The sequence below is a fragment of the Prosopis cineraria genome, unplaced genomic scaffold (genome assembly GCF_029017545.1).
Source record: "Prosopis cineraria cultivar Desert tree isolate PC_DT_omini unplaced genomic scaffold, ASM2901754v1 PC6, whole genome shotgun sequence".
NCBI lineage: Eukaryota > Viridiplantae > Streptophyta > Magnoliopsida > Fabales > Fabaceae > Prosopis > Prosopis cineraria.
Genome location: NW_026555337.1, coordinates 8,481,075 through 8,541,239, shown reverse-complemented (window position 1 = coordinate 8,541,239; position 60,165 = coordinate 8,481,075). Strand labels below are relative to the sequence as shown.

Here is a 60,165-nt window from a genome sequence, read left to right as displayed (position 1 = left end):
GAATCCATTTTAATTAAAGCACATATGATAACATGCCATATTTTTCAACTTTAATGAAAACTATAAAATGATTTTCTGATTTTAAAAAACATATATATCGTTCCACAGAATCATGCACACACGTTGCTCTTTAAAACATTTTCTTCCAAAGTCTCTATTATACACTGTAAATCAATCTTAAAGATACCAAAATCTTCATACAAATTTCTGTACAACAACATTTTGTTTTTTTGAAAAGATAAAAATATAAATTATAATAGCAAATTTCATAATTTATAACTGATAAAATAATGTACAACTTATTCCTCATACATTCCACCTGGGAAAATGTGTTTGATATATATATATATATATATATTATCCTAAATTATACGTGTGCTTTCATAAAAAGAAATATATTATTAGTTATTAGCTTAACTTAAACCACATTGATTAATCAACATCATCAACCTAATTCCTTACTAATCTCTGTTACTTTCTTTTGAACTGATCCAGTGCTAGGAATATAATAAGATATATCTCTACCCATCATTCTGGTGATTTCTGGAAATAATCCAATTAGAGTTCTGGTGAGGGGACCATGAATAGTGACATCAATCTGAACCTTCAATGCCATTAATTAATTAATACAGAGTTAGATAGTGATTTCTGATTGACAGATACTACCCCATATATATATATATATATATATATATTCACTACTATCATCTATTACTCTACCCATCATCCTGGAGTGTTCTCCCCTTTGCTTTTTAATTAATTAATAATTATTAATCATGGGTCTTATTATTTTTAATGAACCAGAAGAAGAACACTGAAATTCTTCAGAAGCAACAATTTCAGATCTTCTCTTAAGACAATGCAGACACACTCCACATGTCTTGATTCCTCAACAGCCTGTACGATTAATCAAAAGCAAATTTAATTAATTAACACTGAAAAACCAAATTCAACCCTTTTTTATTTTAAACAACCAGAGAAATTTGTAGAAGTAACAATGATGTAACATGCTTTGGACTAAATTAATTAATCAAGCTGGGAGATAGATTCATTGTATTAATATATTAATTATAAGTGAATTAGTGATCTCGCTCCATGTGCTGCATGATAAGCAGCGATATAACTCTATTTTCACCATCATAGGCTGCTTCTCGGAAGGTTCGTTTCACATGCAATCATGTCCTCCACAGCCGAGTACGTGGCAGCATTTGATTGGTTATTATGACTGCTTTAGATGCTCTACTTGATCATTGTGGCAGCTATATAAATCTGCCAATCTGATACAAGAATAGGAGGCTGTAATTAATTCATCACCCACGTACATATGAAGAGAACAGGCCACTAGATATATATTTACTACTTGTAGATATAGGCCATTACATATTCACGCAAGCATTGCATCATGTTTAGGGCTATGAATAAAATATTGAAGTGAAATTAAAATTATATTATGATTTAAGATAAATTACACACACACATATATTAGCACCCCAATTTTTCACATATAGAATTTATATATAGCTTTCACGCTAGAGGCATTGCGAATTAATCATAGACGTATTATCCATGAATTATTTTTTGCGGATAATTAAAGATTTTAATTGACTAACTTGCGTTAATCCTGGTGGAAGGGGTTGCAACCATTTAAGTATAAGGTCATGAGCTTAATTTTATGTCAATGTAAATTTTTTTTTTGGGAGAGCTACTCTTAGTTGAACTTGAGAATGTTTAAATCCGACCCAATAAAACAATTATATATATATATATATATATATAAACGGTTATATATATTTAAACGGGCATCCGCGGGAAGGTGGAATTCTAATGGACAAGTTGAGTGAAGGACATGCATAGGAATCTTTCTTCTGGAAAGAAAAGGGACCTAAAAGAACAAGTATCCCAACTAGGCACATAAACATAGTAGCAAGAAAGAAAGATGCCATTTTGATATACTGTGCATAGCTGAGAGAGCATGTGGCAGCTATCATCAACCTACATATTTGGCCAATCCAATCTCTCTTTTCTGTTCTTTATTTCTTTCTCTCTTCCTTCTGGTTTCAACCTTGCATGCATGTGCACTGTACTATCCCTCCCAATTGAAATAAAAAATAAAAATAAAAATAATTAAAGGATCAAAGAGGAGAAACACAAGACAGAAAAAATATGTGCAGGAGTTAGCCGCCTATATATATGATGATTCAGCAGTTCAGTTGAAATATAAAAGCATGCATGCATGAGGAAATAATTGTTGTTTAATAATTAGGCTAATTTGTTTGTCAATGAACTGCAAATTAACAGTAGAAAAATCTACGTTCTGGTGCACGTAGGTTAATTAATTTACCATATTGTGGGAGTTTTGTTTTAGAAAAACACAACTATTACTTCCTATCGCTTTAATGTATTTTTGTATTGGTCCCTATATTTTTTTTGGTTCTAAATCCTCCTACTTTTTATTGTCTGCAACCTTAGTCCTTCTTTTTAAAACATGTCCAGAGAAACAATTATGTAACATCAACGGTGTTAAATATGCTGACCTATCATTAATAGTATTAATGAGAATACTGAAGTGTTAAATGTCTCGAAGATAGTGAAGATTCTAATATCCGCTGACTCGGGGAACAAGACTCGGTTTTCATTTACCCCTGGCCCTTGATAACAGAAGTAGTAGATTCTAATATCCTCTTTTCCTGTTGACCAAAAAGCATTATATATTTTGTAAATAACAAAGAAACTGTAAAAATCCATTACAACTATACTTTGTGCATTTGTATAATAAATCTATAAAAAAAGTAATGAGTTGCGATCACGTACGTGACATGTTACATTATACTCCTTGATTTGTTTTGGTACTGTTTATAAGACAATTAATAATTATTTTATTTATTTTTATCCTTTTATCACTATTGAATGCTGTCAAGGTTATTAAATATTATATTATAATATTTTGTTTAAAGTATGTGCATTTAAGATGGGTCAAGTTCAAAAATTATGCCAACTAGAATTCGGGGGAAAAGACCAGAGTTTGGTAATCATACTAATGAAATCAACCACTTTAACATGCACTTTATTGAGATTTTAACACACTTCAACATCTTCATTAACACTATTAGTGACAAGCCAGCATATTTAACACCGTTAGTGTCAAATCATCCCTTTAAGCATATTTAAAAATAGAAAGACTAAAGTTACACAGGGAAAAAACTAGAGGGATTTGGAGTAACAAAAAAGTACAAAAATCTTTGTCACTAATAGAAAATGTACATACAATTTAATCTAAAACACATTAAAACTATAAGGGACCAATAGTTATGCTTTTCCTTCTATTTTTGTTAATCTTTATGTGGGAGTTGTGTTGGGAAAAATTACTCCAAACCCCACAAAAATATTTTAAATACAGAAAACTTTTACAACACTGTTAAGTAACACTGCTTGATTATCAACTGAGCAACTCCACTAACAGTTTTAACATAACAAATTGACAATTTTAATAAGAAAAAAAATATGACTTTGGAACAATTGTATAATTTCATGAGACTCTTCTGTACTTAAGTTTTTTGTATATGATTCGAGAGTGATTTTTCCTTCTAAACCCTCCTAAAGTTATAAGAATCTTCGTACCACCAGCCACTGCTGGCCTAACACATAATACATAGATTTATTGGACAATAATTGATGTCTTGTAGTAGTGTTTCGTTTTGACCATTTACAGGCGTTTGAAGCCAAGCATTCTTCTTCCTTCTTCTCTGCATATATCAGACGGTGCTCTGTTCTGCATCACACAAATGTGATACAGAATAATGATGTAATTTTTGTTCATAATTTTACACAAGATATTCATTTTGAGAAATCTGGTGTGGGCAGGGAAGAGCACGGGCGCAACATCTTACTGGAGACATGCAACAATGGAAGTGTGCGATCTTGGTGACGTGATGATGAAACAGAGCTACGAGGACCCTCTGAGAGCCTATTAATTATGGATTCGTGTCAAATCTGCAAGCAGCTTTATGTCAATTATGATATCATCGTCTTGCACATGCCACAAATGTTTCACAAACCTCCCATTCTCAATGCACATAGTTGCATTTCGATTGCTTTATTCGCCTCACAAGAAAAATCCTAAATTTTGCTTAAGTTAATAATTAATTTAAAATATGTTTAATTTTTAAAAAATTTAAATTATTCTCTACGCTTTTTTTTTTGATTAAATTGTTTGTACATTTTCTATTTAAGATCGGCATAATATTTTTTAAAATTATAAATAGTTTTATTTTTAAAATTTTATTTAAAAAAAATGAAGTACACGCGAGCTAATCTTAATTTTTTGAACTAAAATGATACTGTAAATTTGCACGAATTTTAATATGAGCTGCATTATATATGACTTACAAATTATACATTTTTCTTCATTTTGTATGAATATATTAATATTGATTAACAAAATAAAAAAGGCGGTAATTTTAACCAAACTTTACATGATGTTTGTTAATTTAAAAAACAAAAACAAAAGGGAAATGGGTGGAAATCCAAATCTTAAAGTTCCAAAAAATTAGGGGAGTGGAATGTAATTTGGGGTGAAGAGGGTGTGGCGGGCATTGGAAAGGGAGAGGAAAGTACGAGCGGGTACGGAATGCATGGATTTGGCAGCTGAAGACCTGAAAAACTCTTTCTGTAGAATCCCGAAAGAAAATATCAAATTCTTGTGTTTGGGAAGTGTTTCTTCCCTCTCTTTCTTTCTTAGTAATTAATGGTAACCTCCCAGGGACCACTTCAGATTCCCACCCTCTGTACAGTCCATTCCTAACTGCCCCTCCCACCACGTTGCCTTATGCGACTTCTCTAACCTCCCTCCCGGTTAGAATCAGGAACGCGGAAAATATTAATATAATATCATAGATTTAATTTTATAAAATAAATAATAAATACAATAATTAGAAAAAGAGCCAGCTTAAAAAAGTAAGGTTAAAATATAAATTTATTTTTTTAATTTTATATAACATTTTATTTTAATTCTTTAATTTTATAAAATATTTTTGTAGTCTTTTAAATTTAATATTATTAGTTTTATCTTGAAAAAATTTTACATTGAATTTTTAAATATTGATGAAGCATTTTTAAATATTAATATATTATTTTTAATTTTTTAAAAATTACACAAAAAATAATCATTTAATGATATTAGAATTGAAAGATTAAAAAATACTTTAAAAAATTAAAGAATTAAATTAAAACTTTATATAAAATTAAATAATTAAAAATATACTTTAACCAAAAAGTTAAAAAACTAATTGATTTTGAGTTAATAGCACTTTTAGGTCAAAGCCCATATAGGATGTGCTCACCTATTTCCCAGCTCTGCTCTTTATGCTCTGTCAATTACAATCAATGTTTTAAAAATTAAATTGGACAATGAACTGAAAGTATAAGTGAATTGTGATTCTCATAATTTAATCGGTTAGACCAACAATTAAAACTGATAGCATAATAATTAAATAAAAATGATAGCTAAATGAGAAAATAATCTAATTGTTTCAAGTTTTAGGTTTTTCTTTAGGTTTTCAAGAACTACCTTGATTAAAGTAGGCCAACTTGGATTACTTGTTAGAATAGGTCAAGTAATTGAATCAAACTGCTTTCTTCATCAAGCAACGGTTCGACTATTTAGACAAATGTCCGAGTCTAAAAACGCTTATTACAATTGTTTTTAGGTAAACAATGCATATAAGATTAACAAATAAATTACATAATTAATAAGTTATAAATTAAACATTAAACAATTCAGGTGAAAAGAAATCTTGCCTCTAAGTATTTGTTTCTCAAGGAGCTCTAATTATACTAGACAAATTGTTATTGGCGAACACCTATATAACTTGTGCCAATATATAAGCACACATGCATAATCTATAACAGTAATATTAGGTCATCATGACAGCAGACTGATAATTTTTTTTAAACTAACAAATGCCTGGTGGCAAGCTATATGACATCCTAAATATGAGTGTGTACGGTCAAGTTGGGTATTACCGCAGCACGATGCCAAACCTAAAATATAGATTGAATAAAAATTATATCCATGTGACAATTATTCATTAGCTTTGCATGATATTAAATTAACAAAGTGAATTTGAATTTGTAAATTAAACTAAAAATTAAAATCATAAATAATCTCCACTATAATTATAAAATCAATATATTTAATCAGAAATATTGAGAAAATTTATGTAATAAACAAAATAAAAGAATAACTTTTTTCAAAAATATATTAAATAGGGTGGGCCTGGCTCAACTGTAACCAGATGTCCTGCTTGAAGCCTGGCTAGCAAAAACCCATTTTTTTGTCCACCGTTTAAATTTTAAGGAGAGCCATATTGCTGCTCTATTATGAATAATGCAATTTATTATATTTATTGAAGTTATTTGTTGACCACATATATTGATATTGATGTATGTATTTGAATAATTCATAACATTTGCGTATATAATTAAATAAGCACGTTACCTCGAAGCATTAATGACGTTTGTTTTATAAAAACAAAATAAATAAAGGAAAATTTTTGACTACCCAGACTTCTCTAGTCATATTTTTGGGTTTTGACACAAGAGGTGGGCTAAGCCCTTCTCTAGTCATATGAATCACGTACAGAACTTTAAAAATTAAGCTGGATGTTCATGTAGTGTGACTTGTGCCACTTACAAGAGAATATTTATATAAATATAAATTAATATTTGACCAATTGATAATATAAATATAAATATTTTTACTCGGTGAACGTCTTTGTATAAAGAATAAAAACTTAATACTCCTTTTATTTCAAATTACAAGATAATTTGATATAAATTTACACGTTATTAAAATATAACAACAAAAGTTTATAAACTTATTTTTTTAAAGTAAAATTATAAATTTTTAAAAATACTTTTATGGCTTTTCGTATTTAATAATTACGTTACAGTATCATTATAATTCTTTTTTTACTTGAAAAGTAATATTGAAAAAAATATTATTAATGAAATTTTATTTTTTAAAAAATTATTTAATATTTTGAGACAATAAAATTTTTTTAAAATAGTTTTACAATTTAAGATGGAGGGTACATTTTAAATAAATTTTGGTGTCGCACGGCAAGTGTTCCTCAAACACCTCATAGTCGTCTTATAATGTTGTTAGGGTACAATGGATTATGGGCCTACGTAGGCCCAGGAAGTTGCAGAAGAAGACTATTCTTAACAATGAAATGACTATGCTTCTTTTACCCAAAAAAAAAAAAAGATTTGCTTCAATTTATGAATTTACCCCCAAAATATGGTTCATGGTCATAGCCTATATTTTATGCTTGTGTGGTTTTTATTCCAAACATTCTCTAGGGGCTCTAAGCCCTTGGGTCAAAATATTTTGGATGGAAAATTATCTGAACTTTTATATACCATTTTAACTGATGAGGTTTAGAGCCAGTAAAAAAGACTAACTCTTTACAATATCTTTGTTAGGATAGTTACTTACATTTAATACCTAAGAGTAATTTAAATAAAATTATATTTTTTTATCCAATTAAATAAGATTGTTTTAAATAGAAAGATATGTAATAAAACAATTTATTTTATTTTGTATATATTTTGTAAAATAAACACCATGTTGAATATCTTTTGGAAACCTCTTTTTGTCATGTGACGTGGAGTTCTAAGAATTTAGTAAATTAATTATATAAAAATTCTATCTTGATTCTTCTAAAATATATATTGGGCCTGGACATCCTAACACAAAAGATAAACTTGCTCTCAATTAATGATAATATATAAATTTTAATATCTCATGCAATATTAAATTAAAATATAGGTTAAAGAATATTTTTAATCCTCTAATTTTATATAAAATTTTAATTTAATTTTTTAATTTTTTATAAAATATATTTTTAGTCATTTAATTCTAATATTATTAGTTTTAAATGATTATTTTTTTTGTTTCAATCATTATTATTTTAAAAAAATTAAATTTAATATGTCAACATTTAAAAATATTTTATTTTATGAAAAATTTTATCAAGATAAAACTAACAATATTAGGGTTAAAAGATTAAAAAGATATTTTATAAAATTAAGGGACTAAAAAAAGATATTATGTAAAGTTAAAGAATTAAATGTATATTTTAACCTAAAATATATGAATGGCATTAATGATAAAACACATAGGACATTATCAATTTGTTGATAAAAAAAAATTTTGATTTGTGAGATGAGTTAATAGAAACGAGTTATTAGAAATTATAAGCATTGCAAACAAATAGGAGGGATATGATTTTTCTACATTTATATAGACTTAAATTCAAGACTTTGTGCTTGTACTGTCATATAACCTCTTCCATTAGGACCAATATCTATTAGTCACAATTGACAGGTTTTAATATCTTAATTATACCATATATTTGTACTGAATTTACTATTTAATTAATATACATATATAAAAATATTGCATAATATTTAATTTTTATTTAATATTAAATTGTACAGAAATCAAGAATATCCCTGCACCACGCGGGGACGCTGCTAGCTTACATTGAATACTTCCCCATTAATGTGGGCGATCAATAAAGGTAGTTTATAAAAAAAAGTAATAAATATAAGAGATAAAGGATATTGTGATCTTTATGTTTAAAATGAAAATAAGTGAGCAACTTACTCTTTAAATTTTAGGTTCAGTTACATCATAAATCCTAAATTTATTTATTATGTAAATTATTTTCTCAACTTTTAAAAATAATATAATTTGGTACTTGTTATTAACAAAAGTTAACTTTTAACTATTAATTAACCAAAAAATAGTAGAAAATGACCACAAAAATTATAAAAAAATTGGAAAAAAAGTTACAATAAATGACTCAAAAATTATAAACAATGACTCAAAAAGATATAAAAGAGGACAGAATTTTTTTTGATTCTTTTCTATAATTTTTAAGGTCTTATTTTGAATAAATAATAGTTAAAGTTAACTTTTATTATCAACAGAAACCTAATTGCATTATTTTTAAAAGTTGAGGCAATAATTAGCATAATAAATGTGTTAAAGATCTATGATGCTATTAGATCTAAAATTTAGAGGGTAATTTACTTACTTAATGAGCAATGCATTTGAGCAACTTATATTCTTTGAAATTTACGGGAAAATATGCCTGTTTTTTCAAAAAAAAAAAAAACATGGTTTACCATGTGTGTAAAATTTTCAACTAAACATAAACTGCATAAAAGTTATGCAAAAAAAAAATAGTTTAAAAGTATATTCAGATGAGCAAGTGACATTTTAATGAAGTGTTACATATATTTTTTTTTGTTTGAATAAGATGTTCCTATATATTCTTAAAAATAAATATGAAAATTCTACAATATTAACAAAATTAAATTTCAATCTAAATACATTATTCAGAAATAATATCTCTTTATCAATTTTTTTTTGATGAATTCTATTAGCTTATCAAATTTTAAATTCATAATTAATGACAGACTTTAAAACTTCAGCTAAGGTTTTTTTAAAAAAAAAACACAGGGAAATTATTAACCTAAAAAGGAACATTTTTTAAAACCATCCTTTCAACTGTGGATATAAACGAAGCATGTAGATGGTGCAGTGAATGCAAGAAACATACAGATTTTCTTATTGGTATGTATACGATAAAACAAAAGGAACAAAATTTTAGCAAAGGCAACAAAAAGCGTCTCTATATATAAAAGAACACAAACAAAAGAATCATGAAATGTAGGACAAGTTATACACATAACATTCTAGGATATCATGAAACTGACTGAATCCATGAAAATGCAACAATTACTTGATCTCATTGTTCGATCTTAAAACTAAAAAATAAGGTAATTAAGGAGGTCACTTGAAGGTTCCCAAACCCACACCGGTGTCAGGAGCACCACCATAAGGTTGGAAGCTGTCCCTGGCCCTTGAGTAGTTGATGTAGTAAAATTCTGAGACTATGGTTGTGAAGAAGACGAAAGCAGCTCCTGCACCGAACACTCCCTTCCTCACTGTCTGGCAGGATGGTGGGTTATCACCGAAGATGGTCCTGTACTTTGTGTGATATGCGTTTCTCACTGAACCTGCCAACAAGCATACTTCTGCTATGACGAAGAACACCCTGCACCACACAACATCACTCAGCACAATGTAGCAGAGACTGCAGCTATTCAATCAACAAAGGCTGTGTTTTTTAGCTCAAATGTGTGTCTAAAGAAGTTAAACAAGCAAGTTCATGGATGCTTTGACTGCAATGTGTGTTTGGATGTAGAATGTGGTTTGACTCAGACTCAGAATGTATAGACAATATTGTAGTTGTTTTGGGTCAAATGTGGGTTTAGGGGTTGATCTGCTTTGCCTCAAATGTAGGTCAAAGGAAGCTAAACAAGTAAGGTTATGGCTGCTTTGACCTTGACATAGGTTTGTGCGCTGCAATCAGGAAGCTAAACATAGTTTAGGCAGTTCAGTTTTTGCAGGATCAGCAATTCTGTGGAAATTTTTTATATTCAATGTTTTTGCTAAAGATATGTGCAAAAGATCAATAGAATTTTGCATATAAAAAATACTCAGTTCAATGCAGCAAGGACTAGAGTAATTAACCAATAAGAAACTCAACCTTTTCTAGAGGGTCAAGTGTTTTGACCATCACACCTACTTTGAGATTCTGACTTGAGTTTCCCCCCCAAGTTTATGAAGCGTGAATCTCAAGACAGATCTAATAATAAAAACACTTCACCTCTAGAGAAGTTATTATTTAATGACTACGTATGGGTAATAAAAGGTTAACCTCTTGAGAGTAACATCATGTTTATACCCTCAAAAAGAAGTCTAAATTTTCTAAATTTAATCAGAGAAGAGTGAGTGTATAATATTACATACCAGCAGATTATGAAAAGAACAACAGCAAGAGCCCTTGAACCTCCAGGGCTTAGAGGCTTCCCACAACAGAAGCATTTGCTGGCCACCATTATGAGGACTTGGCTAAGCATGAGGAACAGAAGCGCTCCAACACCGTACCCAGTTGATATGTCAGAGTCATACACACAGTAGTTATAATTCATTTCCTTGTCCTGAACAACTGTGGCCTGCCAAAATGCAAACACACAAAATATCATTCTTCTGTTACACAGGAACTACAAAGCTCCAAGTTAATTTCATCCCCAACTTTATCATGCAACTTAAAGAATCCATAACAGTTAACATCTTTAAGTTCAAATCTATACTCGGGCCTCCAAACGCAGAAGGCCTTGATATTGCAGAGGCTCAATTCTTGGGCTTAGATCTAAGCCCATCCACGCTGAAGTCATGTCCCGGACTGAGCCCAACAAATTGGGCTTTCGCATCCATATTAGACAACTTAGCCCATTAAAAGTGGTACTTTGATGTAAAGAATAAAGAGCGGGCACTTTACTGTACCAAAAAAAAAAAAAAAATAGCAGGCACTTTGATGATGGCGTATTAATCAAACTTTCTTCACGCATATGGATGAGTTTCACAAGGATAGATAGGTAAAGAGAGAGATCTGGAGTTTAGAATCACAGAGCGAATCTTCACGGGTAGAAGCAGGGGAACAATAAAGCACGTACAGATCTGCAAGTCTATTAGTAAATTTAGCCAATAAACCACTGTTCCAACATGAATTGAACGTCGCAAGAGTGCAGATTATTCAATATTGTTTCATTTGGAATACCAAGATGAGTTAACAAACGCAAACCATTTTGCAATACACCAATTTGGCCAACCTTAGACAGATCACAGCATAGAAACAGAGTAGAGATTTTTTGTGGCATAAGTTCGAACACAAAATGAACCCGACGTCAAAAATCTAACTTTCAACAAATGCTTGATCCCGTCAGCATTTCTCAGAAAAAAAAAAAACATCATTGAATTCAAACCCAGATTCTCATTTTCCAGAATTAAAAAAAAAAACTCAGCAATCCAGGAAAACGAATTCATCTTCTTTCCCTTAACAAGATATTTCGCAAAACATTCACAAACCCAGAAGCGAAAACATCAGTAAATTCAAAACAGCTTCTCATTTTCAAAGAATTTCTCATGGCAATGAAGAAAAAACCAATTCATGCTCTTCTCCACAACAATCTATTTACGACTCTTTACAAACCCAAAAACAGAGCAGGTAGTGAGAAAAAGGATGAAAACAGGAAGCAGATTGACTGCTTACAGTGCTCCTTCTTTGCTCAGCTGCTATAGCCAATCCAAAAGCGATCAAGTCGATCACGAAGACAGAAATGAGCAAGAGCTTGGAAGCCATGGAGGAGGAAGGAGAGTGCCAGAAGCAACAGAAAGCAGCCTGATCTCTGTCAATGTGCTCTGTTCCTCACGGCACTCGCAATATAAGAACAAGCTCAATATAGCTGAGGATTCAAGCTATCTATTATGCAGTAAATGACATAAAACCATGAAACTTATTTAAAATAAAGAAAAGCACAAAAGGAAAGAGACGTCGCACCGATGGACTAATGCTGAAAATGCGCATTTCACCTGCTAGCCGTGAAATTACCTAACAAGACATGTCTTTTACTCGTGCTTTGCTGCAAAAAATTGAAGCTTCAGCAACAATGTGTACCCTTCCCCCCTTGTACACGTAAAAAGCTATTGAGATTGTTGCATTTAAGGCTAAAAAATATGTCCGCATTAATATTTGACTGGACATTTGGGTTGTTTGGGTATTATTTGCATCCAGCTTCTAATAAATGTTTTTGTCAATCGTATCGCATTCTTAATTTTAAAAGTAAATTTCACGCTCGGAGATTTAGACTGGTTAGCTCTTGATAAAAAGATATTGTTACAATGTATTTGTTTGGCTTTATCTTGCAGACAAGGATCATATTATTTTTAAATATTTAGGGTTTGAGTATCGTTTGCTTGTAAGAAGAATTTCATAATACAATATTTTTTACAAGGGGCTTGTGCAAGCTTTGAAGCATGGAGGCAATTGAAAATAAGAAGGAAAAATCTATAATTATCGATTCAATTTTTTAAATTCAATATTTAAACCCATAAAATTATTAGTAATCTTAAAAAAATTTGATAATAAGTTATTTAAAGTTTGACATAATTTTAATCATTGGAAAAATCTTTAGTTTTAATTTTTTAAACAGAAATCAATTATCAACATCAATATTTTGTATAATACAAAATTAATAAAAAATACTATTCATGAACATGAATATTATGACTCATTATATACCTGCAATCTACCTATGTATCTAAAAGAGATTTAATGAGCTGCATCATTCATAGCTCATAATTTTTTTCAAACTTTATACAAAACCTATACCTGTGATTTTTTTGGTTAGGTATATTACACACGTTAGTTTAATAAAAATTTACCAAACAAGAAGGGAATGTTGGGGAAGGAAGAGTAGATCAAGATGGGGCATTATAGGAAATTGAGGGGTCCATAAGTCGGTGGCCGGTGATACCAGACCGAAATTTTTGTACGTAATGGAAGAGTTGGGGGAGAAGCAAATTGACTCCCCACATATCCATGTATTTTTTTGGAACACACACACACACACACACACACGCAATTGATGCAAATAATCTGGCCAACTCATTTTGTTTTATATTTTCAAGAATAACTAGGAAAATGCATAAATTAAAAACAACAATAAAAAATTACAAAATTACAAAATTTGAATTGTATGAATAAGTTTTTGATTCCTTAATTGTGAGATGATGAAGAAATAAGAGAAGATAATTGGATGGATATGATTAATAGAGATTGTGTCCAACAAGTAACTGATTTTTTACCATATCACAAACTAATGTTCAAATTATTTATAAAAAAAAATGCTTACATTTAGTGTATCTAACTGTGTGTTGAATATGATTGTCTTTGATCAAAAGAAAAAGAAGAAAGAATCACATTTAAAGACATGAGAAGAAAATTATTTACAAACAAAAATCAATAACAAATATTTTTTAAAAAAATTATTATTTTTATTTTAATGATAATCTATTTTTTATTTTTGCTCATGTTTCTGCATATCATTCTTTCAAAAAAAAAAAATCTATGAGAGCAGTTTTAAAAAATTGGTTGGATGTATGATGATACAAGGGGTGGGTGGGAGAGGGTGATGGCATAAATGGATTGGGAAGGAAGGAAGGAAGGAAAATAAGTGAAATGTCGCAATACACAAACGACGCTTCCAGTTTCCACAATCATTAAAAGTCTTCATTTACTCCCTTTCCCTTATTCTTCTCATTAAAGCAGACTCATCCCACGCCTCTCCCTTATGTGTCCGTCACAGGATTATATTCTATTTTCATATTATTATTTTTATATGATCCTCTCTCTGTTTTTTTTTTTAAGTGTGATTTGAAAAAGTTTATTATATATATATATATATATATAAGATTCTATGATCGTCTTTATATACTATTTTCCCCAAACTATATTATATGTATTTTTTGTCATCTAAAATCAATACAGTATGAGAATTAACATTATTTTCAAAAAAAGATAAACAATTTTTTTAAAAAAGAGAGAATTAGATGCACTCAAATTTAACCTGTAACGATTTTACAGTATGGTGTTTTAAAAAAAAAAACAAAAACAAAAGATTGTGATGTAATGTGAAAGAGTTTGAAATATGGGGATCGACAAAAGAAGTCACAAAAATAGTGTTTAATTATGTTGTATTTACTGATAATGTTAATTGTCAAGTTAGTGACCAATAAAACTCATATTGTATTGCTTTTGTGGATACCTATTATTAGAACATCCACGTGATATTAATTTATCTATGTGTATAGCTGTCTCTCTAATGTATCTCTAGCATTGATCCTTTCTCCTTTTGCTCTAGCTTCTTGTTGACGCCTTATAACATTTGTTTTCTGATTTTCTCCTCTTTTTTTCTCTTGAACATTCTAGAAGCATTCTTTTAATTTATCTTCCCTCTAAGCTATATATAAGTCATTTTTTAAAAATTTTACTTGATTTAAAATATAAAACACTAATTTTTTTTAGTTATATATTTACTTTATTGAGTAATTAACGAGAGTGTTTTGAATATGTTAAATATTATATTTATTATTCTCAAGGATATGATAATAAAGCATGAAATTAAAACTAATCAAGATTTTAAATTTTCTACCACTTTTTTAAAAAATATAAATTAATTAACAATAACTTATATTATAGTTTGAATAGAGTATTTACATGTGCATGTGAGGTATGCTATTTTAGTATTTTTAGTTTGCATAGCAATTCATGACACAGTTTTTTGAATCTTCTCTACATTATTGAAATCTTCACTTTTTTTTGGGCCAACTAAAATATTCAAATTTTAATATTAGATTGGAATGAAAGGTAAACATTCATGAGACAACTACACGCACACACACACATATATTTTATATCCAGGTAATAATGACATGAGGTTCATACCAAAAGTGCGTTAATTATAAAAAAGTTGAAATCAAAAGGAATTTAGATAAGGGAGAATTTCAATACAAAATTAGGAATGTGACATAATCACAAATGAAACTCATTAAAATCTGAATTTTCACTTTAATCTAGGAAGACTAAAATCAATCTCAATGATCAAAAGAGCCACATTCCTTCACCCAAAAAAAAAAAAAAAAAAAAAAGACCCACATTCCTTCCCTTTACAAAGACTGATAATGTAGGGACTCAAGTTACTAAGCGAGAAACATGGGCTTGGATCTCGGACCAGTGATTCTCGACAGAAAGCTCTGTTCAGGTGCCGACGGTCCGAGGACGGGTCAAAATAGCAAAGATGGAGCAGAGATCTGATAGAAAACGATTATCTTTTTTCTTGAAAATGTAGCTGGCAAAACTGGATTTTGTTCTTCCAAAGGTATGATTCTTCATTTCCTCCTTATGTTAGGCTCCATAGAGCGTTCGTCAGACTTAAGCTGAATACGGTGGGTTGCAACTGGTCCCACAAGTATCTGTGTTTTCACATTAAATGTGGATAAACTCACTAATTTGAAATGATATATTCAGAATCAAAATCACATTGACTGCACTGCAATCAATAGATTCCACATATTAAAATTGCCTTCATTTGATTATAGTCCTTTTTTTTTTTTATAAATTTTCACGGACACATACATTAATGTTAACTGGCTTTGAAGATTTGCTTAAACGCTCTCCTCTGTCTACAATTCTACCCTCCTTCTCACTCAAGTGTTGAAATAGCTAGACCAAACGACATAGCTATATCCCAGAAAGAATTACTTATTATTGCTGAGACTTCTTTTTCCGGCTCAAATTTTCTCTCATTCTTGTTTTGTATTGAAAATTTCAATGCGAGTAAAACTCATTCATGTACAATAGGGGAGGCTTCGATAAAAATGAACATGCAGAGCTAGATTATGGGTAAATTGGTTACAGTGATGTTTATTAACCGACACCGGCTTCTCTGTTATGATTTTGATAAGTCATCGAGTTGTTGAGAAGACACCTAGTTTAACAACATATATGTCAGCTGGTTTTTGATTTGTAAGTTGTATGAAGCTTAATAACAAGTAAACTTAGCAAATAAACAACACTGATATAAGAGATTAACAAGCAATGTTGAATAAAATGTGGGTTTGTTGGTTTGTAAATTATATGAAGTATAATAACAAATAAACCTTGGAAATTAACAACACTGGTATAAGAGATTAATGAGTTGGGTTTGCTGGTTTGTAAATATGAAGCATAGTGATAAACAAACCTAGAAAATTAACAAGTCTGATATAGGAAGTTAACAAGTGATATTAAATAAATAACTTAAATGTAAATCTTTGCAAGATCTAGTTCAAGAATCTATTTCAATATCATACAATTAATGTTATTGTAATAAGTATCATATATATCAATCTTGTGAATGATTATCCTGTAGGATGAACTATCTGCCTTAAGATTTGACTTGTTTTATGTGGCTAGTGGACCATTCATCTAATTCAAAATTTGCAGTAGCCCTTTCATTAATTTCAAATATCAAGTCAGCCTGGAAGAAAAGGCAATTGCGTTGTCGAAGTATGTGCCCTTTTTATATTCTCTCTTTTGTAATTAGATATGGCATTTAAGTTGACAGCAAAACTTCCTTGTACTGAAATGCAATTAGAGATGAAATGTATTTGATGATTGCTCATTTGTAATTAGAGATGAAATGTAAATTGGAAAGTGATGACACACATTATCAAGTAATGCTATTAGGTTAACAAGTAATATTATATAGTTCACAATTTAAGACAATAATTTCACAAGTAATGAATTTGTTACAAGTTTGATGTTTTGAACAAGTAAGATATCAAGTGTTATTTAAGAAGTGACAGTAGGCAATTAATTAGTGCTATTGAGAAATTAATAAGTAAAGTTACACAATTAACAAATAATTTAATTACTTTTCATATCAATGGATTGAAGTATTGTCATAATATTAACAAGTCAAGTTGTGAAATTGATAAATATTATTGTATAATTAACAAATAAAGTTAAAAAATTAATAATAAAGTAGTTGAGTTTCGGGAGTCATAGATTAACAACTAGAATTAAGTAGTTAACAAGTTTTGTTGTGAAATTAATAAATAAAATTACTTAATTAGTAAGTCATTCAATCAACTGCCTTTCTTTCTTTCTTTTGCAAAAGGATATTTCAATCATTTTAGGTAATAATTTATTTCATTTCAGATCAACATTCTTACAAAGTATTTTTGAACTTTTTTGAGCCTCGTTGATAAAGAACTCTCATCCATGATATTCTATTGAAATTCTCCCTTTAGATAATGTTTGTTATACAAAAATATATTTTTAAAAGGAAAATATAATATGTGCGCTTCTTTTTTTTCATTTTTTTTATTTAACAAATATTACATTATTTTTATATTGTCAAAGTAAAAGCGGATTTTCCCCAGACTAATATATTAAATACTGACTGTGAATCGTGATCATGGTTACCATGAAGAATATTATAATGTTTAAAACATATATAGGTTTGGAGTTAAAACTTTGAAAAATGAATTTGGCGAATTAACTAGGTTGACTTTGTCTGTTGTTTGACATCTCTCAACATTCAGGTTATTAGTTTGGCAACTTCTGATCTACATCATCAGGGTGCTTTTCCTGAGTGGAGTTGCAGGAAACGCCAATAGCATCTCACTTGGCTTTCTCCAACAATTTAGTGCCCATTTAAATTTCAATTAAATATAATAAATTATAAAAATAATTAATTAAATAATAAATTTTAATCATAATTAATGATGTTATAATATAATTTACTTGAATATTATTTTTTAAAATTAATTTTAATATAATTAAAGATATTTAAATAATTTATTCATAATTAATTTTAGTTGTATAAATTATCGTAAAGGAAATTACATTTTATTTAAGAAGTAAAATATATTATTATTTTTATTTTTATTAAACTTTGGGCCTCTTTTATAATTTTTTCTTGGTCTTTCTTTGTAATTTCTCCAATGCTTTTTGATCAATTTTACGCAGAAGCTCGGATTGCCTGAGAAAAATCAATTTTAACCAAAAAAATCAATTCAATGGTTTTTCATGTGTTTGGATACCAACTCTAAAAATCAATTTTTTGACTAAAAAAATCAACTCTGAGCGTATCCAAACACACACTTAAGTATTTCAATTTTTTTTTTTATGAGCAGAAGACTCTTTTTTTGTCACTTTTTACTTTATTTTGATTTGTAAGACTTTTTATTATTAATATTATCATTTGACCTTTATGAGAGAGAGAGAGTAGATAGTGACAGATACTTCTCTAATTTCATTTATAAATTATTTTTCACATATTTTATTAAAATTAAGAAAAAAATTAAAGCTCATTAACTTTGTCTGAATATTTAATAAATTCTTAACTTTGCCCTCATTAAACATACATATTTTAACAACTTATTTTTTCTTTTCAATATTTAATGAAAGGTAAAAAAATTATAATAAAAATTTATAATATGACTTATAAATAAGATAAAAAATTCTTCTCTCTTCCTTCTATAAATAAAACCAAAGGGAGTAGTTTATAGGAGAGGGAGGTTGAAATAAAAATTTGATAAGTCTCACATGTTAAGTAAGACTTATTAAAGCTTAGTGAGTGATAGCGTCTCATCTGACCAAACTTTTATTTCTATCTCTCTTCACCTGAAGGTTTTCTTGACTTTTGATATCTAAAGAAAAGAAAAGTAAAAAAAATAAATAAAACTCCTAAATAATTTTAACCTATTTCTTCTTCTTTTTGCCCACTTTTTAAATGATAAAGTGAGGAACATGTTTAGAGCTTTCTGAAGCTAATTTTGATATTAAGCTAGCAATTTCAACTTCTAAACATTGGCTCAATTACATATGATAAGAATGATCTCTTAAGATTATATTACTATAATGTCATTTATAAATGAAACATATATATATATATATATATATATCCTTGACAAATAAAACTTATCCATTTAATTACATGCGTCTCTATTCAATACCAATACCACAAATGTCAGAAACTGATTAGGTAACAATTAAAATTAAGTTTTGAATAGCACCCTATCAGAAAAACAAATTTTGATCAGCCCTTCAAATTTAGGTTGAGCAACTTTACAAGCACGAGTGTCAAGTGGCTGCATGTGATCATATTGAGAACTTCTATGAATGCATCACCGCCAATCTTGCTGATATTTGCGAACATAGTTATCCGCACAAGAAACTGTCTACTAATTTCAAGTTATATAGTTCTCATCACTTCATTCATGAATCATCATTTTCTCACAAGCTCAAAATTCTAACAGTATTATTACTGCAACTGTGGACAAAACTTGCCTGTGAAGGTGACGGAAGCCATAGCAAGTGTGATATACTTACAGTCTCAAGATGTGGTGAATTGCAGCAGCTACAACTGATACGAAGACTGTTCAGAAACAAATATGGCTGCCAAATTGATGCTGAGAACGTGGAATTACGTGCCTGCAATTTTGTGAATTCTCAGTTCAAGCAGAATGTGTGCATCGAAGTTGTAGCTTCACAAATGTCTTGGTAAACCAGATTTTCTGGAAAGCAAGCGCGTGTCAGTATGACATGGCGAAATGAGCACAAGTGTGAAGTAAAATAAATTGCTTTCATTGAGAGTCGAACTCAAGACCTCCCGCTTACTAAACGGGTGCTCTAACCAACTGAGCTATGAAAGCTTGATGGCTCTTAATTCCAAAAAATTAGAATTGTTTTTAATGGCCAATACTCAATGCCTCCGCATTTTGATTAAAAAGACTAGTTTATCACGTGAGGGATTAAATTTATTAATTTTACTAATTAACACTCATACTATTTTCATGATTCTCTCTCTTTCTTATATTATTTTTTTGAACGCCAATTGATACATTGGAGGCGCATAGAGCACTATCTGTCTTCCAAATTACTTATTTTTCTATCTCCGTCTCCTCTCTCTTATTATATTATATTTTTGTTAAATATACCAAACTTTATGTTTTTCATTCTTGTTATTTAAAATATCAAATTTTTTTATTTCAAATTTTTATCACATTTATTTTCAAACATTTCTAAAATAAAGCATTTGCATAATAGATATTATAAGTTATAAAAATAATATCTTCTTTAATAATAATACATTCAAAAGCACCTTTCATTATATATAATTTAAATAACTTTTAATATATTAAATGAACTTTTAAAAAAATATATCTAAATATAAGTTTTGTACAACAATTGATTATTATTAAACTGATTTTTGTTAAATAAATTCTTGACTGACTTTTGGCCAATGAAAATACTTTTTCAATATTAATGACAAATGAAGCTTCATTAATAATATTTTTCTAATTTTATCCTTCTCATTATATTTTCTCTCTTTAATATTCTTTTACAAATTGAGTATTGAATGAAAAATATTTTTAAAAATTTATATTTTTGTTGGGTAATGTGACATTAGGTATAAAGTCAATAATTGGAATGGACCAATCCGAATAAGCTCAACAAATTTTAGGATTGAACTTAAGAGTTTAGAAAATTTTTTTTACCTCAACCTTGTTCGAGCTACCTAAATAGACCAAAAGAAATTTGAACTAAACTCAAACCTAAAAAGGTTTAGCCTGAATACTCAATTTTTTTTATATTATTAATGGATCTAGGTGGCTATTTTTAAATATAAACATATTTAGTGAGGGATTGATTCCCTTGCAAAATTTGTGAGAGAATATATTTCATCAGTAAAATTAACAAGCCTTTTTTTATGAAATTATGAGGGACAAAATCCCTTGCTAATTTTTATTTAGTGAGAAATATATATTATTCATGGAGAAATTTGCTCCTCACTTTTTTTTGTAGTGCTCGAATGATTAGTACACAAAAGCTTGACTTATGATTGTGCTATAATTGAGAATTTAGATTTGCTTTATTCATTTTGATTTTTAGAATATTTTAATTAATTTATAATGTTATAATGGTAAGATTTATTTTTTTAAAAAAAAATGGCTCACAAGCCTAGTTCTAAACCCTTTAAATAAGGACAGGACTTTAAAAAATATAATATTTAATTATGATATTTATTTATTCTCCTTTTATTTTTATTTTTGATTTAAATAAAAAAGGATTAACATATAGTGTTCACAATATTTATAGAAGCTTAATGATTATTAATTATTAAAAAAATTAAATTAGAACACATTATCATAGCCAATCTTAACAACTCTCTTGAATACAGAAGAAATTTAAAACAAAAGATAAAAAGTTAATGTAATTTTTTTCAAATTCACAAGTAGCCAAAATGTAGTTAATTGTTTTAAAAAAATTTAATCGTAAGTATTTGTACGTGAATTAAATATAAAATAATAGATAAAAGATAGAGAGAATGACAATTAAGTCTCAAAATATAAAATTAATGATAAGTAGATCCTCAACAATATTTTCTACAAAATAAATTGTGAATATCAATTCAAAAAGTTACAAACAAAAATTTCAATTATGATCTAAAAGTTATATTTGATATTTAAATACTTATTTACAATTGAAACTTTAAAATTTGTAATTACTTGGATTGATTTTTCAACTAATTTTTCAAAAAAATTTGTTGATGACTTAATCATAATTAATTTAGTGTTATAGGACCTAACTATTAGTCTCCCTAAAAGATATGCAAATGATATATGGATAGACTTTTTTGGGTAAACATTTTGTTAGCAAAAAAAGAAAAAAGGATAAAATTGAATTAAATTTAAGAGTAAAATACTCTAACTTCCCTTCTACTTTACCATGATTATTTTGGAAACCCATATGAACCTTTCATAGCATGAATAGCTACAAAACACAAACACTTCCTCTATTTTTAAAATTTTATTCACATCCATTTAATCATTAATTAACCATTAAGTTACATTTATTAGACCAAAATAGTCTCTCTTTAAAGGAAAAATATAATTTTAAATCTTCACACTTTATTCGAGTTTTGTTATAACTTTTTGTGCTTTTTTTTTATGTTTTAGATTCTTCTAAAAGTGGCATTATAAAAATATAGAATATTAAAAAATAAAAGTGTAAGGATTTATAATATAAAAAAAGTGTAGCAATCTATAACAAAATTTGAAAAAGTACAATGATCCAAAGTTATTTTTTTTAAATATACATATGATCTAAAAATTATTCAAATTGCCCAAAAAAATTAATGCATATGTTTTTTTACTTTTTAACTTATATTTTTTCATTTTTTTAAAGGTATTTATTTAGTCTTTTAAAAAAACACTAAATAGATAAACCGGTTAAAATAATATTTCAAACATGCAATTAAATTTTTTTAATGAAATAAGGATTTTTGGGTCAAAAATAAAATAAGAATTTAATATAATAAATTATTTAATATAATTTATGTTTATTTTTTTAAAATCTCATTAATTTTAACATAAAATTTAAATTATCTATTTAAATATCCATATGCTTAATTATTTAAATTTTTTAAAAATTGGAAGGGAAAATAGAAAATTATATTATAAGGAAAAATTAGTAATTTTAAAATTTTTAACATAATTAAAAATTAAAAAATTAAGTATTTTATAATCTTTAATGAAATATTCCTAACGGTATTAAAAATTGGACTAAAGTGTAAGTTTTTAAAACAAATAAGAGGTCTCTATAATTAAGGTAAAAAAGAGGGGAAATCATTATATTTTATTCTAAACTTAAATATAAATTTAAATATTTTATACTTAATTAAAATTTTTGGAGAGTTATTTTTAAATAATTGACATTTGAAGACTATTTAAGTCCATATATTTCAAATATGATATTCAAATTCTCACTAATCAAAAGAAAAAAAAAATGTATGAGTTCCGGAGCTTATTGCAGCCCCATCTTCCTTTCAATCAATCAATGTATACTATAATATGTTGTGATGCATTTTCAAAATTTGAAATTTTATTTTCTGAACATATGTGAGGTGTCCAGTCACTATTAATCATGGTTTACCCATTACTTTTGCTATGTCGGAAAAGATATTTTTTACTATTGGTCCAGCCTGCTCCTTATATTTATAAAATAAAATCTACGGTTCAATTAATTTGGATATCCCAACAAATAATGAATCCTTAATATTAATTTTTTAGATACTAAAATAGAATTAGTTTGAAAAGAACCGAAATAATTTTGAAGGTGCATTGCAGTTCTACCTGATTAATTTTAGATTTCTTAAGCTCAATCGCAGATTCCAAAAATCTGCAATGCATATTTAAAGTTGGGTCCTTTTGGCCAAATGTTTGATCTTTTTGGTCTTTATGCCCGATTTTTCCTAAATAATATATTTGAATCTGCAGGTTTTAATTCAAAAATCCTTGAATTTGAGAAAAACCAAAGGACGTTTTCTTTATTTTATTTGAATTATTTAAAAAAATTAATTTCGTATGCTAACTCGTAACACAACTCCAAACCAAAGAATGCTACTGATGCAACAACACAACCATGTCAGCTCCCTTTCATGAGATTCATTTAAGAGAAAATTAATCATTTGTATAATGTCCTACTTTTTATTTTAAGATTTTAGTAATATTGAATGAAATTCCTTAGTAATTAGAATGTATCAGGTAATTAGTTGAGCAAAGACAATTTACTCAAGAGGAATTTAAACTTGTAGAGATACAAATTTTAGAAAAAGAAAAAAAATAATAAGATTGGATGAGATGAAATAAAAGCATTAAATATAGTGTTTCAATGTTGCATATTATTTAAATATTAGAAGGAAATTATATTTTAAGCGGAAGGTATAAATTTAGCCTATTTTAGATTTTTAGAATCTTTAAAAAATTTATATGCGTGTGCAACGAATAAATTTCGTAACACACACACACACACGAAAAAAAAATTAAAGTAAAATATGATAGAATCAAATAGTGTACACACACACGAAAGAAAAATTTAAAGTAAAATATGATAGAATCAAATAGTGTGGCCCACGCTGTTTGATTCAATAGGATATACTTTACCACTTCCCGCGGAGAGATCGTGACTTTTCCAGAGCGCCGCAACAGTGTCTACGAGGAGAGATAGGTTGAGTGAGGAAGAGGGAGTTAGTGTGGGAGCTTTCCTGGATGCTATTGTGTTCTAAGAATCTTAACTACTTATTCTGAGGCTTTTAAAAATTAGTTAAGTGATCAAGTTCCCTCTATTATTTTCTTTTTGGTACTTTTGGATTCTAAAATGGGAAAAAAATTTAGAGTTTGATGGATTTTAAACTTTTCAGGCGTTCCCAATAGATTATTTAGTCCTTGAAAGAGCTAAGGATATTAGATTAATAATTTATATGGATTACTTTTGATATATTTATAAATAAGCTGAAAATAATGATTATAGTTACACACACATATATATAAATTGAGAATTTAGAAGACAAATTTTAGAGGTAGAGTTAGAGACTTTTGGGACAATTTGAATATAAAGAGTTCATTTTCAAAATTTATAAAAGAGAAAATGGGGGATAAAAATTTATAGAAATTAATTTAGGTTAGGGATATAGTAGTTTAGAGATTAATTAGGGAGTGTTGAGAATCATTAAGTTAATTTTATAAATAAAATAAATCATTGAAACGTATTCATAAAACATATTTATTATTATTAATTTGTAGAGTAACATTTGAGTTTTTCAAATGTTGTTTTTGCTTTAGAAAAGGTAACGATGATGTATTCTTTCATACTGATGGGTAGCTATTGATTTTTTTTTTTTTTTGAGTACACAGGGGGCAAAGCTATTGATTTATTATTATTATTATTATTATTATTATTATTATTATTATATATATATATATATATATATGAATGATTGTACTGGGAATGACTATGTTCATGAAGGCTTGTTTGGTGGCTTGCATTTGAACTTGAGTATCTATTTAAACATTTTTAGCATACTTGTGTATTTTCTTGAAATGTATATACTTATTATTTTGATTTTTTTTTCCAAGCATGCTAGTGTCTTGGGTTCGAATTTGATTAAAAATGGTTATATGTGTTACTCGAGTCCTTTCAAGCATGCTTGTAAATATTTAAAATTGCATAAGAGATATGTGTTTCTCTTTTCAAGCATACTTGTATATTTGGAGATCTTATAAATGTGATGTACTTGTAAGGAGTGTAAGCAAAGATATTGTGATCTACAATGGATGTAATGGAAAATTATGACTTGATTAATACAATGTGGTACACCTTTACTCAATGCACGGTGGATGGTTCTCTGTTAGAGCCCCTTTTCTTGATTTGAGAATTGTGGAATTTTGGACACCTCCTTTTAAGGAGGTAGAGTCTAGTTTTAAAGGTAATGTACTTTTATTCAAATGTATCCTCACTCTAGGCTCTAGCTAACAGTATAAGGTAAATAGTGTGTGCTATAAGGATGTGTTAGGGTTTGCATCACTAGTTATTTTGATTGTTTTAAATAAATAAACTTTATTATTAGTTGTGAAAATTGCATTCTCATGATTTTGAAATTAGTTTGCAAAATGAAATTGCATGTGAAAATACTTATCTATGTGGGTTGTGAAATGAGTTGCACTGGTTTTTTGTGTAGGTTAGAATATCTATTTGTTATTAAAATGTTAGATTTCATATGTTAGCTCTATACTCTTTAGGTAAGAGTTTTGATAGAGCACAGGAGAAGGCACTAAAGAGTCAAAAGATAGTTCATTTGTCTTGTATTGCACATATTCATTTTACTTCATTTATTCCTATGACTTAGGATTGCATATTTAATTTATTATTTTGTTGGTTTTGGAACATTTTAAAAATTTGGTATATTGGACCTTCTAAAATTATTTTAAAAGAGTTTTACTGAATTGTAGGGTGAGCCAAATTATATTTATTAAAGTATTTTTCCATATAGTTGATTTTGGAATTAGTTGTGGAAATGGTATGTAGGCTTGAAAGTTTGGATTGTTTATTGAGATGTCATTGTTTGTAAACTTGATGGGTTTATTTTTAAAAAGGTATTTATTTTTTATAAAATTGAGAGTGTTACAATTTGATCTTTGTAATTTTAACTCAGTTGTAAGTCAATTCTTGAATTTTAACTTGCTATAACTCAATCCTTTTCGACTCAATTGTAACTCAGTTTTTAAACTTTAATTCGATGTAACTCAGTCCCTATAGTTTTAACTATTTAAAATATTAGTCCATATATTTAAAAAATAAAATTATAAAGTTTAAAATTATTTTAAATTTTAATCTCTATAAAAAATTAAAACTTTTAGTAATTTAAAATATTAGTCTCTAAATGTCAATATAATTTTATTTTTAAAAATTTTATTTTTAAAATATAAGGACCAATATTTTAAATGATTAAAACTGTAAAGACTGCGTTGCATGGTGTCAAAGTTCAAGTATTGACTCAATAATACCAGATTTAGCCTCACTTTCTTAAGGTAGTAGAGGTTGAGGGTTCGAGTCTAGAGAGGTTCTAAAAGACCTCTGCGAGGGTGCTGTTACAACAGTTTGTCAACATTTAGGGATTGAATTACAACTGAAGCAAAATTACAAGGGCTAAATAATTAATTTTTTTCTTTCTTTATCCATCAATCAATTATTATTTACTTAATTATTACATATCTATAAATAAATAAAATAATATATTATAATATGAAAAAGCTAACAAGATCATTCAAAGATCATAATCTCAAATCAGATACATAAAAACATAAGATAGACTTGTGAGATAGATTGAGGTGTTCATACTATTTGCAAATCAAAGGTACTTTTCTCTTTTATTTTTTGATTCTTTTCATCAGATTATTATGGAGATTCAGATAAACAACGTCAAAAAGCAAGAAACAAAGTGAAAATTGGGAGCATCTCATGCAAGACATTGCAGAATCAATTTTGGGAAGATTGGGCCTCAAGGACTTCTTAAAATTCGGTCTAGTTTGTTCATATTGGCAAGCAATGCTCGGCAACGCCATCATAAACCAACAACGTCATCCTATTCTTCAGATTCCATTACTCGTGCTATGCCCTAACACTGTCAAAAAAGGAAAATCAGATTCCTTGCTTCTTTGAGGTAAATGCTGAAAGAGTCCTTCGCCCTAGCCGCCTATATCCCAAATGGCAAACCGTTCTTGGTACAATCAATGGTTGGTTGATGATGACTGAAGCTATAACTAATAAGGATTCACTAGACTGACTCTTCTTCTTCTTCAACCAAGTGTCAAGTGCTAGGGTTATCTTATCATTAAAAACAAGTGATCATAGTCACATTCCACGTATTACAAAAATAGTGGCTTCCTCTGCACCCTATAATAATTGCCATAACAACTCAATCTTTATTGTAGGTCTGGCTCGTTCTAGCATTATTTTTTGTAAGATGACAAATAAGTCATGGAGTTTGATAAGAGACGGAAGTGGTAGAAACTTCTTAGATGTAGTCATCATTGGCAACTTATTATACGTTTCAGCTGATAAATCAGTATCAGTAAATTAAATGGTATAGAAATTTATAATCTTCTTGACCTACTGGACAAGTCTGATATGAATAATGCTCCTAGAGCTCAAAAATTTGTTGCGCTTGACCCCAAACGAAAAATCAATAACTACTTTATTCCTAGATTTAGGAACAACCAGTATTATGTTGATGGTGGAGAAGTTATTCGTTTCGCCCATGATGTAGTTTTTGGAGAAGTAATGCTGCTTGTGAAGCGATTTGATATTACTGGTTCTGTATTGGACCCTCCTACTCTATCTAATGTAAAAGGATTGAGAGTGTCGAAGTTGGATAGAACTAGAAATGATGGAGTCCAATGGGTGGAGGTCGAAGACTTGGGTGATCATTTGGTGTTTTTTGATAGATTCAATTGTAGGTTAATCCCAATTAATGGTTTCCGGGGAAATTTTAGAAGAGATGGGAATGTTTTGCTCGTCAGACAAGAGTTTACATTCTTTTAATGTATCTGAATATTCAATCTTACTCAACTGGGCCACATGCTGTTGCTTCGTGCCAAATCTTAGTTAACTTATAATTCTATTCTTTATTTAGAAAGATTTGTGATTTGATAGACATTAATGAAAGATTTTATACATTTGATCTCATAATATGTATTTTGATTACTTTTATATATTTACATGTATTTCCATGTCCACAAAAGACACAAGTATAGTAATTACAGGGCGGTCACATATGATTGAGGAGAAGCAAATGCAATCTTACATTGGAGAAAATTGCATGGAATTAGTGCGCATTTTTTTATATTTTGGTCACCCCTAGCTAGTTCTACCCAAATTCATTCGACTTTTTTAATCCATAATATTAACTGAAAGCATATGCATGTAGTACCAACTAAACCAGATTCTAATAATTTTTATAAAAGAATTTATTTATTTACCTTTTATGATTTTATAGTTTCTTTTGGACTAGGAAAAATTCAGTAAGGACCTCTTAGCCCAATTTAATTTCAGTCAAAGTCACCCCTAAAATTCTGAAATTTCATTGTACACGTGAGGGATTAAAATGAAATTAAAGAATTGATTGAAATGACTTTATTGTCCCCAATGATATGAACAATTAATATATGAAAAATGAATAAGTGACATATGAAAAATAAACAAGTGATACATGGAAAATGAACAACTGACGTAGGTAGAATTTACAACTTTCATAATAGCATAATACCACTATGAATATAAACAAATAAAATTGGGCATATAAACAACTAGTATATGAAAAATGAATATTTAATGTATGAAAAATGAACAAGTAGAATGAGGGTTGTAAATTCATAATGGTATTAAGCTATTAACAAGAGTTGTGAATTTCACTTACGTCATTTATTCATGTTCCTTACAAGAATTATTCATGTGTCTAATTTCACCGAAAATAATAAAGTTATTTTAGTTGGTTCTTTAATTTCATTTTAGTTTCCCATATGTGCGGTGAAATTTTAAAATTTTAAGGGTTTTGATTGAAATTAAATTGGGTGAAGGGTCCTCACTAAAATTTTTCTTTTGGACTATTATGTAAATTTATTGACCTTTTCCATGTATAAATAATGACATAGTTTTTTTAGGTAATGTTCATGAAATTGTTTTAATTAAATAATTACTGATTCTCTATATTTTGTATAAAATATAAATATTTTTATGAGGAAATTACCTTGAGAAATACTGTGATTTTTATCAAAGCATGTCATCAATCAACTCTTTAATAACAAAGATTAATTTAGATTTGCTATCAAATCCAAAAAAGTAATACTTATCATCCTAATGATTCTCTATATTTTGCATAAAATATAAATATTTTTATGAGGAAATTACCTTGAGAAATACTGGAAATTTTATCAAAGCATCAATCAACTCTTCAATGACAAAAGATTAATTTAGATTTGCTATCAAATCCAAAAAAGCAATACTCATCATTCTAATGATTGAGGTTTGTTTAGCTTGTCTAAATCTATAGTTAATTTGTTTTCTTCTTTTGATATGAAAAGATTGATGACCGACGTTTTCAAGTTTTAGACACATGATTTTTCTTCCCTTGACTTGGTAAGAATGATTGATGATAAGCTTGATGATAAGTTTTGTACAAAGAATGATTAACGACCGACATGTGTGTGTATCATTGACATGCATGCCAATGTTGAATTTGAATTTTTGAAAGAAATGGTAACGTTTTAGGGAGAAAAAACTACTTGAAATTAGAAGACATGTTTATCCCTTAGTTTAATTTTGAAAAACCATAATTATTGATTCTTATAGTATTAACATGTTTTGATACATGTCTTTATAGTCTGTTTTTTTGTTGTTGCTCAAATCCCTTTAATTTATCCTGTCTATAACGTTAGTTCGTTTATTTTTTTTAATATGCTTAGAAAGATGATAAAATGATAGCAACACTGTTAAATATGCTGACATGTGATTAATGCCATTAATTTGTGTTGAGGTGAAATTATAATTCAACAAATTAACAACATTGTCCACCACATTCAATTTCATGCTTCATATGAAATCTGAATTAACTAGAGGATCCAAATCCCATTTTATGTTGATAATAATTAATAAATAATGATACTGAGTTTGGTTTATATGTGTCTCTGATCATGTCTACATGTGAGACATGATTTTTGAGCGCAGAGCTATGTTCAGGCAGATGCGTTACCAACGCATTGGTTTGTTTATACTGCAGAACATAATAACAAATGAATAACTGACAAAAGAATTTATAATTTTTATGTTTGTCCCCTATACAGTATAAAATATAAGGCTTGCAATAACATAAATTTAAGGTATAAAATTTTATTTCATATTGTGATGGATAATCAAGCACATGTTCCTTGAATGCACAGAATGAAGCTTCATTACAAAAAACCCCCAACATCAAAAATTGAAAAAAAAAAAAATCTTCCCAATTTAAATTGAAAAAAAAAAAAACAAAAGAACCTTAATATGAAATCTGAATGCAGAACGAACGTTACAGCTTCTGGCATTCACAAAAGAGAATCAGCCCCGTACAAAGTAACGATTGCCTGCGTGACCTTTTCTTCAGAGGATATGCCATATAAGTTACATTACAAACAAATCCCTGCACATGACAGCTTATTGTTATGTCTGGCAAGCAGTAAAATAGCTACAATCTTCAATATGATATTGATGACCATTTCTTATGAAGAAACTGTCTTCACACCGGTAGTTGAGTAGCCCAAAGAACGGGTAACAAGGGCTTCTAAGTAATCAGAACTCTTCAGTTGCTTGTCATAAACAAATTTTCACAACATCAGTCTACAGAGGTATCTCAACTTTTTGTCCCAAAGAAAAGAAGCTTACGAAACCCTTTTGCAGCTTTAGAAGAATCCTCACCACTGTTCCATTTCTTCCGGGAATGGACCGGTTCTGACATCAAGCCACCAGTAGGTGGAGGGGTGGAAATTTCTATCCCAGATATTTTAGTTGAGGCAGGAGAATTTTCATGTGATTCATGATAGACCTTGGAATCCACAGAAGACACAGTTATAGCATTGTCCAGTGATGCTGCTTTAGGATTTATGATCACATCAGCAGCATTTTCTGGTTTATCTTCTCTAGGAGCTGAAGATATCTTGTCCAGTACTTCAACTTTTGACAGATTTGTTCCAAATGTGCGACCTTGATTTGGCATAGAGTTTTCAAGCATGGAATCTCTTTCTGAAATCAAATGTCCTGCATTGTTCTCTGTAGAAGTCCTGGGTATCTCTGTAATGTCTTTTAATCCAACATTGAAATCATTTGGTTCAACAGATTGGGTAGCACTATGTTTTGATGGCAACACTAATTCACCTTCAATGTCATGTGGAGTCTGAGCATTAGTGCCAGAAGGAAGGACTCCATTTTGGTGCTTCTTGTCATCTTTTTTATTCAAAGATTTGACTTCTTTGGGACCCAGTTTTTTCTTTTCTGCACTAGCAGTCTTTTTTGGAGGAAGCCCATTTGCCTTCGAGGGAGGTTTCTTTGTTGTACCAGATTTTGCTCGAGGCAGTGAAGCCTTCTGACTTACTCGAGCAGCAGCAAGGCGCTCAATAGTTGAATTCCTGAGGACTGGTTTGTGCAATTTCTTCATTTCCTCCGTAGATGGATGATTAGGCTTCTCATTCTTTACTGAAGTTAAGGAAGTCTTATTTCCTGTTCCCGTCTTAGAACTTCTTTCGGCAATTCTTTTCTGGCGCTGAATCATTAGCTCCTCCCTTCTCTTTCTATTTTCTTCTTCCTATGAATGGAAGAGGGCATAGAAGTGAACAAAATCAGAAAGGTGCAAGGTGCTCTAATCCAACAATGAAATAAATCTGAGTGATTTAGAACATTTGAAAGGAAAATGTATTCCACATGTATCTGGTGTAATATAAAAGTGATTTAATGCTGAACAATGGAGGCAACAAAGAAGCCCCTTCACAGACACGGATAACGATGATTAGCACTATTGGTTAGTGAAGTTACATCCGGCAGTTTGATGCAATGAGATAAGTATGCCCCCTTAAAAGAGGTGGCAAAATCCAAAGCAATCTAGAAGAGGACACACTGCCCGCAACTCTTAAAATCCATGGTCAAACTTCACAATTAACAAAATGAGAACTTTGTTAGTTATATGCCACTTAAATAAATAAATTAAAAAAAATGAACACCTTGGTTTAGATCCTCACATGAAAAGGGTAGCAATTATAGACCACTTAGTTAAAGCTTCGGGCCAATAAAGAATTTTGCTATCCTCCACAACAAACTAGCAGACGGTGACCAGCACTATTGTTGGTTATGGATATGATAGAAGCACCGAAACATCCCAATTGATAATAACATGTTTAAAGTATTCATGTTTCACTAAATGTTTCAGGGAAATTAATAGAACCGAACACTAGTAAGTTACCTTTTCATATTTGCTCTTCACTGTTGTGGTTCTGCTTCCCGGGGATGCTTTGCTTCTTGATGTGATATCAGATCTGCTCTTCCCAAGAGATCCATTTAGGGCTTTAGACTTGATCTCTTTACTCAAAACTTTCCCAGTTCGAACTCCAGAAGTTTTGGTATCTGTGCCCTTAGTGTTCGACAGCTGCTTTTCATCTGCTTCAACATTCAAAGACTTGCTATTTTGTTCTTTTGACGAAATGTCATTTTCATAGTCCATCTCTAAAGTCCAAGGTCCCACTCTCTGCTCCACAGCTGTTTCACGATCAAGCACCATAAAAAGATCATTTGGCTCATGGGCATTTACTTTTTCATTCCTATTTTGCAAACTTTCTTGCCTGCTGTTTGCCAATTCCGTAGAAATAATGTCTGAATCCAAGCTCATTTGTGCTGCTGATAGAGAACTGAACTGGTTTTCTGATGAACGAGATTGGATCATGAAAGAGTCATCGGCCACTACACCTTTGTTGTTGTTTCCAGCATGAGAACCGCCAGTAGCTGATGATGAAATGGAATCCCCTTTGAAAATACTAAAATCTTTGTTTTTATCTTCATTTGCTGGTTTACCTGACTGGCTGACAATGAACCAGTCCTCTTCTTTATGGCATTTAGTGAGGGAAGACACTGTGCCAAAGCTAGGTAGAACAGAAGTATAGTTCCCTGATTCTTCATTTCTCTGTGAAAACAGAAACTCCTCATCTGTGCTATTTATTTTCTTCACAATAGGAAATCCATCATTGCCTTCCTTATAGTATTCAATACGAGTTTGATTCCCACAGTCAAATTTTCCACCCGCCACAATAAAGGAATCATTTGAAACTGCTTTCGTCACTTTGTCAGATTTTAATTGGAATGCAGATGACCCTTCATGCTCAAAATTTTTATTCCCAGCATATTCGTCCTCAAACTGTAAAGGATGCTTTTGTGCACCAGATGTAGGCTCCTCTTCTCTCAAAAGAAGACTCTGGAAAGCACCCCAGTTGTCATTGTCTTTAGTTACTGCTCTAGTTTCCTGACCAGTAGCACTACCGTTTTGCTTGCCAGGGAGTTTTGTCCTATCTCTTTTCTTGTGATGACGGGAGGTTGACTTGTGTCTTCTCTCCAACGAATCTAGAGCTTCCTCTACTTGATGCTTTAGGGAATCCCCATTGATGTATTCTTCATTATTTGACAAACTCCCCTCTGAGACACTACCCTTTTCACCATCTCCATTAGAGGTTATATAATTAATATTGCGGATAACAACCTTCCTTGAGGACTTCTTTCCAAGTTTCTTTTTTCCATGTTTAGCTCGTTTCTCTGAATCACTCCCATAACTAGAGTTGTCAGAGGCAGTTGATTCATATTCTTCAGAATTGTCCTGTGCTTGGGAATGTTTCTTCTTTTTACTAGATTCTTTACGATTCCGATGATCATCCAGCTCTTGGTCAATGACAGAATGGGAATCTTCCATGTTTGGAGGCCAATGCACATTTCCTGGAAAATATGAGGAGGGAACCTGCATACCAGGGTACAGATAGCCTGGATAAGGTGGCATTTGTTGAAAGACAGGACCCTGAAAATGGTGATACGGGGGAAGATGATTTGGCCATGGCACTGGCCTTAGAGTCCTTCCATCTGTTAAGTGTGTTTGAGCTGACGTTGGCAAGCCATTGTCTGCATATTTTCAAAGCAATAAATAATTATCAAAATGCTCCTATGGTATCTGTACAAGATTTATGTTTGATCTTTTCAAAAACACTTTCAAAAAATTAGGAACACATTCATGAACTCCAACTGGTATTTTCACATGTCTGATTTAGGGTTAGCCATGCATAAAATCACTATTTATAGGGAATGCATGTATAATTTCTCAGCATTCCCAAAATCCAAGAATTCTTTTCTTGTTTATGAATGAAGAAAAGAGACTGAAATAAGGGAGATTACCATTAAGATAATATATTTTTACAAACCCAATTAGGAGTATAGAAAAGATACCTTGGCTATGAACCCAGTTTGGAAGGAGTACAGAAAAGATACCTTGATTAATGTCCAGACTTGCATGGCTTGGGGTTGACTCAGAGACTGATGCATCAACTAAGCCATTTTGCTTCCCACCAGGATCATTAGCTTCACCAGCTAGTATAATTCCTGATGTTCTCAAGTATGGCAATTCTGGATGTGAATGTGCCTGCATTGCAGCTATCTCATCTATCCAGAGCCTATCTTCATTCTTCTGCTTGCACAGTTCTAGGAAATTAATGCATGCTTCCCTAAACAAAGCAGAAATTAATATTACACAGCAAAAGTTGGAAAGCATTTTCATGCATAAAGTGAAGGGCTTCAGAACGTGGTAAAGACAGAGGAAAAAAAATTCTGAATCCTTCAGTCCATGACTCTGGACCAAGCAATCTGAGTATATTCCGCTCTTGATTCAAAATACCAAAAAGAACAAGAAAGAACCGATAATATCAACAAACTTTGAGCATAGATTTGTGCAATTCTGAATTAGATTCAAAGATGAACTTAACATTGAATATCATTCAAAAGTACTTTCTATTATTTAGACGGTAATTATTAAGAGCTTCTATAAAGCAAATAAAACCTAACAACATCCCCCTTTTGTGTGTATTAAAATTACATTTATTGTTTACTGCTATCTTTCCTTGCCAAGTTAAACTCATGACAACAAATAATGCCTGCTGATAAATTTGCCAGATTTTTATTGCAACTTTTTTTTCTAATAACTCCATAACAGGTGCACAAGGCTTGATTTCATTACATAAAACAAGACTTGTTCACTAAGCAGTTGAAAAATCTGGACTTTCCACCCAAAAGGGAAGGAGACAATATGTTGAGCTCCTGAAGAGGTATCATCCAGGCTATGTCATGCCAAATCAAATTGAGTACTCTCTATTTATGCATTCATGCATTCGGAGAGGTAATGCTAGGGAGAATATAGCAGAGTATGAGATCCATACATCATAATTACGCTCATTTAATATTCTCTCTGACACCCCCCCCCCCCGGGCAAAAAAAAATGCATCCTCTACATTCACTTCAGTTTTGTGAATGTAAAGGAAATGGACTGCAAAAGTAAGCTAAATGTCCAAAGAACATATCAGTTATGGAACAAAACTAAGTTAATAGGATACCCAAGAAGTTACGAGATTATGTGACAAAAATAACAAATCAAAATTTGAAACATGTAAGAAAAAAGAAATTAAATGTAGTAACACTTTAATGAGGTCTAAAATTTCTTCAGTCATATTTTCTAGTAAATCCATATATTACAGTTTCAGCTCCAGGTGAACAGTTTTGATTGATCGTAGTTATTAACTCATATTTTAGCGAACCTTAAACGAGATGCTCCAAAAGTGTCAGCAAAGTATATGAGATCATCTAAGGAGTCCAAGTCAAATCCTGCAACTAAAGCACGAGCATATGCCATTGCTTGCTCTTTGCGAAGCATTGCTTTACGATTATCCAAAACACGTTGAAGGCGAACCCTGATTATTAACCAGAGAGAAAAATGTTTTTCAGGACAATTAGATTTATTTTAATGAACAAAAAAAGTTTTGCAAGAAACCACAAACTTCAACTACTACCTCTACCTGGAATTTTCTTCACATTCAACTTGATTGGTTCCATTAAGTTCATCTTTCAGCTAAAATGCACCAGGCGGCATAGGGTCAATGCATAGCCAAATTTACCAAGGTAACCTCAGCAAGATTCTCATATGCATACCTTGGAGATAGTATTTGACCTTTTGGAGTTCCAATCTGCATGCGAGACATTACCCATTAATTTCAGTTCAGGAAATGAATCATTTTGATATAATGCATCAAACAAGAAAAGTTTGAACGTGAAGTTCTCCGTCATTATTTGATTTAATTTCATGGATACAATGTTAATATTTGAGAGTGGAGATTCAGCATAAACAACTTGTCTTTATGAATGAGTAGACGAGCAGTTGCATCTAGGAAGTGGATTGAAAATTAAAAACTAAACTTTAAGGAAACTGATCAAATCTGGAAAATACAGCTGCAATCTCGGATATCCAATACCTTCTGCCTCAGCTCCCACGCTGCTGTTCTCACTTGATTGAATAGAACCTTCAATCTGCTCAATCTCTTTCTCTATTGTCACAAGCCTTTCTAATACTTCTGGCGTGCTTACGAATCTCACAAACCTGTTGAAACAGATAAATAAGCTCGTGCATCTTATCTTCTAAGTTACAAAAAGCTCAGCAGCATTTGCATTGTCAGTTAAATTTTTAACAGTATATATAACTATACAACATAGCATTCAGAGTCAAAAATTGTGTGAAAATCGTTGATGAGCCCCAAAGTTTGGATTTCTCAACATCTTAGATACTAATGATCTAATTATCAACACTCAATGTAAGTACAAACAACAAAACTACGCAAAAAGTTGAGGGATAAAGAATTACCTCTGGAGGGTGGCTTTGGTGAACCATGGAGCGTGAGCACCTGGAGGGCGAAGAACAATAGAATACCCACCTTTCGAAATCTGATCCTTTGCGGTCTTGAGATGAGCAAGAAACGGTTCTAAGAGCCCTGAAGCTACGCTCTCACTCACACCTCCAGCAACAACAACGAGGTCACATCTTCAACACAGAAATGACAACGATTCAGGGACAAAAAATCACAAAGTAGAAACAAAATAACCAAATTAGCAGCAAACTTTCCTAGTGTGTATGAAAATGTGAAGTTGCAGAACCTGGTGCGAGTTGGGGTGAGCTGAAAAAGCGCGTGATCGATACGAGTACGGGGGTCCATATCCAAGGGAGAATGACAATCAATTCGAAATCTCAGTCCAGTCGGAGTTTGATTAGGACCCTTTATGCCAGTCCCTGGGTTTGTGAGATGCTTGCTTCACATGGAATGAAAGAGAAGATGAAGAAGAAGCACATGGGGGGAGGGTGAGTGAGAGAGTGTGGGAATGGCAGGGGAATTTGTGGAGTTTCAAATGTGGGTCCAACAGAACCTGTTGTCTCCTTCGGTTCAGAGAAGAAATGTTTGTGTAGAAAGAGCATGTAGAGATACAAGGTGGTATAGCGAGTGGGTGAGAGGTCCATTTCATGTTCTCTGCTAGCTTATCGTCCAAGAGAGAAATGTTGAGAGAGAACTTTGTTCTGCTTTTGCCTTGTCGGTGTCACACCGACGAATTGAATTGAATTGAATTGAAGAGCGTGATGGTGGGGTGAGACTGAGAGGTGGCGGGAGGAATAATAACAGTAGTTGGTATCAGTATCAGTGCCAACTACAGCACGAAAGAAAAAAATGCCACCCCTTCCCCCTCACGCAAACATTAATTCCATTTCTAGTTTATACCATGGCTGGAAAAAAAAAAAAAAAAGAGTACAGTGAATTTCTTCTTCATTTGAGTTATTTGTTTTGTCCCACAGCTGTTACAAACTAGATTGAATATTTTGAATATTTTTATATATTTTGTTACGTGAATCAACTAATTTCACAATATATGACAGTTTTTAGAAATTATATTTGATCCAAAATATAGAATATTGCATATTTTTTATATTTGTTTCCTCTGTTTCTTTTTTTAAAAAAATAATATATTAAACTTTCAGTTGTTATTATTAAATCATTTATATAAAATATTTAATGAGAATGTAATTAAAAATATGTAAAAATATTTTAAAAGATTAAACATTTCACCTAACTTTTTTGGTCAGATGGGGTATTTTTTTAAAATTTTATCCATCATTAAAATTAATGATCGTAATAAAGTTTTGTATAGAAATTAAAAATATGCTAATAATTTATTGCAATTAAAGAGGAGTAGAGTTGAAAAAAATTAATTACCATATCATACTATATCTTATATTTAAGATTGAGCAGTGCTTCAAAATGTTGTCATATAATTAGCAAAAGTTTAAATTACAATATCAATGCTTTATTGTTTAGTCCATTCGTCCTGGTTTATAAAATGCTTTTAAATAAAATTATACATATTGATAAAGTTTTTTAAATACATTTTATAATTTTATTTTTTAAAATAAAAATATAAACTTTTAAAAATACCTATAATTTAATACTTAATCTGTGAAAGAATACCAAAAAAAATATAATGAAAATGGTGGTACTAAAAAAATATCATTGATAGAATTTAATTTTTATAAAAATATTTTATATTTTAAAATGTCATATCTCTTTCAAAAATGTTTTTATAAATTAAGATAGAGGGAATAGTTTATGAGTGATAATATAATTGTACTTTAGACTATGGAGCCTACCTGTAATATGCGGTCGAAGCAAACACTAACATAGTTTGAAACACGACAAAAAATAAAATATGATCGATATTACCAAAATAAGAATCCTATGATAGTGTTCGTAGATGGAGTGTTGCTATCTAATCTAATTTTATTTATGAATGGGGTGGGTTTTTAAGAACTTCAAAAAGCAAGCGGAAAGTAAAATGGGACCCTGTGGCTGCAAGTGCGTTGTTTTTTTAAAAGGAGAATTTCATTCAAAAATTGCAGGAGCAATTGATTTATTTATTTTCAAATGACTTTTAAAGAATTTTAAAATATCAGTTTAATTTTATGAAACTAAACTAAAAGTAAGTTAAATCAAGATACCTTCAGTTCAAATATTAAAAAAAGAAGATCACTAGCTACCGTTAATGAAGCATTGATGATTGAAGCTTCACTAACGACAACAGCCATTAGACCTCCATCGTCAGAGCTCCAACCATAGGCTAGACCTCCGTTGTCGGTAGCTGGAGAATTATTGATAATTAATTTCTCGAAAAGTGGTCAAGGTGGGTGTAGAATTTAAAATTCGTTTACCAAAAAATTTTGAACCACCAAGTCACTCAATCCATTCAATCATATAATGCATAAAATTATATATATAATAAACATTGTTTCCAAACCATTTGATTATTACATTACTTGTTAATCCCGTAAATTTACTAGTTAATACCTTAAAATGACTTGTTAATTACTTAACCTTTCTTGTTAACCCCAAGACTCCTGCAATGGAAATAAATTACTTGTTAATCATGCAACTATACTTGTTAATACCTTAGTAGAACTTGTCAATTACTTAACTATTCTTGTTAAGTTCATGATTCCCACAACAAAGCTACATTATTTGTTAATCACGTAACTATCGTTGTTAATACTTTAATAGGACTTGTCAATTATTTGACTTTGCTTGTCAAATCCTCAACTCATTCAACTAAACTGCATTACTTGTTAATCATGTAACTTTATTTATTAATTACGCAACAATATTTGTTAGTTGCTTAGATTGACTTGTTAATATCATAAGAAGACTTGTTTAACTGTTGTTTCAAAAAAGCAATCAAGTTATTTGTTAATTGTAGAGTTTTACTTGTTAATTTCTCAACAATGCTTGTTAATTATCTATTATCATTTGTTAAATAAATATATGATTTACATAAAAAATTAAGTTTGTCAGATCACGAAAGTGATGATAGTTGGGTCTCTCTTATTAGTATTAAGCATACTTTTTAAAATATATTAGGCTTTAATTGTATAAATTTTTTCAAACTTCTAACTTTAATTGTATAACATTTTTGAAACCTCTAGTCTAATTAGTATTTATCAAACTAGAGGTTTGAAAAATTAAATTAAAGCTTTAGTGTGATGAATGCTGATCAAACTGGAGGTCCAGTGGCTATCATTGCCGGCGAAACTTCAGACACCAGCGACAGTGGCCGGTAGTTTTCTTTTGTTTTTTTTTAAATTTGAAATGAAGTTATTTTGATTTTGTCACTTTTAACTTATTTTCAATTTAGTTCCATAAGATTGAATTAATATTTTAAAATTTTTTAGGAGCCACTTGAAAATAAGTTACTTCTACTATCTTTAAATAAAATTCTCCCCCTTTTAAATTGGTCTGTTCATAAGAAGAAAAAAATTAAGTTTTATTTTTGTATAAATTAACTGATTTTTTGTAAATACGAAAATTGAGGTCCACTATCGCTTTTAATATTTTATTTTCCTGACCTATCATTGGAGCTTGATAGCCGAGAGGGTTAGTTAATTTTGGTCCTTTACTAGTGTCCTAAAATATGTGAGGTTAATTGACCAGAACAAACAAGGTATTTAGTGCCCTCTATTGTTTTATCTAGTGACTATAATGGTTTATAAATATCCTTTTATCTTAAATTAAAAAATAAATAGGATGGATCATGGTCATCAATCATGAAGACAAATTGAGGCTAAGAGAAAGAATGTTAGGCTCTCGGCACTTAAAAAAGAGGGCACTCTTAATGGGGATAGATGGTCGTCATTTTCTTGTTTGAGGAATATTTGTCTGATATAAAATAATTATTGTTATTATGATTTATTATAAAAGTCACTCAACTCCATAATGATTTATATAAAATATCCACAAAATTCTTCTTTTTGTCTGCGATTAATAAATAAATAAATAAAAGATGTGCCTGCGATTATATAAAAATTAATGATTACTGTATCGGGAAAAAAAAAATGATTGCAGAGGATAAACTATCACCTTGTTCACATAGGAGGCGGTCTGTGATACTTACTCCTCCAGGTTTTATCTTTTTGTTATAAAATTGCTATTTTATAAATACACAATTGCTAATTAATTTCAGGTCTCTGGTTAAAGTAAATCATATTTTGTGGGTAAGGATGCATTCGTGCGGCTGTATGTGGCAGTTGGATCATTGACATCAAAACAATTTAATTAGTGAATCAAGAAGAAAAAACTTGCAATCATGCCTTCACTAATAAACAATGGCTTTTCAGCTTAATTAATTAGCGTTTTTGTCTGTTGGCCAAAACTATGATTAAAGTATATGTCTGCTCATGCGTAACTTTCCAACATGAGAATCAAACGCTGGTGAGATTGCTTCACCGTATCCATGGAAGTTGGCCCTAACTATTGCCTTTTTATTTGATAATCTTTTTTTGTTCTTTAATTTTCTCTCATATTTTTCCTTAACTAATTAATTGATTTTCATTCCAACAACCCATTTGAAATTTAGTTGGGTATAACTGATTATAAAAAAAATTAATTAATATAATTAATTTTTATTATAATTAATTATGTTATGACATGATAGTGTTTGGATGATATTTTTTTTGAATTGATTTTGATAAAATTAAAAATGTTTGGAAGATTTTAATCAACATCAATTTTTGATTTGTACATTACGCATGAGTTTTATGTTAGTTATTGATGAAATTGCATATTAAATTTATTTCGATTGATTTTAAAAAATATATAATAATGATACATCTAATATTTATAAAATTATTTAAAAACACACATAATTGATTAATAATATAAATTTAAATTAAATTAAATTATGATATTAGTGTTTTAATCTATACAAAAGAAAAGGGGAGGGTCCCCAAAAAGAAGAGGAGCATCAAATCATCTCCCACCTTGCCCTCAGTCAAACGCCTTGGCTCCCATCATCCCTCCCACCCTTCCTCTTCGTCTCCATCTCCTTCCTCTTCTTCTTCTTCTTCTTCTTCCTCTTCCTCTCTCAGGGCACTCTCTGTGACTTTTCCAAACCCTTCTGCCGCATCATCTCCCTTCCTCTCTCTAACTGCTCCTCCTACAATGCTCTCTCCTACACCACTCCTAATTCCCTCTCCACCCTTTAAGTCCCTCCAGCCAGCTCTTTAATTGCCCCGTCACTTCCATTCGCTTTCCTCCTGAACTTTTTGCCTCTCTTCACTCCTTCACTTGTGTCAGCAGCCTCCACAATCCACAATGTCGCCGGTGCTTGGCTCTCTTGCCTAATTAAGGACCTTACAATCTCACTGTCTCTAACTCTCCGATGTCCAGGTCAAGGATTCATGTCCTTGTGTTTAGAGGGTTCAATCACAAGCCACACAATGACATGTCACAGTGGTATATTTGATATGTTCAAAATTCCGAAACAAGTGATAAAAGTTCCAACACATATAATTGATATTGAGGAACAAGGAAGATGAGCTTCAGTCAAAACGTCATTTGGAGCAAAATAATCAATCATGTGGAAAATGGACCGTTTGGTATTTTTTACTAAAACTTAATTTCCGTACAGATGACTGATTTTCAACCCAAATCCAAACAGGCAGTAAATTTATTTATCACTTGCTTAAGTAATGAGAGTTTCTATCATTTACATCATCTTTGGTTGGTAGTCCATTTTCACTATCACAACCCAACATCTTCTCTTCAAGTATGAGCCCATGCACACAATAATGTATGGCTCAAGTGTAAGAACTTGTTATGTTGTCAAAATGTTTGGGGACTTGAGTCAATGTGGTCGGTATAAGAATGATATTGATTAAATTTAAATTTAATAATTAATAAAAAAAAAAGAAGCACTCATAACTTCAAGTTTAAATTTTTTGAGTGAAAATGTAATGCCTTTCCACGTTCTCGCATGCCTTTGGTTGTCTGATAGTAACTCCCTCTTCCTAACACTGCGTGCGTGCGTGCGTGTGTGACGAGAAAATAATTTCAGGTAAGTTTCTAAAATATTCATAATATGGTAATTAACCATCGGATTAATTACTTGCTTCACGTTTTTATTGTGGCATGCATCTTCTACATTGAAATTAACCTGTAGTGATGCCGTGAAGGCAAAAACATAATCAAGTAACATCAATAATCATATAAAATGAAAATAGCACCATCTTCCATTAATACAATAAGTAATCATTACGTGACAGTGATTGTAGATGAAGTATCAACATCATAACTAGACGATTCGCGAAAAGTCCTGTCATGCACTAAAGTACGAAGACCTAAGTATGGTTATATTAAAAATTGAGGTTTTAAAAACCGAACCGATTATTAAACCGGATGGGACATTGATTTATGGTTTATTGATCGAACCGTGATCTAACCGAGATCAAACCGGTTGATATTAAATTAATATATTTTTAATTTATATATTATAATTAAATAAAAAATACATTTAAATATGCATTTTTTTCAAAAATATATTATAGATGCTTGGTAATATAATTTATTATTGATAAATATATAATTAATATTAATTATAAGTGAAGCTTTTCATTTAAATATCAATAAAGATGTATTTTAATTTTAATTTTAATTTATTTTTTTTATTTTTTTAAATTTTGTCCGATTTTTTCATGAAAACCGATCTGATTTTTGTCCGGTTTTATCGGTTTTTGACCAGTTCCCTACTAACCAATTTTTAAGAGTCAACTGAACCGGATCAAGAGCCAGTTCCCTGTTCAACCGGTTGAACCGGCCGGTTTGGTTTGATTTTTAAAACCTTGTTAAAAATTAATTTTTTTAATTTAAAAAAAATACAGAAACTTTGACTCAAATTAAACTAAGGATGGAAAATTATGTTTTCCTAAAAATATCTTTTTACATGTTATATGCATGTACACACACATATTACAGGACTTGGTGCAGTGTCCTTAATTATGTGATATTAGCTGGAAATGTTATGACGCATCTTCACAATGATGAAGATGGTGGAACCCCCCTGTCTCACAGCTGAGAATTATGAAAAAGATGCTATCCATGTGTATGTGTGTGTGTGTGTATAATTGCTGCGTCTGATGGAACATATTTGCTATAATTAATTAAGCAATGACATGAAGTTTTAACCTCCCCTAAAACACAAGCAAACCCCCACCTGCAACACAATCTCTCACAGTATTTAACTCTAATCCTTATCTATTTGTCTCTCTCTGTTTATCTCATTATCTTGGAAAAACATCTTCAAATTATCACGAGTCAATTTTGGTTGGGCCAGATGTGACTTCTCTCCCAAGATATTTTTCCTTTATCCTGATCGAACTTCTGAATATCCATGGATGAATTAATGGATGTGATTAAACAAAAAGTTTGTTGAATTGAAACTTGTAATGGCCTTCTGTTTAAATCTTTCAGTTACTCCACACATATAGGGGTGGCATGAGTAGGGAGTGACCACGGCTCCTCAATTTTTTAAATTTTTTTAATGTTATATAAATGTTAAATTTTGTAGTTTACATATTTTTCAATATCAGCCTCTCTCAAAATTAAGTGAGAAAATTGCACACAGATTCAACAATTAATTACTCCCAAATCTATTAACAAATGAATGTAGTCATGTACTGTCATTTTCTTAAACATAGTTGTTAATAGACTTGACAGTAATTAATTATTTTGAGTGACATTTTAAAGCAAGTCTTCCTAATTAAACTTTGCTTCTGCCCCGATGCATAGATTCCTTTCAACAGTGTCAACTTTCCTATAAAATAACTATCCAAAGGTGAGTTTGAGTGTACACAATATCACTTAAAAACAAACTAATTGAATCCATTTCATTCTCTTAATTGATGAGTAATCTGTTTACTCTAGTTGGAAAGCATACAGGTGATCCAACAGACCCCCACAAATAATTTCATTTTGTTCAATTTTATATGTATAATGTATATAAATGATTCCAAATATTTAACATATTAGTTTCGATACCCCTATAAAATACTTAAATACATATACATGCATGTTATCCTCACGTTCTAAAATTTTTGGATTCACTAGATCGAACAGACGGGTGAAGTACGAAAATTACATAATAATTAATTAAGACTGACAAAACAGTAATCCAAAATCTTCTCACGACACCAACAATATGAATAAATGATGCCTGATGCTAAGGGACCGTTTGGAAAACCAACATTCTACATTCTAAAAGGACTTTTTAACTTTTAAGGTGTGAAATGGTGTTTGGGAAAATTTTTTTTGAACAAAAGCACTTTAAGAAAATACATTTGAAATGAGTTGAATGTGGATTTTTCAAAACTACATCCGATTGTTGTTTTAAACATGAATGTGAATCATCTAATTTTTTGTATTTATATTTGACCATGATACCCTCCATTATGGTCTTATGTCACTCATCCTTTTTGGCCGAGAGCTCACTCATCTCTCTCATCTCATCTATCTCTCCACTGTCTCTTATCCTCATCTCCTCCATCATCTAGTCATGGCAGGAACGATGATCAAAATTGGCTTTCTTTGAATTAGGTTCGTGGTTCAACGATGCAGAGCAAACCACCCGTTTTACATGTATCGGTTTTGCCTCCAAGGCAGAACAAAGAGTCCTCTTCTTTTAAAAGCATCTCTTTACAGCGTTGCATATAGCCTGAACGATGCATTTTAGCTCCTCTGCCATGTCGACAAAGATGCTGGGAAGAGAGGAACGAATCTCCAAGTAGTTGCAAGTCGGCCGAGCAATCTCGAACTGGGCGACAAAATCAATATCAAGGAAGTATGTGTTCTACCATGATGATGAATCAGATTGGACTATGTCAATGAAGTCGTAGTTACCGACGATGACCCCATTGAATGAATCCCACTTGGTCATGTGAGATGATCTCCCTTCATTTGCATTCTCTTGTTTTTCTTTTTCTTTCATTTTTCCATTCTCCACTCCCTTCTTCTGAAAAGTCAAAGATTTGATTTAAAATAAAAATAAATAAATTACCAAATTGGCCCTCCAATTTCTTGAAAACACAAAGTAACTAAAGCTAAATTAATCTAATTGAACCAACTAAAGTCTTAAAAATGAGAATAAAAATTATCCAAGTAATAAAAATGTGCCAAAAAATTGAAATTCCAAATTAACAATATTTAATTTCAATAAAATATGTCAAAATATAAATTATGATAAATCAATGTCCTTTTTTTATCACTGTATATTTAAAAGTACATTTCAAAAGCAAAATTTTTATTAATTTAAATAAATTTCAGTTTGTCAAATTAACTTTTAAAAAATATAATTAAATATAAATTTTTTTATAATAACTAATTTTTATTAAATAAATTTTTACAAAACCGACTGTTGATAGCATATTCTGACGAAATTTTATATCTGGTGACGGTTGCTCATGAGAACTCCGTGAAAATCAATACAAAAAAACCCATGGCCTTGTCATGGTGTCGTTGGGCCATAGGATAAAATGGGCCCGGCCTTATATGGTTGAAGGCCTTGAGTGAAGGCTGAACCCAAACGGGAAATGCAAATTACTGCTTCCGCTGCGGCCCGTCCCACTTGCCTCTCTTGACTCTCCGGCTTGCTATCTACTTCGCTTCTCCACTAGCGCTCTGAACTACCTCGTCTTGTCAATCATCCGAACCTCGCCTTTGAACTCCACCTTCACCAGCGCCGTCGGACAAGCATCGGGCTTCGACTCTTGCCTCCTCGTTTTTCTTCACCACGTCTGTTCTCTGTTGACCTCTTTGCTATCGCCGTCGACGCAGTTATCTCTTCCTCAAGGTCAGTTTTTGTTCTCTTCATCAATCCCCTCGACCCTTTCAATGAGGACGATTCTGAACCAGGCCAGGTCTAATTAATGATCCTTGCTTCTATATGAATTGCGAAAATTTTGTCTTTTGTTTATCCTCTGGGATTGTTGCGGGGGGGTGATGCTACAATTGTTTATCCTTGCCGATGGTCCACGTTTTGGTACTGTCTTGCTTATTTGATTTTCTTCGTCGATCTTCAGTTACTGGTTGTCAAGGTTTTCTCAAGCTGTGCCTACTGTGTGGTTGGAGCTGCCAGTCTCTTTCGTTCAACCTTAGTTTATAGCTATAGCTGCACGGAACAGTATCACGAATCTTTCTTGTAACCGTTCATTTCAACCGATTATTCTCGATTTACGTTTTACACAATGTTGGACGAGAGCAAGTTTGATGTGCATTTGAAATTGTGGGCGCTTCGAATACCTTGTCAACTGTGCAAGGTTGCCACTCGAATACTCAACGGGTACTCAATTCTCTGTTTATGGCTGAATGCTCTATCTGTCTTGTTAGTTCTGATTCAAGTTTCATTATTGTGCAGTTACTTGCTTGACAAGCCCCGAGTTAAACCTATCACGGAGGATCCAACATGCAAGAAAAATCGTTACCTTATTTTATCCGATACTGTTCAGAATCAAGGTATGCATTTCTGAACTCACACCTTAGCCTTTGAGAAATCCTTCCTTTATACGTTTTATTCTTATACATTCACAATATTATCTAGAATAATCGGGTAACATTTTATCAATACGATGCTTACGTCACTCATCATAATGCGTTTATATTTGCCAGTCAGTCTAGAGTAATACTTTCAGCTAACATTTTTATCTCACTAAATTGTCGTCACGGGTCAGATTTATCTGATATTCCAGAGCAGAAGCTTGATGAGCTAAAGGCGTTGTGTGAGATTGAAGTTGTGCCTTTTTCATTGACACTAGGGTATTCATACTGGACTGCTGGTGAGTGTGCTATTCCCCCAAAGCCTGCCGTGGAGGATGCATTTTAACCACTTCCCTTCACTTTCTTACAGGAAATGGGAAGAGGAAGCAACTTTAGATCTACCTAAATGCCTTGCCTAGTATATTAGTGTTTTGTTGAGTGGAGTGGGGTTCAATTTTCATTTAATTCTTGGGACTCAAGATTTTCTTAATTGATTGATAATAAATAAGTTGTGTTGTGGTCAATATTGTTTGGAAGTCTATAGGCAGCTGATAGCTCTTTTAAGTATTTGCTTTGAAGTTTTTTTTTCCTTGCACTGTTTGAACAACAAATGTAATTTCAATTCAGTAACCCCTTGTCTAGCATGGTAAAATTTGCTTGTAGTGTACGATGCTCTTTCGTTTCCAAAGACACAAGGGGATAAAAATTTAAAATGTTCAAATATGTATATACAGCTGCATGATTTTGTCCCGTGTTAGAATTATCATGTACTATCTATGGGCTATTAGCTAAATTGTTTGATTAGAGGTGTGTAATAATTCATGTTTCATGCAGTATTCTTACTCTCCCTTTGTTAATTTTTAAATTTTTCTGATAAGTTGCTGTTTTTGTAGATTATGTTCTGAAGCAGATACTGCCTCCCGGAGTGGAGGTGCCTTCATCGTTTGAAACAATAGTTAAGTATTCAATTCATATTGATATTTGATATAGCCTCTGGGTTATGCTCTTAAGCTTTATGTATAAACTTTTGTGTTTCTTTTTTCTTTTCTTCATTTGGTTACATGTATTTTTGTGATGAACCTAGCGCTTTTGCTTTATTAATTCTTTGATTTTTTCTTCTCTGGAGGGTGGTATGAGCTTACCAATTTTGTTTAAGTCTCTTTGGTCAGTCACTAATGGCCACCCAACATCTGTGCTAATTATGCAGGTCACATTGCTCACTTAAACTTACACGATGAATTACTTCCGTACAAGGATGTTATTGCTAAGGTTTTATATGATGTACGTTAGACTACTTCTGACTCTAGATGCAACTTGTTCAACATTTAGCTGGCTGTGTTGCCGTGAAATGCACCTGCTACTCCGTTGTTGCATATGGAGATGAGAACTTTCTCTTAAAAGATCTTTTTCCTTTCAAATGCTCTTATAATGGTCGTTATTACTCCTTTTTTTGTGTATATCAATGTAATGTTTGCAGAAATGTTGAAACTTTCAGCTTTTAAATCCCTGTTTTCTATTTTTTATCCTGGCCTCATTCTTTGGGTAAATTAGGTGTGAATATGTAGAGCTTGTTTGGTTTTTGTTTCTAAAAACTGTTTTGTAATACATTTTTTAAAATTGTTTCCAAAACAAAATAAAATAAAAATGCGTTTGGTTATGTTAATTTAAAAGCAGTTCTAGAATTAAAAAATAGACTAATAGCAATGGTTATAGACAGTTAATGGTGATGATTTATAATAGCAACTGATCAAAGTAACTGTAATTTTTAATAATCAAATGTTAGTGTATTTTAGAAATAAAAATAAAATGAAAAGAACTTGGAGTTGTTTCTATTTTTTTGTTTTTAAAATCAAAAAATGAAAACAGTTTTAAAAACAATTAAATAAAAAACACTTAGCCGAACAAGTTTTTAAACTTTTCTGTTTTTAAAAGCAAAAAACAGTTTTTAAAAATAGAAAACAAACAAGCCCATAATGTGTCTATTGATCGTGACTGTTTTTAGTAAGATACATTGGTCTTCAAAAATCTGTATGCTGGTCTTTTTGCTTCATACATAATGGATGGCCTGTTTGAACAAAGCTTACAAGTGTCTTTATGAAAAAATTTCTAGGGTCTTCACTTGACTAAATTTTCACTAGCACTTTTGGAGTCAAGAAATAATTATCTGAATGATCTGAATTTCTATATTAATGTTTACATTGATGCTGATGCAAAAATTAATCTAACTTAATATTTTTGATAGTCATCATGCATTTGTTTTATTATTTGTATTCTTTCTATTAATGTCTGTGTCGTAATAATTTGTACAGAAAAATTATCCAAGAATCAAAACTATTGTTAATAAAGTAGGGACCATCACAAATGAATTTCGTGTGCCCAAGTTTGAAATCTTAGCAGGAGAAAATGATATGATTACAGAAGTGAAGCAATATGGGGCCACTTTCAGGCTCGATTACAGTTTGGTCTATTGGAATTCAAGGCTGGAACATGAACACAGAAGGTTGGTTTCTCAGTTCCAAGCTGGGGAGACCATTTGTGATATGTTTGCTGGCATAGGTCCTTTTGCCATTCCTGCGGCACAGAAAGGATGCATAGTGTATGCAAATGACTTGAATCCAAATAGCGTTGACTATTTGAAGATTAATGCGAAGATCAACAAGGTTGATGATCGCATTCTTGCATACAATATGGATGCAAGAAACTTCATCTCCCAGTTGGTGGAAGTCCCAAAGACTGAGATTAGGATAGAATCTAATGTCCCAATGGCAAAGACCTGTGAAACTTGCAAGATGCATGACAATGCTGAATCAAATTTAGGAAATGAGAGGTTAAATGGTAATATCTTTGTAAGCCAATAACTGCAAAGTATCAATTAGTGTGAAATAAATGAGAACATGTTCTCTGATCCCAATATTTCCATTGCAGTTGAAACAAATGGCCTTGGAGATAGCACTAACACTAGTGTGGAGGATGTTCAAGGTTCAATGAGGCATGTTGCCACATCTGTAACTGCTGCTAAAAGATCTTCTGATAGTTTTCAAGGAGGTATTTTGGAGAATATAGTAAAACATCTGGTTGCTGCGGGGTGTAGAAATTACTTCGTCTTATTGTGCATAACGTTCTTCTGCAATTTTCAGCTCCAAATTTAGAGGCTCTTAAAACCATATTGTTTAACACTATTCCATCTTCCTGAAACAAGATTAAAGCATTGATACTGATATTCCATGTGATTGAAACTTGAACATAAAGCTAGCAATTATTTTCCTTATCACAGGTATCACTGAAGGTGGTAGTAGCCAAGGAAGCACAAACAAGAGAGTAAAAGGCTCTGATGTTTCTGACACCAAAACGTGGGAGCATATTGACCATGTGATAATGAATCTACCCGCATCTGCTATTCAGTTTCTAGGTAGGGGTGCCATCTGAACGTGATTTTTTTTTTTTTAACTCATTAAGCCCTTTTTACTTCTTAGGTTATACTTTTTGATGCATAACCAAAAAAAGAAAAGAAGCGAAAAAAACAGTCTAAAACAACTCCGATATTTAATTTGTCAATAGCAATAATAGAAAGGTAGAGTAAGGACTTTAACTGATTAATTGCCTATTTATAATGAAGAAATATGATTCTAGGCCTAATATGCGAAAAGAAATCCTAACCCCTATAATCATTATTCAGATCTCTAAATTGGACCCTAACTCCCTAATTAAAAGGTATGATTAGCAACACGAAACTGTAAAGTTTATCCGTGAGGCATTTGCATCACTTTTATTTTTCCGTCATCTTTTAGGAGCTCCCCTTTTGTTTGTTGTTCGGTGGTTCTATTAATTTTGATTTTTTTAAGGATTTAGTTTGATTCAGAATTTGATGTAACTTTTATAGTTTTTTATATTGACATTTGGTTAGAGTTATATATCCTTGATCTTTGTGATGAACCATTGTCTTTCTGGATGAGGTCTAACTCATTGTAAAAACCAGCCATCATAATCTAAGACTGATTTTTATCCACGTTCTTCTTGGCTGTTTTCTGTGTGATGTGTTCTGGATAATTAGATCCATCTCTTAGCAGCCTCTCTCTCTCTCTCTCTCTCAATAATTTTAGGCTAACATCTGACATCAGATTTATCCTGGCAGATGCATTTAGGGGATTAATCCAGAGGAGATATTGGCAGGGACATCTACCATGGGTCCATTGCTACTGTTTCATTCGGGCAACTGAAACTCCTGAATCTATACTAGCTGTGAGTTCATTTTGCTGCTTATGGCGCCCCCAGGTTTTTATCAGAAAAGAAAATTTGCAATATGAGAAGATAGAAGAAAAATAATAGTAATCTCATTGAGTTGTGGTTTTTTAAGATCTGCTAGTTAAGATAAATTTAGGCATTTTTCTCCTGTTAGATAGCTGGGCTTGGACAATTATAGTATCACATTTGTCTATCCCCTGTTTCACCAGTTTTTTTGTTTAGCATCGTCTGTAGTTCTGGAAGCATTTAAGAAAATGCCTTCCCATACGTTGAGTATTCTAGTAACTGAAGTCCTTTTTATTTGCTTGGACTGTTAAACTCTTCAGGAAGCAGAGTCTGCTATAAATGCTCAGATAAAAGACCCCAGATTTCATCGGGTCAGGGATGTGGCTCCAAACAAGGTGCTGATATTTCATTATCACCATTAAACTCGCTTGACTTGTGCAATTCCTTGATACTCCCTCCGTTCTATAGTATCCATTTTTTTAAAGCCCTGGTCCTTTTTCACAGTACCTTGTTCGAAATTCTAAGATGTTTTATAAGATATTTCCACATATACCCCTATTTAATGATTCTTTCCCCAACCCATGAAATGATTTTATCATCATAAAACATTTAATTAGCGGCAAATTTTAGAAAGAAGGAAAAAACATTGAGACACAACTAACTTTCTTGGTCTCTATCATTTTGGTATGTGCATTATATTTAGGGACAGAGAGAGGACATAGACTGTGTGTAATGATCCACTAACTGCGTCATTTTTCTTAATTATTCAGGCAATGTATTGTTTAAGCTTCAGGTTGCCAGAAGCATGCTGTGGGGAAGATGCTCACTAACATTTTGGTTAGCTTGCCAGTTTAATATCCTTTTCTTTTCAGGGTTCAACTGAGCCATGCTTGTGCATGTTGAATTCTTTTCCTTTCTTTCTTTCTTTCTTTCTTTCCTTTTTTTTTGTAAAAAGAACATCCTTTTCTTAGTTCATTTTTCTTGAGACAAGTTGTATTCTAGATTTCTAATACATTTTAACGATAGCGAATTACGTTAGCATCATGTTTTACATTTTTGAAAATAAATTGAAGTGAATACATGACTGCGATATTTTGAACTCTGGTCGTACTCTTATACATGTGGACGCATGCGCGTGCATGCATACCTATGCGTTTACTCTTTCCGTCTCTTTTTTATTGGACAATTTAATATACTTTTCACCAATTCTTATTCATCTTTTCACAAATGTCTTTAATTAAATACTATTCCCCCATATTCTTTCTTAATTAAAGCATCATTTTCAAAGGGTATTTTTTAAGAAAAAAAATTAGATTTTGTAAATTGTCTTTAGAGACACTAGGGGTTTCAGGCCATCCATCCACTAATTCTCTCAATTTTTTTTTTTTTTGGGAAAATGTCTATGATTTGATCCCCTGGATTAATTGAGAGATCCAAGTCCTGAGTTATAATAATTTATTTCAATTTCTTATATGTAATGGGCTTTCTTAGGGCTATGGGGACAAGGACAGGGGAAGGCTAAGCATTATACTCATACACGAAGGTACTTGTACATATTTTATTCCTGTATACGCGTGCAAAGGTAGGAATTTAGTATTTACTTTAATATTAATGTAGAGATTAGCGTATCATAGTATATCTTGTGGAGTGACCTGGATATGCCCTGTCATAGTAACTTAATTTCTTTTTTTTCAAAAAATATATTTATGGCTGCGTTTTAACTTCAAGTAAGAATCTAACAATAGGAATAGGAATGATCTTTGATCCAGACAGGAAAGTGGCAAGTATAGCTAGAAAAGTTGATAATATTTAGACTTCTATATGGTTTTCTTCCCAAGTCTCAAGTCTTGGCCAAAAATTCCGAAAACATGGAAATTATAAATCTCGCATATTTTCATAGCAATGGAAAGACCGACATATACTTTTGAAAACAATCATTTGTCAAATTAATCTCCTGAAAGAAATAATCTTTTAACATCTTTCTCTCATACTACTGAATCACAAGTGTCCATATTTGTACTGCCCCCCCTATGATGATGTTGACTATTATCATTGATCTCTGATGACGAAAAACAAAAGGAAGAGTTAAATTTAAAGTCAGGAAAAAGACAAAATATCACAAAAATCCAACAGATACAGTGGAGCACCGGTGCATTATACCTTGACTCTTGCATCAAACATTAACCGATTGTAGTAGGGTTAAGGCAAATTGCTAAAAAGGAGCAAAGGACCGAATGAGCCAAAAACACAGAAGAAAAGGTGTAGAAAAATCAAGATAAAGTGCAGATTTTTTTTTTGGGGGTGTGTAGACTTTGCATACTTTGTCAAATATTGAAGTCTGCAATTGGTTTTCTATGTTCTGCATTTTAATTTGCTTTTTCTGCAATTTTTCCTTTCTGTTTTTTAACTGGTCTTAAAGAGAGAATTCTTGATCTTTTTACTAATTAAATGTTTTGGCCATTTAATCCTTTTTAGCATGACATGTCGGTTACTACTAACCACCCACGGAGTCAAAAAAGAACATGCACTTTTGGTCCTTGGGATCATATTCTTATACTATAAAATGCGTTGCTTCCATAGAATTCTTGCATAGGACACGTTGGATTTAGGTCAGGTGGAGTAAATAAATATAAGTGTAGTTGAACTTATTTCATTTGTTCTTTGTGGCCAACATCTGATGACTGGTTTGTATTTGATCGCGAGAATTCGATGCGTTGCTTCCATCTAATAATTTAACGCCCAAACCTACACGGAAATAAATTATAATAAAACGAAGGTGACATTTGGAACCAAGCTTCTAGCTCTTCATTAATTTACAAGAGCATAACAAGTTTCATGTTCTTGCGTATATCCATTCTATTCTAATTATTATTACATATATATACCGAGAAATTAATAAATATTTATTATTTATAAATAGTCATGCAACAAGCTAAGTATTATTCTTCTAATTGCCAGCTTGAAAGTTTTCCTTGGGAATCATAGTATAAAGAAATGATCCTACTTTGAAATTCTACACACGAGGATGCTTCAGAAGCACAAGATCTTACATGAATTACTGACCAGTTATCTAGCTAGAGACCATTAGAGTAAACTTAAATCTAATGTCTCTCTCTCTCTCTCTCTCTATGTATGTGTGTGTGTGTGTGTGTGTGTGGTCTGCATATTTTTGGTCTTCAAAGATGTACATATGGTGTTACTTAACTAAATAGCAGCAAATTAATGTGTTAAAATAAAACAAAATTTCATGTTACCGTATAATTTGTCAATTTTAATATTCGCTTGCTTGCATTTAAACTCAAACTTTATGGATAGTGCTGGGGCGATATTATTAGTTTCGTTAATCTCTAATAATATTTACATTATTAATTAGTCTTTGATAAACTTAAGTGGTGTGCAAGGAAGTTAAACCTCAAAATTGTGACAGTATAAAAGAATCAAATTAAACGGGACTTTTGGGGGCCTGACTTCCCTTCACAACCAATGAGCAAAGGATATTCTATCTGGTGTGTCATAAAATAGTATAAAAGGACAACGTGGTCAAGTCCAATGAACAAAATAAAACAGAAGATGAAATTACTGTGAACATGCGCCAAAACGTGTCTCAGTTTGTTCTTTATCTAAAGCGATTAATTAATTAATACCGTTCTGCTCATTCATCTTAAATCCTATAAATTGGATCTATATAATATAAAATTAAAATCTTTGGTTATTGATTAAATTTGTTATAATTTTAAAAATAGAAAAATATTTTTCTAATAAATTCTACTTATAATTTATTTATTTTTTTGAAAAAAAAATATCTAAGCATGGTTCAACGGTTCCAGAAAGTTGAATCAATTTATTTTAAATATATGTTAGAATGCTAAAACATGCTGCATTAAATAAGTATGTAAAAACCATGTCATTTAGTCGGCAATAGAATTTTGATATCTAGTAATGCTGCATTCGAATATTATATATCTATCATGGTACGGAGTGCCAAATTCAGTTGCTTTGCAGCCAAAATCCACAAGTGATTATAAAACGTTAGATTCTAAAGGCTTCTTTTCCATGAGAATTCTGAATTGGTTTCAGGAATCAAATATTCCTCAGAACTATTCCCCAGAAACCCGCAGAGAAGAAACCTCATGAATCTCATGAGTTCTACTACTTCTATCTATATATAGAGACCTAATTCTATCGCTAAATCTACTCTACAGCTCTCTTCCCTCCAAAACGACGCAAACTCATTAAGCATTATGCATTATCGATCGGTGGCCCTGAACTTCCAAGGCAGGATGTTCAGGCCCCATCCTGCACCAAACCTGCTCAACAATGGTCGCTGCGACGTGTTCATAAATCACAGAAGCATCGACACCAAGAGAACTGTGGCTACTCTTCTCTACGACCATCTTCGCCGGCTAGGGTTTTGTCCTTTCTTGGACAACAAGACGATGAAGCCTGGAGATAAGCTCTTTCACAAGATCAATAACGCCATTTTTGAGTGCAAGGTTGGTGTCGCTGTCTTCTCTCCTCGCTATTGCGAGTCCTTCTTCTGCCTTCATGAGTTGGCTCTCATCTTGGAGCGCCAGAAGAAGCTGATCCCCATCTTCTGCGACATTAGGCCGTCGCAGTTGCGGGTTGCCAACAACGGCAAATGGACGGTGGAGCCGGAGGGGCTCCGGCGGTTCGAGTGGGCTCTAGAGGAGGCTAAGTACACTGTCGGCCTCACGTTCAACTCCTCCAGAGGGTAAGGTTAATTATTTAATGAAAGGATCATTAATTTGATCATACTTACAAAATAAAACTCACATCTTAATTAGCAAAGGAAAAAGAAAAAAGATTTTTTTTTTAAGTTTTCATGGATTTTTTTTGGTGTGGAAGTGCAGAAACTTCTCAGACATTGTTAGCAGCGCTTCTGATATTATCATCAGCACCCTCATGGAGCTAGAGGATGAAGAGAAGCTGCCAATGGTGGTTTGAATAGTAATGATAATATATGATTAACTTTATTTAATTATTACATATTTTCCCATCCTAGTGATTTTTGTGGATCTAAACGCCGTCTCGCCCAGATGTCACTGTTGCACACGACATGTTGTTTATAGTATTTTAGGTTTTTTTTTTTTAAAAAAAAATTGTAATGATGTTTGTGCTTCTAGCAGTATACATACTGTACATATTATCAAAGGTATGTAATGCTGTATCTGGTGGTTCTGGTTCCTCATTCACTCTTAATTTTATGGGCAATTTTCATTTCACTTCTCAATGCGTTTTGTTCTATTTTTTAAAAAAATTATTTTATAATATTTCTTTGGTGAACTTGTCTTATTATATAACTTGATGATACTAAGATGTACTTAATGAAATAATGGTTATATCATCTTGAATTAAACTTGGTATATTATCACTGTCAAGAATTAGGAGGAGCCAAACTGAAACATATTAAGAAGGAAAAAACATTGTAATGATACAAATGGGCTCCTTCTGGTCCTATCTATTTATGAGATAGATGGAAGATTTTTTGTTGTTGTCTCATTTCTAAGTTATTAAATTTTCATAACACATTTTCATTTTACATTCCATTAAATTATTGGTGGAAGAAAGATAGAGCTATAAAAGATGATTATTTTTCCTATAGAGTAACAGTTTGCAGAAACAAATATAAGATAATTATAGAACCATTCTGTATAGTTTAAAATATAGGACGATTGTAAACCAACTGATTTATATGAGGTTTCAGATTCAACCAAATCTAAAACCTTTGAGTCTATATAGGATGATTATAGTCATAACCGCACGTCTTTTAATATCTATGGGTGTCCATATAGGTTTTCTTTAGTTAAGGAAAAAGTTAAAAATTTATTAACATTTTATATAACGTTAATAAGTATTAAGATTTTTCTTAATTTTAATAAAACATGTTGAAAGTAATTTATAAATATGACAAGAGAAGTAATTTACTACTTATATGTGAATAGAATACTATTCTTATCCATAAATTTTACTTAGAATAATAAAATTGGATGGTGAATTCCTTGTAATTCTTCCAAACTTGAAATGCTGGAGAAATATAGCGGGGTTTCGTCTGCCGGCTTGAAATGTTGAAGAAATCAAAGTCAAACTCACAATGTCTTTGAGGAATGAACAGTCCAAGAAGGTTTTTCGAAATTGCAAACAAGGCCCCATTTCATTAATTATTTTATTTGATAAAGTATTTATTCATGTTTAGAAAGCTTTCGAAAATTTCATGCCAACTTCATTACTGTCCTTGTGATTCAAGAAATTGGTTAACATCTATGAAGGTGTGTACAGCTAAACTGAAATTAATTAATTAATTAAAATATCATCTCACCTTTACTCATGGAAAATGAAAATTCTATAACTGTCGTATTTGGTATATGAAAAAGTACTTTCTAAAAAAGGAATAAGAAATAATGTACCTATTGCATTTTTTTAGACACATTTTCTTAAAAAAGGGTACTTTCATGTACCAAAATGCATTAAAGATATTCAGTTTCCACCAACAAATATCACATTTTAATTGATCTGTTTTATTTATTTTAAAAAAACAGAGTTAGAAGAGTTAGAAGAGAGAAATGTTAAAGAGTATCAAATACGTTGCCTCCTGACTAAACCATTTTCTGAGCTTGAATTTGTGTGAAGGTTAAAAAAAAATTTTGAAAAAGCCTTCCGTCTTTATAAGTAAGAGGTTTTTTAGAATTTTTTTTACTCCTAAGTATAAAAAATTGTGAGTATGTTTTTAATGAATGAACCATTATATAAATTAAAAAAAAAGATAAGTACTCTCGTTAATTTATTTTAAAAAAAGAGATTCACTTTTTATTTACAATAATTAGAAGCAAAATTGAAATGTTTTGTGTTTTTAATTAGATAACTAATTTTTATTAATTTATGTGATTTGATTAAAAATATCTTATATATAAAAACGGAAGGAGTATCTCTTAAATTAGTCTAACAATACTCGAATTTTATTCAATTCAACATTATTGAATATCAAATAATCAAATATCAAGTAATTACTATTAAATCATGTAAAGAAATAATTATATTAAAAAATTTAAATGCATAAAACCCTCATAAATTTTGAGACAGTTGCATATAATTATTTCATTTTTAAATATTTAAAATTAACTTTCATAACCTTTAATTTTATTTTTTTAAAGCCCCTTACTATTAATTAACTCTGTTATGTTATTAATAAAGTTTTTCATGTCTGATTAATTTTTATTTTGTTAATGAAATACACATTACACATGATATAAAAAATGTTTTAATTAATTTTATAACACAGTTTAAGTAGGGCCAAAACTATAATTTTTACTTTTAACATACATGATGATGCTCTCTCTCTTTTTGTTGAAGGACTTTGTTGTCAATATTCACTGTTATAATTTAAGAGAAAAACTGTGAATTCATTATTTTTTATTAAAAACCCTTTTGTATTAAATAAATGAAAACAAAAATATCTAAAAATTATCATTGATAAGAATTATACAAATACAAATTTATCATTTAATACAAGAAAACTATGTGGATAATAAAAAAAAGGATAAAACTAATATAAAAGTACATATTTAAAAAATAATATAAATTTTATACATTTGCTATTTCCTATGACAGGTAAGTTTTTATATGACTCTTTTTAATCTGACATAAAATCTACTAACAACATAATAAAGTACTTAACTAGGGGCTTTGAAAAAATAAAATTAAAAGTTAAAAGAGTTAATTTTAAATGTTTAAAGATAAGGGGGGCATGCAATTTTCTCAAAATTAAGTAGGATTTTGTGCATTTTAACTTTAAGAGCACTGTTTACGGTGGCCGAGGTGATTGTAACGTGGTCAGTTGCGAAAACAAAAGACCTTGAAAAAGGCCACCTTTACAAAGCCTATTCTGGTAGGCCCATTTAACTTCTGACCCGACCCAAAAATTATCGCACCTCAAGTTCTACTCTTGTCAGCTCCCGCACTAATGCGCGCCCCACATGCTTAAAGAAAGGCATCGATAATTAAATATCCAACTAAAAGCGTATATCTGACTCTTTCTTTTATTAAATTAGTAA

At 31.0% G+C, this 60,165-nt stretch overlaps 4 protein-coding genes and 1 non-coding gene across 7 annotated transcripts; 2 read left to right on the top strand and 3 right to left on the bottom strand.

Annotated features, from left to right (window-relative positions):
* Nucleotides 1-9,677: 9,677 nt before the first annotated feature.
* LOC129313622 (uncharacterized) lies at nucleotides 9,678-12,419 on the bottom strand. Its single transcript, XM_054956889.1, has 3 exons — nucleotides 12,192-12,419; nucleotides 10,889-11,094; nucleotides 9,678-10,130 (listed from the first exon to the last, which is right to left on the bottom strand). The coding sequence occupies exons 1-3, from the start codon at nucleotides 12,279-12,281 to the stop codon at nucleotides 9,866-9,868; spliced, it is 561 nt and encodes a 186-aa protein (XP_054812864.1). The 5' UTR covers nucleotides 12,282-12,419; the 3' UTR covers nucleotides 9,678-9,865.
* A 7,689-nt stretch (nucleotides 12,420-20,108) lies between these two features.
* TRNAT-AGU (transfer RNA threonine (anticodon AGU)) lies at nucleotides 20,109-20,182 on the bottom strand. Its single transcript has one exon. It is a non-coding gene; the product is annotated as a tRNA-Thr (tRNA).
* Nucleotides 20,183-30,735: 10,553 nt separating this feature from the next.
* On the bottom strand, nucleotides 30,736-37,945 carry LOC129313632 (COP1-interacting protein 7). The gene is made up of 9 exons (XM_054956897.1): nucleotides 37,611-37,945; nucleotides 37,321-37,497; nucleotides 36,935-37,059; nucleotides 36,615-36,649; nucleotides 36,482-36,534; nucleotides 36,224-36,376; nucleotides 34,908-35,140; nucleotides 32,851-34,544; nucleotides 30,736-32,199 (listed from the first exon to the last, which is right to left on the bottom strand). Exons 1-9 carry the CDS (start codon nucleotides 37,667-37,669, stop codon nucleotides 31,252-31,254), a joined length of 3,477 nt encoding a protein of 1,158 aa, XP_054812872.1. The 5' UTR covers nucleotides 37,670-37,945; the 3' UTR covers nucleotides 30,736-31,251.
* An 8,976-nt stretch (nucleotides 37,946-46,921) lies between these two features.
* LOC129313352 (tRNA (guanine(37)-N1)-methyltransferase 2) lies at nucleotides 46,922-53,191 on the top strand. 3 transcript variants are annotated; one of them, XM_054956355.1, is made up of 12 exons: nucleotides 46,922-47,165; nucleotides 47,395-47,654; nucleotides 47,730-47,827; nucleotides 48,043-48,147; nucleotides 48,742-48,804; nucleotides 49,056-49,129; nucleotides 50,158-50,683; nucleotides 50,774-50,893; nucleotides 51,123-51,257; nucleotides 51,981-52,087; nucleotides 52,417-52,491; nucleotides 52,867-53,191. In XM_054956355.1, exons 2-12 carry the CDS (start codon nucleotides 47,560-47,562, stop codon nucleotides 52,924-52,926), a joined length of 1,458 nt encoding a protein of 485 aa, XP_054812330.1. In that variant the 5' UTR covers nucleotides 46,922-47,165; nucleotides 47,395-47,559; the 3' UTR covers nucleotides 52,927-53,191. The 3 variants fall into 3 exon arrangements, with proteins under 3 accessions (XP_054812330.1, XP_054812331.1, XP_054812332.1); XM_054956356.1 differs by having other exon boundaries at nucleotides 46,922-47,232; XM_054956357.1 differs by lacking the exon at nucleotides 48,043-48,147 and having other exon boundaries at nucleotides 46,924-47,165.
* Nucleotides 52,871-57,279, top strand: LOC129313353 (TIR-only protein-like). Its single transcript, XM_054956359.1, has 4 exons — nucleotides 52,871-52,933; nucleotides 53,588-53,639; nucleotides 56,299-56,828; nucleotides 56,968-57,279. The coding sequence occupies exons 3-4, from the start codon at nucleotides 56,338-56,340 to the stop codon at nucleotides 57,059-57,061; spliced, it is 585 nt and encodes a 194-aa protein (XP_054812334.1). The 5' UTR covers nucleotides 52,871-52,933; nucleotides 53,588-53,639; nucleotides 56,299-56,337; the 3' UTR covers nucleotides 57,062-57,279.
* The last annotated feature ends 2,886 nt before the right edge of the window (nucleotides 57,280-60,165 follow it).

Coding starts and splice junctions, on each gene's coding strand:
- LOC129313632 (XM_054956897.1), bottom strand. CDS start 37,669: ATGGACCCCCGTACTCGTATCGATCACGCGCTTTTTCAGCTCACCCCA. Junction 35,141..36,223: donor TTTGGAGCATCTCGTTTAAG/GTTCGCTAAAAT, acceptor TGCTTTGTTTAG/GGAAGCATGCATTAATTTCC. Junction 34,545..34,907: donor AAGTCTGGACATTAATCAAG/GTATCTTTTCTG, acceptor GAAAATATGCAG/ACAATGGCTTGCCAACGTCA.
- LOC129313622 (XM_054956889.1), bottom strand. CDS start 12,281: ATGGCTTCCAAGCTCTTGCTCATTTCTGTCTTCGTGATCGACTTGATC. Junction 11,095..12,191: donor CTGAGCAAAGAAGGAGCACT/GTAAGCAGTCAA, acceptor GCATTTTGGCAG/GCCACAGTTGTTCAGGACAA. Junction 10,131..10,888: donor GTTCTTTTCATAATCTGCTG/GTATGTAATATT, acceptor TGTGTGGTGCAG/GGTGTTCTTCGTCATAGCAG.
- LOC129313352 (XM_054956355.1), top strand. CDS start 47,560: ATGTTGGACGAGAGCAAGTTTGATGTGCATTTGAAATTGTGGGCGCTT. Junction 48,805..49,055: donor TTCATCGTTTGAAACAATAG/TTAAGTATTCAA, acceptor CTAATTATGCAG/GTCACATTGCTCACTTAAAC. Junction 52,088..52,416: donor CTCCTGAATCTATACTAGCT/GTGAGTTCATTT, acceptor TAAACTCTTCAG/GAAGCAGAGTCTGCTATAAA.
- LOC129313353 (XM_054956359.1), top strand. CDS start 56,338: ATGCATTATCGATCGGTGGCCCTGAACTTCCAAGGCAGGATGTTCAGG. Junction 56,829..56,967: donor ACGTTCAACTCCTCCAGAGG/GTAAGGTTAATT, acceptor GTGGAAGTGCAG/AAACTTCTCAGACATTGTTA.